Below are 72,089 nucleotides of genomic sequence, written 5' to 3'. Positions count from 1 at the left end.
AAATTCATATATGAGTGAGTACATACCATGTTTGTCTTTTTGAGACTGGGTTACCTCACTCAGGATGGTTTCTTCTAGTACCATTCATTTGCCTGTGAATCAAAAGTTTCCATTGCTTTTTTTCTGCTGAGTAGTACTCCATTGTACAAATGTACCACATTATCTCTATCCATTCTTCACTTGAGGGGCATCTAGGTTGCTTCCAGGTTCTGGCTATTACAAGCAATGCTGCTATGAACTTGGTTGAACATATGTCCTTGTATGAATGTACATTATTTGGGTATATGCCCAAGAGAGGAATTGAGGTAGACTGATTCCCATTTTTCTGAGCAACCGCTATACTGATTTCCAAAGTGGTTTTACAAGTTTGCACTTCTACCAGCAATAGAGGAGTGTTCCTTTTTCTCCACATCCTCTCCAGCATAGGTTGTCATTAGTGTTTTTGATTTTAGCCATTCTGTCTGGTGTAAGATGGTATCTCAGAGTTGTTTTGAGTTGCATTTCTCTAATGACCAAGGATTTTCAGCACTTTCTTAAGTGTCTTTCAGCCATTTTAGATTCCTCTGTTGAGAATTCTCTATTTAGTTCTGCACCCCACTTTTTAATTTCATTGTTTGGTGTTTTGGTGGCTGGCTTCTTGAGTTATTTGTATATTTTGGAAATCAACCATCTGTCAAATGTGGGGTTGGTGAAGATCTTTTCCCATTCTGTGGGTGGTCGTTTTGTCTTACTGACTGTGTCCTTTGCCTTACAGAAGCTTCTCAGTTTCAGGAGGTCCCATTTATTAATTACAGATCTCAGTGTCTGTGCTACTGGTGCAATGTTCAAGAAGCAGTCTCCTGTGACAATTCGTTCAAGGGTATCTCCCACTTTCTCTTCTAGAAGATTCAGAGTGACTGGATTTATCTTGAGATCTTTGATCCATTTGCACTTAAGTTTTGTGCATGGTAACAGATATGGATCTATCTTCAATCTTCTGCATGTCAGAATCCAATTGTGCCATCACCATTTGTTGTAGATACTATCTTTCTTCCAGTGTATAGATTTAACATCTTTGTCAAAGATAAGGTGTTCATAGGTGTGTGGGTTAATATCAGGGTTTTCAATTCGATTCTATTGATCTATCTGCCTATTTTTGTGCCAATACCAAGCTGTTTTCAGAACTATCGCTCTATAATAGAGCTTGAAGTTAGGGATGGTGATGCCTCCATAAGATCCTTTATTGTACAGCGTTATTTTAGATATCCTGGGTTTTTTGTTTTTCCTTATAAAGTTGAATATTGTTCTTTCAAGGTTTGTGAAGAACGGTGTTGGGATTTTGATGGGGATTGTATTGACTCTGTAGATTAGTTTTGGCAAGATTACCATTTTTACTATGTTGATTTTACCTATCAAAGAGCATGGAAGTTCTTTCCATTTTCTAGTATCTTCTTTAATTTCTTTCTTTAAAGACTCAAAATTCTTGCTATACAGGTCTTTCACTTTTTTTGGTTAGTGTTACCCCAAGATATTTTATGTTGCTTGTGGATATTGTGAAGGGTGATGTTTCTCTGATTTCTTTCTCATTGGATTTATCATCTGTATATGGTAGGGCTACTGATTTTCTTTTGAGTTAATTTTGTATCCTGCTACTTTGCTGAAAATGTTTATAAGTTGTAGCAGTTCCCTGGTAGAGTTTTTCAGGTCACTTTTGTAGACTATCATATCATCTGCAAATAGTGAAAGTTTGGCTTCTTCATTTCCAATTTGTATCCCTTTGATCTCCCTTTCTTGTCTTATTTCTCTAGCCACACTTCAAGTACAATATTGAAGAGATATGGAGAGAATGGACAGTCTTGTCTTCTTCCTGATTTTAGAGGAATCGCTTTTAATTTCTCTCCATTTAGTTTGATGTTGGCTGTTGGTTTGGTGTATATTGCTTTTATCATGTTTGGATATGTTCCTGTTATTCCTGTTCTCTCCAAGATCTTTATCATGAAGGGATGTTGGATTTTTCAAAGGCTTTTTCAGCATCTAGTGAGATGATCATGTGGTTTTTCTTCTTCAGTTTGTTTATATGGTGGATTACATTGATGGATTTTTGTATGTTGAACCATCCTTGCATTCCCTGGGATGAAGCCTACTTGATCATGGTGGATGAATTTTCTGATGTGTTCTTGAATTCGATTTGCCATTATTTTGTTGAGTATTTTTGCATCAATGTTCATGAGGGATATTGGTTTGTAGTTCTCTTTTTTAGTTGTATTTTTGTGTGGCTTGGGTATCAAAGTCATTGTAGCCTCCTAAAAAGAGTTTGGCAATGTCCCTTCTGCTTCTATTTTGTGGAACAATTTGAGGAGTACTGGTATTAGCTCTTGTTTGAATTTCTGGTAGAATTCTGCAGTGAATCCATCTGGCCCTGGGCTTTTTTTTGGTTGGAAGGCTCTTGATGACTACTTCTATATCATTAGGGGTTATAGGTCGATTTAAACTGCTTATCTGTTCTTGGTTTAATTTTGGTAAGTGATATCTATCCAGGAAACTGTCCATTTCCTTTAGGTTTTCGAATTTTGTGGAGTACATGTTTTCAAAGTGTGACCTGATGATTCTCTGGATTTCCTCAGTGTCCATTGTTATATCCCCCTTTCTGTTTCTGATTTTGTTAATTAGCATTCTCTCTCTCTCTCTCTCTCTCTCTCTCTCTCTCTCTCTCTCTCTCTCTCCCTCTCTCTCCCTCTCTCTCCCTCCCTCTCTCTCTCTCTGTCTCTCTCTGTCTCTCTCTCTCTCTCTCTCTCTGCCTTTGGTTAGTTTGGATAGATTTTTGTCTGTCTTGTTGATCTTCTCAAAGAACCAACTCTTTGTTTGATTGATTCTTTGTAATGTTTTCCCAGTTTGTACTTTATTGATTTCAGACCTCAGTTTGATTATTTCCTGGCTTCTACTCCTCTGTGGTGAGTTTGATTCTTTTTGCTCTAAAGTTTTTCTGTCAATTCTCTCATGTGACTATTCTCTAGTTTCTTCATGTGTGCACTTAGTGCTATGAACATTCCTCTTAGCACTGCTTTCAAAGTGTCCCATAAGTTTGGGACATTCTCATTAAATTCTACGAAGTCTTGAATTTCTTTTATTATTTCTTCCCAGGAATGGTGCAATTAGGTGTTATTCAATTTCCATGAGTTTGTAGGGTTTTTGCAATTTGTATTGCTGTTGAATTCTAGCTTTAAAGCATGGTGATCTGATAAGATACAGGGCGTTATTTCAATTCTTTTGTATCTGTGGAGGTTTGCTTTGCTGCCAACTATGTGGTCAATTTTAGAGAAGGTGCCATGTGGCACTGAGAAGAAGGTACATTCTTTTGTGTTTGGAGATGGAATGTTCCATAGATATCTGTTAAAACCAATTGGGTCATAACTTCTATTAGATCCTTTGTTCCTTTGTTAAGTTTCTGTGTGGTGGTCCTGTCTAGTGGTGAAAGCAGGGTGTTGAAGTCTCATACTACATGTGTGTGTGTGTGTGGTTTTATGTGTGGTTTCAGCTTTAGTAATCTTTCTTTTACAAATGTGGGTGGCTTTGTATTTGGGGCGTAGATGTTCAGTATTGAGACTTCATCTTGATGGACTTTTCCTGTGATGAGTATGAAATCCCCTTCTTAATCGCTTTTGATTGATTTTAGTTTGAAGTCTAATTTGTTAGATATTAGGATTACTACACCAGCTTGTTTCTTGGACCCATTTGTTTGGAAAATCTTTCCCCAACCCTTTACTCTGAGGTAACACCTGTCTTTGAAGTTGAGGTGTGTTTCTTGTATACAGCAGAAGGATGGATTCTGTCTTCGTATCCATTCTGTTAGCCTGTATCTTTTTGTGGGAAGGTTAAGACCATTGACATTGAGGGATATTAATGTCCATTGATTGTTGGTTCTTGATGGTTTTAGATTTATTGTTGGTTGTGTCATTGTGTGTGGATTTCACCCTCTTGTTTCTTTTCATGTTTGGTAGAATTGGATTATCTATCGCCTATGTTTTTGTGAGTGTAGTTATCTTCATTGGGTTGGAGTTTTCCTTCTAGAACTTTCTGTAGTGCTGGATTTGTGGATATGTATTGTTTAAGTCTGGTTTTGTCACTGATTATCTTGTTTTCTCCATTTATATTGATCGAAAGCCTTGCTGGGTATAGTAGTCTGGGCTGGCATCTGTAGTCTCCTTGTGTCTGGAGAATAGCTATCCAGGACCTTCTGGCTTTTAAAGTTTCCATTGAGAAGTCAGGTGTGATTCTGAGAGGTCTGCCTTTATATGTTACTTGGCCTTTTTCCTTTGCTGCTCTTAATATTTTATCTTCATTCTGAAGGTTTGGTGTTTTGATTATTACGTGTCAAGGGGACTTTTTTGTGATCCAGTCTGTTTGGTGTTTTGTAAGCTTCTTGTAATTTCATAGGCATATCCTTCTGTAGGTTGGGGAAGTTTTCTTCTATGATTTTGTTGAATATGTTTTCTGTACCTTTGAGCCGTATTTCTTCACCTTCTCCTATACCTATTATTCTTAGGTTTGGACTTTTCATGGTGTCCCATATTTCCTGGATATTTTGTGTTAAGGATTTGTTGGACTTAAGATTTTCTTTGGTTTATGTCTGTATATCCTCTAGAGAGTCTTCAACAACTGAGATTCTCTCTTCCATTTCTTGAATTCTATTGGTTATGCACATCTTTAGTTCCTGATCGTTTATCCAGTCTTTCTATTTCCAGCATTGCCTAATTCTGTGTTTTCTTTATTGTTTCTATTTCAGCTTTTATGCCTTGACCTGTTTTGAGTGCTTCCTTCACTTGTTTGGTTGTTTTTTCTTGGCTTTCTTTAGATTCTTTAAGAGATTTGTTTACTTCTTGAATTTTTTGGTTTGTCTTTTCCTCCATCACATGTAATTTTTTGCTTGTCTTTTTCTTCAATTTGTTTAAGGGATTTTCTTGTTTCCTCTTTAAAGGACTCTATCATCTTCCTAAGATAATTTTTGAGGTCCATCTCTTCTGCATCCTCTGTGTTGGGCTTTTCAGATCTTGCTGGTGTGGAGTCCCTAGATTCTGGTGGTGTCATATTGATTTTTCTATTGTTGACTGTGTTCTTACTCTGTCTTCTTCCCATCTCTTCTTCCAGTGAGTCCAGGTGGGGTCAATCTCTCTCTCAGGTGGCTGGTGGAGGTCTCATCCTCTGGCGGCAGTGGGATGGCTAAGGGTCATGGGTGGACATGGGTGGGGTGTGTCGGGACTTCCTGGTCTGTGCAGGTCCACTCTTCCCTGGGTGGTCTCAGGCAGAAGCAGGCAGGGGTTGATGGGGGAGGTTGGGGAACAGATTAAGGCCAGACTCACCTAAGGCTCAGGTGCCCTCAGCAGGACAGAGGGCGGAGAGTGGACAGGGGTGAGGTGTGTTCAGACTCAGGGTGGGCCTTCTGGTCTGGGCAGGTCCACTCTTGTTGGGGGGCGAGTTTCAGGCACAAGGGAGCAGGGGTTGATGGGGGAGGTTGGGGGGGCAGATCAGGACACAGACTCACCTGAGGCTTGGGCATCCATGGCAGACATAGGGCAGAGTGTGGACAGAGGTGAGGTGTGTCCAGATTCAAGGTGGGCCTTCCAGTCTGGGAAGGTCTACTCTTGTCCAGGGGGGATGTTTCAGGCAGAAGCTAGCAGGGGTTGATGGGGAAGTCTGGGGGAACAGAGCAGTATCCAGACTCACCTGAGCCCCCACTGAGGCTCGGGCACCTGTTGCAGGTCATAGGGCAGAGTGTCCAGATAAGCAATTTAAACAGACCTATAACCCCTAATGAATTAGAAGCAGTCATCAAAAGACTCCCAAGTGAAAAAAGCCCAGGGCCAGATGATTTTAGCTCAGAATTCTACCAGAAATTCAAAGATCTAAAACCAATAGTCCTCAAATTGTTCCACACAATAGAAGCAGAAGGGTCCTTGCAAATACCCTTTATATGAGGCTATAATTACCTTGGTACCCAAACCACACAAGACACAACTAAGAAAGAGAGCTACAGCCTAATCTCTCTCATGAGCATTGATGCAAAAATTATAAATAAAATGCTGGCAAATCGAAACCAAGAACACTTCCGAAAAATCATCCACCATGATCAAGCAGGCTTCATCCAGTGATGCAGGGGTGGTTCAACACATGAAAATCCATCAATATAATCCACCATACAAATGAACTAAAAAAGAAAAACCACATGATCATCTCACTAGATGCTGAAAAACCCTTTGACAAAATCCAATACCCCTTTATGATAAAGGACTTGGGGAAATCAGGGAAACAGGATTATACCTAAACATGATAAAAGCAATATACACCAAACTAAGAACCAACATCAAACAAATTGGAGAGAAACTCAATGCAACTCCTCTAAAATCAGGAACAAGGCAAGTTTGTCCACTCTCTCCATATCTCTTCAATATTGTACTTGAAGTTCTAGCTAGAGCAATAAGACAACAAAACAAGATCAAGGAAATTGATCTTGAATTGGAAAGGAAGAAGTCAAACTTTCACTATTTGCTGATTATAAGATTGTTTTAAAAAGTGATCCAAAAAACTATACCAGGGAACTCCTACAGCTGATAAACACCTTCAGCAAAGTGGAAGGATATAAAATTAACTCAAAAAATCAGTAACCCTACTATATACAGAATATAAATTGCTTGAGAAAGAAATCAGAGAAAAATCACCTCCACAATAACCACCACAACATAAAATATCTTGGGGTAATGCTAACCAAACAAGTGAAAGACCTGTATAGCAAGAATTTTGAGTCTTTAAAGAAAGAAATTAAGGAAGATACTAGAAAATAGACAGTTGTCCCATGCTCTTGGATAGGTAGGATCAACATAGTAAAAATGGATAAAGAAAATGTGCAACATTTACACAAAAGAGTACTACTCAGAGGAAAAACCAATGAAATCTTGAAATTCACAGGAAAATGGATGGAAGTAGAAGAAGCCATCCTAAGTTAGATAACCCACTCAGAAAAAGACAATCATGGTATGTACTCACTCGTATCTGGATATTAGACATAGAGTAAAGGATTACCAGCCTACAATGCACACCTCCAGAGAAGCTAGGAAACAAGGAGGAACCTAAGTGAGACATACATTGACTCCCCCAAGAAGAAGAAAGGGACAAGATCTCCTGAGTGTATTTGCAGCATGGGGGGGGAATGGATAGGAGGTAGGAGAAAGAGGAAGGGAGAGGGCAAGGGGAGGAGAACATGAGGGATCAGGAAGGTCAAGTTGGGGGAAGAACAGAGTAGAGCAAAGAAAGAGATACCTTAATAAAAGGAGACCATTATTGACTTAAAAAGAAATCTGGAATTACGGAATTCTTCAGGGACTCACAAGCATGACCCCAACCAAGAATCTAAGCAATAGTAGAGAGGATGTCTTAAATGCCTTACCCCTATAATGAGATTGATGACTACCTCAATTGCCATCATAGACAACTTTTCCAGTAGCAGATAGAAACAGTAGCAGAGATTCACTGCTAGAAACTGAGCTGAACTCTTGGAATCCAGTTGTAGAGAGGGAGGAGTGATCAGCAAAGAGGTTAAGACCATGCTGTGGAAACCCACAGAAACAGCTGACCTGAGCAAATGGCTGCTCACAGACACCAGTCTGACAGCTGGGGAACCAGCTTAAGACTGAGACTGGCCCCTTGAGCCTGGGTGTCAGTTGGGGGCCTGGGCAGTCTATGGGGCCTCTGGTAGAGGAACCAGTTTATCCCTAGGTACCAAATGGGCTTTGGGAGCCCATTCCCTATGGAGAGATACTCTCTCAGTCTAGATACATGAGGGATGGCCTAGTCCCTGCCACAAATGATGAGACAGATTTTGATGATCCCCCTTGGGACACCTCATCCTCCCTGAGGACTGGATGTGTGGTGGGATGGGTAGTTGGTGGGCGGAATAAGAAGACAGGAGGGAGAGGGAACTGGGATTGGTATATAAAATAATATCGTTTTTAATTTAAAAATTAATTAAAAAGAAAACAACAAACAAAACAAAACAAAATAAAAACAAAATAAAGCTAATGCGTTTCTAAATATTAAGAAAAGTCAAGAGAGGGTATTTGACCAAAAATACATGATAAAAATGAATTATTATGGAAGAACAAATTTTGTTTTCAGAAAAGAATTGAGTGATGAAAAATTGCATAAAATAGTCAACCAATTTTGGAAAAAAATGCAACTATAGGAGGCAGGCTAGAACCATCTTTCTTGTCACAGAATCTAACCTTGATTTGGATTCTGAGACCATCTTTCTTGCGTGTTTATAAAAAGAAAGAAACATAGGACAAAACTATAGAGTAGGTAAGCTTCAAGTCCCATGACAGCATCAATGGCCTCAGGAGGCTCAGACACCACCTGCAACAATTGGACAAAGTGGTGATTGTTCTTTCAGTTGGAAAGCCCCATTTCAAGGCTCTAGGCCTGGGGGGCACATTCCATGCCCTTTCCCCACCCATTGCAGCCCCACTAGCTGGTCAGCAGGCAAGACTCCTGCAGGCATGCCATTCAACCTCTCCCATTTGACCCTGTAATCTACAGTCTCACAACAGCATTAGTGCACCAAGAGGCACAGACAGAGCCTGCACAGTTTGGGTATAATGCAGAGCCCTGAGGCACAGACACTGCCTGTACCAATTGGAGGAACAGCAGCCCACAGAGGAACAGGCACCGCCTGTAGTACTTGGAGGAAAAGATGGATAGACACCAGTGTAAGAATACATTCAACATAATCCATATATGTGAATGTGTTATAGGTTGCAGTCCAGCTAATGCAATTATGTCTATTTGTGATTAGGAAATTCATGAATTTTGTAGTTGCTCAGTTCCACAAGACTGGATCTCTCAGCTGGTATTCTGTACAGACTGGAATTTCAAAGAGGTAGATTCCAATTCCAGTGAAGGAATGGATGTGTTAGCAAGGTGTGGGCAAGCAGGCAAAGAAGAAGCAAATCTGTCTTTTTCCATGTCCTTACATAGATTTCTAGCAGAAGGTATGGTCCATATTAAGGATATGTCTTTCTGCCTCAAGTTGTGGATTAAAGGATTGAGTTTTCCTACTTCAAAGGTCTAGATTAAAAGTAGATTCACTCACTTCAAACCAAGCAGAAAATCTCTCAGAGGTGTGAACTCCATTTCTGGATTGTAGTTAAATTCAGATACAGTCAAGTTGATAACCAAGGAAAAGCATTGAAAGTACATCCCTTGACAACATGACACACACTCATTTTCCCTTATGTCATGATTAATTTCCAAACTAAATCAATAGCCAGGTCATAACAATCCCTAAACATAATAAAACTACCCAACATCCAATCATAAATGCATTATTTATTTAACTAGGTAATAATTAGTCCAACATGAATCCCTCACACAATGGCAAACACATTGTAAATTTAGAATAGATGACAATGTCCTTCAGGGGATATCCTTTTAGTATATCAAACTTAAACATGATAATCATTGATACTCTGTTAAATGGTTTTATTACATATGATAAAGATATAAAAAGAACACACAAATATGTGTGCCTCATGGTTTCTATTTCTGTGAAGAAACAGCATGAGTCAGGCAACTCATAAAAAGAAAACGTTTAATTAGGGCTGATTTACAGAATAGAGGATTAGTCCATTATCATCATGGTAGCTCTCAGTGAGTCATGGTACTGGAGAAGTAACTGAGAGTCACACTCTCCAACAAAGCCACACCCACTCCAACTCAGCTATGCCTCCTAATAGTGACATTCCCTATGGGCCTATGGGGGCCATTTTCATTCAAACCACCACAGTGTGTACAAATATATTAACAAAATACATCAGAAGCACTTATGTCAACTCAAATCTATGAAGATTCTGTAGCCTTAGCCGATATTTGAAATACCTTCTTCTGATACCCACACTGTATTCTGTCTCCTCTCAAAGCAGCAACTTTCCAGGTCTTGGCTCTTTTTCTGGAGGAGTGACCAATATCTTAATTCCTTTTGGGTCTGTGACATTTGTCATCCTGCCTGGATTAGGCTGTTGTAGTTTCTCATTGACTTTAGTCACAAGACATGGTAGCACCAAGAGATGCCCTAAAGAATCTCCTGGACTACAGACATAATCTTTCTTACCCCATTGTGAAGAAGCAATCCAATTTCCCTATGGCAATTTGTAACAATTGCCCATCCCAACACTGTTGTTTGTTTTTAATCTGTTATTTTGAGAGCATCAGAAGCCCAAAAGTGACCAGGAGAAAGTGAGCTTCCCGTTCAATGGAATCCTTCTTGTGGCTCCTTGAAGGACACCCTCTGAAACCAAAACTTCTTGGTTCATAGAACTTAGGGTCATGGGAATAGGAAGCAAAAATTTTCCTAGAATTGTCGATAGGAGTGATAATGAATGAAAATATTCCCCATCTACCTCTTGATTCCTGGACCTGGGCATCCAGGCTGTGGGAGAAATTGTACCATATCTTGGACACTAATACAAACATATACTGCCTTTTGGAGAACCCTCAAACAGTGCTCTAGACTAATGCCACTTACTTGACACTGTATCTGGGTCTTCAAAAGGCCATTCCATCTTTCTAGCAGGCCAGCTGATTCAGAATGGTGGGGAATATTGTAAGACCAGTGGATTCCATGGTCCTGGGCCAACTGTCACACTTCTCTGTCTGTGAAGTAATTTCCTTGGTCAGAAGCAATACTGTATGGAATACCATGACGGTGGTGAAGGTACTCTGTAAGTCTTCAGATGGTTGTTTGGACAGAATAATTATGTGCAGGAAAGGCAAATCCATAACCAGAATAAGTATCAACTCCAGTAAGGAAAAAGGGTTGTCCTTTCCACAGAGAAAGTGGTCCAATGTATTCAACCTGTCACCAGATTGTTGACTGTTCACCCATAGGAATGGTGCGATATCTAGGACTCCATGTCTTTCTCTAGTGTTGTCAGATGTGGCACTCAGCAGCAGTTGTAGTCAGGTCAGCCTTGGTGACTGGCAATCCATGTTGTTGAGGCCATGTATAGACTCCATTGCCTCTGTTATGACCATCTTGGTCATGGCTCAATAGGAATGCAAGAATAACTGGAGAAAGAGTCAAACTCTCCACAGACTGGTCATTCTATCTAATTCATTATTAAATTACTCCTGAACTTCAGTCACCTTTTGATGAGCATTGACATGGGAAACAAGTATCTTTATATCCTTTGCCCATTTGGATAGATTTATCCACATAATTCTTCCCCAGATATCTTTCTCACTTGTTTTCCAATCATGTTACTTTCAAGTCCCTGACCATCCTGCAGGTCCTTTAACTACTGCCCATGAATCAGTGAACAATTGTAAATCTGGCCATTTCTCCTTTCAAACAAAATGTACAACTATGTGTAACACCTAAAGTTCTTCTCTCTGTGAAGATTTCTCTTCTCTGGCATTTTTTGGTGTTGTCTTAGAAATGGATTGTAATTTTGCAAATGCCAAGATGTAGGTGGTCATCTTACTTAAAGTTTCTATTGCTCTGATGGATCACCATGACCAAAAAACAAGTTGTCAAGGAAAGGGTTTTTTGTTTACTTATATTTCAGCATTACTATTCATCACTGAAGAAATTCAGGACAGGAATTCAAACAGGCCAGGATCTTGGAGCCAGGAGCTGGTACAGAGACGATGGAGGGGAGTTGATTACTGGCTTGTTTCCCATGGCTTGCTCAGCCCATATACTTAGAGAACCTATGGTCAGTAGCCCAGTAATGGTACCATCTACCCTGGGCAGAGCCTTCCCCCATTGATCACTAAATGATAAAATGCTGGGAGAGTGAGAATTAGTTTTCTCTAAGGATATGGACCTTGGTAGGTAGACCATGCTGCAGTGGATGGCCACACACCTGTTGCCTGTATACAGGCAACACAGATGGCACTTGATTGGCTATAAAAAAATTTAAAAAAGAAGATGCATGGATCATTCAATAGGGAAGGAATGTGTAACAGGATATATTTTGTGGAAGTAGATAAATATGATCAAAATACATTATATGAACTTGTCAAGAAAATCTAACATATATGTATAAAAAACAAAGTGAAAAACAATAGTTCAAATGGAATATGGACTTACATATAAAGCATAAACATACAGTTGCTTCTGGAGAAAAATAGCAGAAATCTGAGATAAAGCCTTGGTATGATTATAATATTTTAGACACAAACCAAATGGGATAAAGTACCAATTGGTCAGTGTTACAATATTTTTCTAAATTGCTACCCCAAAGTGACATGCTGAAGCATCACTTCTCCATGGCTTCTGCATCAGCTCCTGCCTCTGTGTTCCTTTCCTGGTTTGAGTTTCTGCCATAACTTCCTTTATTGACGAACAGTGATATGGAAGTGTAAGCCAAATAAACCCTTTCCTCTTCAACTTGATTTTTGGTCATGGTGTCTCTTGCAGTAATAGAACCCCAAGACACAGAACAAAGACAACATCTTCACTAATTGGTGTGGCTAATTGCTCAAATATCAGTCTCCTTGCTATGTCACTTCCTGTCTGGAACACCACTTCTCTACTACATTTCCCAGAATCCTCTTTGACTCCTAGTCCTGTCTAACTTGCTGTTTCATTGGCCAAACAGAACTTTATTAAACAATCAATAAGATAAACACACACAGAAGTACTTCCCCCATCAGCTCCTCTTTTCTATCTAAATAAAAAGAAGGGTAACTTATCTTTTATAATAACTCAAGAAAACTATAACCATAACTATCTGTCTTTAACTCTATCAAAGACCACAAAAGGATAATATATAAACTCTAGAATTGACAGAGACATCTCGCTACCTGGACAGTCACCCAAAGTTCCTCTGTAACGTTGGGACATCCATCTTCAGCCTATAGGCCACAGTGTGTCTAGCACACTTCTCCATTTTAACAGGAACCCTTAAGTACTGTCTTGTTTTGTAAGTTCAGCAGTCACTTTCTTGTGGGTCCTGTATGTCCAGCTTATACTGTAACAAACAGTCCAGGCAAGAGCAGTTTCTTACCCAAATGACTAATCTTGTCATGTTGAAAGCAAACTCCATAACGAGTTTCTTCAATGCCCATCCTCCTTTTTGATGTAATTGGTGTGCCAGGAGCAGTTGTGTCTCACTGCCAAGAAAAACCCTTAACCATTTAAATGCCATATTTCTGTAGGTCTTTGAAAGGTTTGAAGAATACCTAACCATCTCAAATACATCTCTGTAAATCTAGAAAACCTAACTAACCTAATTATAAGTTCTGACTCTTAGAGGTAAAAGATCTGTATAAACACAATACCTAAACTAGAGGAGACATATTCATATCACATAATTGACCTTAAAGTTGTATCAATAAATGAAAATCTATACCAATGCAAAGTATTCATTCCTAAATACTATTTCCCTTTTTTTCTTTAAAAAATTGACTATGCTCATTATCATTTATATGAAAACATTTAAATGAAAACAAACATTTATAAACAATACTTGGGAATATGGGAGTCGTTCTTTCTAAACTGTTTTCTGCTAATTGGGGGCAATATTCATACCATAGGGTATGATAAAACATAAAATCCTGACCAAGTCCTTGTTTTTATAGTCTGTAAGGCTGTATCATCTCAGTTTTATGGGGTCTTGCTTGATCAAACCATATTAGTCTGGAAGGAATCCACAGCTTTTCATTTTCTGTGGAAACATAAGAAAAAAAACGTTTTTCCAAGTAGCCTGTCCTTAGACTTAAATTTTGAAGTCAAAGCATTTTTAAAATGTATAAGTTGGATTAATTTAGCAGTATTTATAATCAAATGTATTTTAGTAGCAGTAAGTCTTTCCTCGGCAATCAAAGAATTTAAAGACAACAATATGGCATATGGTATCCAGATTCTCTGTGTATTTTTCATCTTTAGGTGGCTTTTCTACTATTTTACTTTTACTTTCTTTTGTTTCTTTTTTCCCCAAGACAGGGTTTCTCTGCTGCTTATTGGCTTGTTCATCATAGATGATCAGCCTATTTTCTTATACAACCTGGGTTCACAGGTTCAGTGGCACTGACAATAGTGGGATGTTTTCATACTATATCAATCAGTATTCAAGAAAACACCTCATAGACACACAGCGACAGGCCAATCTGATAGAGACAATTCCCCAATTGATGTTCATTCCTCCCATATATCCCTATTTTTTGTTAAGTGCACAATATTTAACCAACACAAGCTGCTACTCTAAATCCAATTGAGGAGAAAGCAGGAGATACACTTAGACTTATAGGCAAAAGAGAGGACTTTCTGATAGAACCAAACATGGCTGTCAAAAAAGTCAATGAAATCATTTCTAATGATATTCTGATATACTCATAGATTGGTACCTATCCCAATCGTCATCAGAGAGGCTTCACTGAACAACTAATTGAAACAGATGCAGAGATCCACAGCCAATCATTAGGTGGAGCTAGAGGAATCCTACAGAAGAAGATGGTAAGGATTGTAGGAGCCAGATGGGTCCAAGATACCACAAGAAAAACCACAGAATCAACTAACTTGGGCTTAGAGAGACAACCTACAACCAGGGAGCCTGCATGGGACTGATGTAGGCCCTTGGCACATATGTTATAGTTGTGTAGTTTGGTCTTTTTGTGGGACTCTGAACAGTGGGAATGGGGGCTATCCCTGACTCTGTTACTTGCTTTTGAAATTCTTTCCTCCTACCAACTTGATATACCATTGGTGGTTGTTATCCATGGGAGGCCTTCCTTCTCCTGCATAGAAATGGAGGAGCAATGGATGGGGAAAGGGGAGGGGATGGAGAGGAGGGACTTGGAGTAGAGGAGGGAGGGAAATCTATGATCAAGAAGTAACAAACAAACAAATACACACACACACAATAATATAAAGAAAAAATCCAACAAAGGTATGACCAGATATCTGCATCTAGAATTACAATATTCATAAACCCAGTTGCCTAGATAAGAGCATAAAAACACAATAAAAAGAAAGGAAGAAAAAAGAAAGGAGGAGGAGGAGGAGGAGAAGAGAGTTCCAGCCAGATAGTCTCTCTACAACTCCAGTCAACAAATTGAGAGCAGTGAATGCTCTGTACTCAGGTAACTTTCTCCTTTCATGCAGTCTAGGACAGCAACTCAGGAAATGAGGCTTCCCAGTTAGTGACTTCTCATGTTATTTAAGGTCTTCCTATCTCCATAAACCTAATCCTTATCATATCTCCTAGGCATAGACTAATCTAATATAAAATCTGGTGACCTGGTGTCTTGTCTCTTATGTGATTCTAGACCTTGTCCAATTGGCAATCATTGTTAAACATCATAGGCCTTTGTTATGTGATCACAAAAATGTAATTCCAGGGATAATTCCTTCTTGTATCTATATACAACACCAGGTTTTAATTTTATGCTATTTTTATTTTTATTTTATTGAAAAGTTTCAAATACTATATTTAAATTGTTTTTCCCATCTTCATTTTTTTCCAGTCCTCTTCCATTCATATGCACAACACTTTGTTATTTCCCTCTTTCAAAAAATACACTCACAATCAAACAAAGTAAACAACAAACAACAAAAATAATACATTACAACACCCCATCAAATCCCTACAATAAATGAAAATCAAAATAAACAAGGGAAAACCAATAAGACAAAGAAAATGCCAACACAAAACAAAATGAGACAAAAATTTCACCTAAGTATCATTGAGTTTGGTTTATGTTCATCAAATGCTCCTAGGTATGGAGTCTGCCTGGAGTGTAGATAATATACTGAGAGGAACTGTGTTGGAGAAAAGTGATTTCCCTGGTCAACAAGTATCAATTGTAGATAGATTCTTTGTTATGCTTGGGAGAGTGTGTGTTCATTTTCTCCTCTCAGTTTTGGGAGCCTGTCATGCTTGGACCTGTACATATCTTGTGTGTACTACCACAGTCTGTATAAGTTTACAACTACATCAGTCCTGTTATGTTTCTCAGATACATTTTCCTTGGAGTTATGCACCAGCTCTGGCTCTTACAATCTCTCAGCTTCTCTTCAGCAGAGCTCTGAGTCTCAATGAAAACACATAACTTTCAATGAACCTGTGCCATTTAGGCCTGAGTGCTCTAAGTTCTCTCACACTCTACACATTGTCCACTTGTGGGTCTCTGTGTTAGTTCCCATCTACTATTAGGAGAATCTCTGACGCAGGTTGAGCAAATGGGTATAGCAATCATTGTACTGCTATGTTACTTTACAAAAATAATATTAATAGGTATTCCCCTAGACCTAAGGCTGATCTATCATATTAATGACCTTTTGATAGCAGCGTTAGAAGTGTATCCACTCATGGAATTTGTCTTAAATCAAATCAGAAGGTGTTTGGTTAATCCTAAACATTGTGATACTATTTAAATAGTATAACTTGCAAAGCATGTCACTGGTACAGGTTACAGAGTTTGTAGTGATGTAATACCAGGTTTGAATGCTAATATTTGTGGTTTGTACTTGTTTTTCAATGATTAGCAGAAAAATACCAAGATAAAATTGACAAAAGAATAATAATATAATCTGAAAAATGGCATTTATTCATTTTTCCTTCATTTCTTTGAAAATATGTCCTGACCAAATCTGGGATTTTTTTTTTCCAGAACAGAAGGTACTTAAATTCTCTACTTAGGCATCCTCAATAAACAATGGAGGTTGATACAATGAAAGTCAGAAATGTTTTTCATGACTAGAGTTGGGGAAAACATCCACTTAAACTAATTTAAGGCAAATTGCAATATTTCTCCTTATGTGTATGTTGGTTGAATTTGCCATTCAGTTGTTGTAAAGGAATAAACAACAGCCAGAAATCTTCTAATAAGACAACTTTTCCCAAATCATTAAAGATTTAAACAAATATTAGAAATAATAAAGTATGAATTGGTTTTTGAATAGGTACTGATTTTACCATGCATTCGCATATTTAGTCTATGATGTTTAAGCAGAAGAAATCAAGAGAGAAAAAAATCTTTTTAGAAGAAAATCTTCAAATATTGAAATATTAACTAATTTATCTTTTACTTATTTCATTTATAAGGTAGAATCTTGAAGGTGCTACCTAAATTGATACTAGACTTCCAAGGTCCTAGTGTTGTATTTTGGCAATCATTATTTTTTCAAGTCATCAAGTACTTCTTGCTTTGTGATTTTGTTCCAAGAATTTGGAATATTACCTAAATTTGTAAATTTTTTTCCATATCTCTCCTCAAGCTCTGATTTGAAGTGACAGATAAACCATTTCCAATATGGCTGGTGAGATAAGTCTGGGGTGATGCTCCATGTGGCAAAATCACCTCCAGCTTCTCGATATTTTTTATATGGGAATTTCTTGTCATCACTTAAAATAAATGAATTATCACTTGCTACAGAAGTAGTACAGATGTCAGTGGCAAAGTAGTCTGTTTTATGCTTATGCCATCCATTGACAGCCTTAGGGCGGTGGAATGGAACACTGTGGTCTCCTTCATGTTGGGGAATGGTGTTTGTGCAAATCGCTTTACAAAATGGACACTGTTTCCAGCAGCCACAGAGATGCTCAGAGAGAATTTTCTCAATGTCAGGAATCATTTCATCTTTGGGCCTCCTTGAGTAGTCCTCTTCTACTTTCCTCATTGCAGGATCCAAAGCTGCACTCATGGCTTCTTTAAGAAACTCAGTATCCTTTATCTCCTGGTGCTCAATGCTTATCAGGTCTCTTCTTGGAAAGATCAGGTTGCTCCCTAGATGATCACAGAACAAATCCAACCAGCCAGAAGCAGTGCTATTATCATTAGCCACTTCTGTGGTCTTATGAATGGCAGAGAGAATGGCATTCTTGATGTCACCTAAACTTATTTTTAAAAATGTTTTTAGTTTTTCACCTTCTTTTTCTGAACAGTATCTTCTAATGTGGTCTCCAATGTAATCCCTGAAAAAGGATTGTGGCTGATGAATGTATTGCCAATACTTATCAAAGTTTAATTCTTCTGCCAGAGAAATGAGAATATGTTTCTCCAAGTTAGCTCTGTTTCCATTGAATTCAGGGCAGGTAGATCTCATGTCCCCAGCTACTTTAAGACCCATTATTTCCCATATGGTGGCAGAGATAGCAGGAGTGAGTTTGAGCCACAGGAAGTCAACAAAGGATGTGATGGAAGTGGCACCTTGGCAGGATATTTTAAAACTCAAGAAGAAATCATCTTTCTTGCTCTCCAGATAGTTCACAGGATCATTTGCTGTCTTGAATGCCTTGTGCATTTCCTTGAATCTCTTAGATGCTTTTTGGAAGAAGCATAAGGATAAGTCAATGGTGTAGTCTCTTGTAAACGTATAGTCTTCCTCAGGGGAAACAGCCTTCAGTTCATTTTCTATTATAACCAGGATTTTATGAAAATCATTCTGACTGTAATCACGCTTTTCCTTCCAAATGTTTTTTATTGTTTCATCAAATATTAAAACAATGTTATCAGTAGTTTTATTAATGGACTCTTTATGGCAAGTTTCTAAACTTCTTGGAATTATATGATATCTTTTTTTCATTTGGACATGCTTGTCATAATTGACACAAAATATTTCTTCATCCTTTCTTTTCAGTCTTTCTGCAATATTTTTGTCCTTTGTGAAATGCTCTAGAAAAATGCTTTCAGCATCCCCATCTATGTTGGGCTCTGTGACAGGAGGTGCAGTAGAAGACACATTGTAGATCCACTTTGTCCAAACTTGATTGAATTCCTCATGCAACTCTTCATCACTTAATTCTTTACCTTTCACACTTAAAGCCAACTTCCGGCTGTTCTCTAACAATTCATTTTCATATTGTGACTTTTGGTTATCTAGTCTTTCTTGACTTTGTTTAAGACTGATGAGTTCATTGCCTTTCCTTCTGGTGTCTGAAAGAAGTGTATCTTTAAGAATTAGTAGCTTGTGTTCAAAATTTGCTTTCCATTGAACCAATGTTTCACTATCTGGGTCTTCTTCAAAATATTTGTCAAATTCTTGCTTGATAGCTTCATATTTCTTGTTAAGTGGACCCTCCAGTGCATTGGTTGTGAGTGTCAGGATTTTTCCATTCTGAATCTGATTGTTCAGCTGATTCTGTAATTCTAGCACATGGCTCCTTAGCTCCCAAGTCCAGTGGTTATACATGGTTTCCAGTTTACTCATGGCTATTATCTCTTGGGTGTTCCTAAAACTGAAAACAAAGTTCTCACTGACCAGAGCTTTCCATAAATCTTGAACTCGAAATTTTACATCTGAGATCTTCATGATCCTTCCCCTGGATTCCTGCTGGGCAGTCCTAAGAATCCCATTCTTCAACTCCTGGACATTATGACTATAGCGAGGATTGGGAGGGGCCATTGGGGGATTGCCATCCCAGAGGTGAGCAAAGTAATAGACATTACTATTGGCATCAAATTTAATTACATCACTGAAGCGAGTTATGTTTGAACACTCTTCCTGTTCAGCGGCTAATGCTGTCATTTCATCCAGTCTCTGCTCTAGTCTTCTTCGTCCTTCCATAGTTTGGTCTTTTGCTGTAATTTCTCCCACATTCTGATGGACAAAAATACAACTGGGAGATATTTTCACTTGCTTCATTCTCAGAAAGGCCTGAACAACTATTTGAAGGATGTCCTGCATCTCTGATGGATTCTCCCCAAAAATATTGATGAGAGTCAAGTTTCCAAGGCCAATGACAAATGTTGCCAACTCATTGTCCCAATTCTGGGATTTGTTGTTGAGTTCTGGAGCCCGAAGTCCTTCTGTGTCTACAACAAGCATAAAATCAAAGCCAAGTTCTTCTGTGACTTTCTTATCCACCTCTAGGAGCTGCATGTAGGCCCCCTTGGTGCATCTGCCTGCACTAACTGTGAATTCTAACCCAAACAGTGCATTTAGTAGGGTAGACTTCCCTGAGCTTTGCAGGCCAAGAACAGACAGAACAAATAGCCTTTTGTCTTCAACTTTTTCTGAGAGCTTGTCAAAAACAGCTGCCACCCACTTTAGAGGCACATATGAAGCATCCCCATCCATGAGCTCAATGGGAACACCAGCTACCATCAGGTCTGCAGCTATTTGAGGGAGGCAGAGAAAAAGGCTATCTCTAGAGGAGGAAATTTCTTCTAGGGCTTCATAGATCTGGCCAACTTCTCGAAGAAGGTGTTCAATTCCAAAAGTGCAATCAAGAATCTCAATAGAAATGACTTCTATCTGCTTCTGCCAGAGTGTCATGGAGCTGCTCTTCTCTGCCTTTTGCTTTTCTTCCTGAACCACTGACCACAAAGATTGTTTTTTCATATGCAAATTTTCTAGGTGTCCCGAGGTTAGGTTTTCCAAAACCACACTTAGCCAGTATAAGAAATAGAGTTTGAGGTCATTTTCTGAGTCTTCTATGAGAATCTTCAGGACTGATTTCATTAAATCATTGATAGGGGAAACCTTTTCCAACTGCTGCCATCGTATTTTTTGCTTTTCTGTCTCAAGTTCACTCTTGTGTTGTTCAATGCTCCGATGCCCTTTTTCTTGCAGATGATAGAGTCCTTTGTCCTTCTTACACCAAAGGTGCCACAGTTGTCCCTGAAGAGGCAAGAAGTTTTCTTTTATCTGAGATAAGTTGGATTGTTTGAGGAGTTCCATAGTTGTCTGGGCTTTTTCTTTGGCTTCCTTTAATTTTCTTTGATCTTCATCAATCATGATTCCTTGTTTACGAGCAACCTGTGAACAGTCTTCTACACTGAGAGCAGTGCCAGAGATCTCTAGCAAATGCTTGATGGTAGTCGTGAGTTCTTCTGTTAATTCTGCCTCATTTCTATTCTTAATACCAATTCTTACCTTTCTGCCAGAATTATTAGTCATGACTTTTTCTTTATCATCAATTAAACAAACCAGTGTTTTTGATGACTGCCATAGTTGTCTGACAATTTTTTGGTGTTCTTTATTGTTATCAGAAGCTGACATGAGGATCACTATGAGAGAAGAGACATCCTGCAAGAAGCTGAGTTGCTGCCTATGTTCTTTGGCATCTCCATGAAGATTGGTGAAGGCCACACACTTGTCCAATATGTCCTCCCCTTGGCTTCCTGGGCAGAACCAGCAGATCTCTACCACTCCCTCCATCAGGAGACAGTGTTTGCTGCTTCCTCTGCAGTGTCTGTGAAAAAATACATCATGTTTATGTTTACTGAGGAGAGAGTTCATGATCTGAGATTTGGAAGCAGCAAGACCATTTCCAACTCTAATGAAGGATACGATAGGGGTAGAGACACAGCACATCTGCTGATTCTTGTGACTGTAGCTTTTGTCCTGTGGTGATTTTCTTGACTCTTGCCAACTTCTCCGAACTTGTCTGAGAGACCAGAGAGAGAATTCTATCTGAGAGGTATTTGGATTTGGTACAACAAGGGGCAGTGCAAATTGACAAATGGAAAGTTTTGACAAAATATATTGCCTGGCAAGATCATCTGCACAGTGAAAAATGACCATCTGGATGTCCATTGGGTGAATTTGGGTCTGACACTCAGTGGGTGAAGAATTACTGACTTCCTCTCTGTCATCTAACAACTCTTCATATGGATCAATATCATCATTTTCTTGGTTGCAGGGATCTGCAAAATGTTGGGTTTCTGCATTTCCAGCTTTTTTGAAGATCAGATGTCTGAACCCACAATCTAGCATTAGTAGCTTTTGTAGGAAATAGAAGGGAAGTTCCTGTTCAGATGTTGGCTGTGTATTGTATACAGAATTCTTGTAGATCAGATGGAAGTCAGCAATGCTTATCCTTTTTGGGTAGTGATGTTCTAGGCCTAGACGCTGGAGTAAGTCCAGGAAAGGTCCTTTTTCTATCACCTCTTTTTCATTGTTATCATCATCTTGTTGTTCATATGTTTCTTTCTTTTTTTTCAGGAAACTTTGCAATTGTTTTTTCACCTCGTCCATTTGCAAAGAACAGATGATGTCTTCATATTTCCCATCAATGAGTAACTTCAAATTCTTCTCTAAAGTACCCCAATCATGATCTGGTCCAAATTTTGTGAGGACATGTGCAACTTTAGCAGACAGTAAGTGCTCCATGTGTTGGTCTATTAATGACAAGCGTTTTGCTTTTTCTTCTGGGGAAATGGCTGAGACTGCAGCTGTGGTTGTCAGTGCTTTGAGCACCAGGAATGCCTGTGCCCTGTCAGTGCAGAGTGTTTTGAGTTCCTGATATATGTGTTGGACAGTTTGTATTTCATCCAGGAGGAAGGTTAACTCAGCACACCCCAGGAGAGGCTGGAAAATACTGCTTTCCAGCCGATAGCCTGCACCAGCTGCAATGGAGAGTAGTAGCAGCAGCATGTCTGGCTGCTTTGCTTCTCTGAGGTAGTTCAAGAAGGACACAAGAGCTGTGGTGACATCATATGTAGCCTTTCTTTGAGCCTCTTCTTCTCTTTCTGGGGACTCAGATTTGATGTTTGCTTCTGTGAGAGAGTTTTGGATTTCTTTTAAATTTTTAAGGAATTCAGACAATTCAGTGATTTTTATCTGTTCCTCTGACTCTATCTGGGAGATCCACTGCATGATTGACTTCACTTGTGGAAAGTTTTTTACTTTGTAGACATGAGGTTCCAGAAGGCTGCGTAACTGAGATTTAATAAACTGAGTATTTTTAATAGAAGAGATTTTGCAAAAGTTGACAGTACTTATGATAAAATTCTGTAGATCCAAATTTGTGAGGCATGTATTAATCCAAATATCATACCCTTTTGTTTTGTCAGCCAATGCTTGCATGCAATCCATCAGTTTATTAAGTTGATTTTCATGGTCAGAGACCTCCCAGCATTTCACATCATCCAGGAATTGTTCTGCTTCCTTTCTGGGACTCAGCACCTCCTCTCCAGCTGTGATGTTGGCATCAAGGCCTGTCAGAGCAGAGTAGTTGTCTGCCAGGCACCTAGCCACCAGAAGGGGGTCCTTAAAATTGCTTCTGTGGTTAGATAGGATGACTTCCCAAATGGGAACCAGCTGAAGTTCTCGGTCAATGACAGACCAGGTTTTGTTGCTCCCAAGAAGGCCAGTTGTCCACTGAGCAATTCCATTAGCTTCCGGTGGTCCACCTATCTGAGCCACAGACAATTGGACTTGGATTTGGAGCTGTTGGTTAGTTGCATTTTTGTAGCGTCTGATTGAATGTGAGTCTGATGTTGCCATCTCTCCCCCAACTTCAATCCCCAAACCACTGTAGCTCCCCCTTATATAAGTCTCCAAGGCATCTGTTGTCTGCTTCTTCACTCTATCCAGCTGGTCACTTTTGAAACCCTCTGAAATGGCCTTCCAGCAGTAGATTCCCCCAAGGTGCAGAGGGCCTCGATTAGCATGGGAGCCAAATCTGTTGAAGAAGTTTTCAGTTCTGTTCCTCACTACTTGGAATCTGTCTATTCCATCAGTGTCTTCTAGTTGCTCTTCAATGATTTTCAGTTCCTTAAGAGCACCTTTGGAGAGCTGGAGTTGATCAGTCTGAAAGTGGAAGGAGGCTAGTGGGTTGTAGCTGAACATTGATGAGCAGAAATAAGAGTGCTTAGAACATGATTGGTGGGCATCTTTGGATTCTGAATGGTTGACTTTTTCTATCCCACCTTCTGAACTAAATCCCCAGCCTCCACCCTGGACTGACAGTGTTGACCTGAAACCGAGCTTCTCCACAGTTTCAGTGAACAGAGATTCTTCTTTAGAAGATGTGAATTCTTTTGTTTCCATCCGTTTTCCTTGCTCAGATCCAAAGAGATAGAATTCCTGGGGGACCCTGAGTAATTCTTCTCTCCTTATTACCAGGTCTTTTGGGTTGGAGGTCTTATAAATTCCCCGCAGGGCCAACCCTCCAGATGCCCATCTTACCAGGTCTCTATGTGAGAGGTTTTCACTATTTGCCAGAGTCTGTTCAATTTGACTGAGATGTCTCCCCATTGTTACAGTGATGTCTTTTAGGGGCACTTCAGGCCCTGGCCAGTACTCCTCAGGGATCTCCATTGCTTGTCTCAGCTCTGCTTCTTTCCTCCTCACTGTCTCTTCCTGTCTGTGCTTCCCTTGTGACTGCAAGGCCTTCAGTTCCTGCAGTGCCTGTCCTGCCTGCCTCTGCCTGTTCTTTATCATCTCCCCTGGAGTGTCCTGGAACTCTGCAACACTATTTGTCTGTGAGAGGTCAAGCAGCTTCTCTAGGGCCTTTTTCTCCCATGTGTGTTGTGTCTGGGACTTCAGCTTCTGGAGATCTTTTTCTACTAAGTGTTGTAAGGCCTGGGCACTGGTGACACCCAGGTCTTCCTGAAGCTTAGGCAGCCAGTAGTCAACAGACAGCCCCACTTCTGTCAGCATCTCCTGGAGATTTTGCTGTCTTTTGCTTCTGGATTGAGGCTCATCAGGGATGTTCTTTGTTGTTGCCATGGCTATGTGAAGAACAGAAAGAAGACTATATTTAGTATGTTTCTCAACTGTAAGAATTTTTATCCACCTTTTATCCAATGTGTGAGTGTTCTTAGGAGGTTAGTCTGCAAAGCTTTTCATGCCTTCATCTAATTTTCTTATTTACAGTTGTTTAAAAATCTTTGTTATATCCTTTTATATTTGCTGAATATAATTTATATATCTATCTATTGTTAAACATTTCAATGTAATAAATTAATTTTAAGCATTTCCTCCTACATTGACTCAACATCAGAACCATTAAGTTAATGATTAAGTTTGAAAACACCTAATTTTTTTTATCTTAAAATAAGAGTGATTTCCATATGCTGATTAACTTTTCTGTATTTGTTTCTATGAAACCTATGTAGACTTTTTCCAATGTAAATTCCTTGAATACATCTTAAGTTATGTAGTATTGATTTGATCTGCTATCAAAAATTAATTTGCACTATGTTTATGTCTGTCACTCATGACTAACTTTTAAATTATGTCCTAGGATACTGTCTTAGACTCCTTTCTATTGTGATCATACATTATGACTAAGGCTACTTATAAAAAATCAGTTTAATTTCAGCCTTATGATGTCAGATAGTTAGAGTCTTTGACTATCCTGTCGGGGACATGGCTGGGGTCAGGTAGCAATGGTACTGGAGTAGTAACTGAGAGGTCATATTTTGAAACACAAGTTCAATACAGAGAGAAATTGAGTTTCTCTCTCTCTCTCTCTCTCTCTCTCTCTCTCTCTCTCTGTGTGTGTGTGTGTGTGTGTGTGTGTATGTGTGTGTTTGTATGTGTATGTCTGAGAGAGAGAGGGAGAGAGAGACAGATATAGAGAAAGTGAGAGGAAGTGAGAGGAAGTCAGAGACACAGAGTCACAGGGAGACAGAGAAACACAGACAGACATGGAGAGACAGAGAAGACAGAAGGGAGAGAGGGAAGGGAAATGTGAGGAGAGATTAAGAGGATAGATAGATAGATAGATAGATAGATAGATAGATAGATAGATGGATAGGGAATGTCTTGAATCTTTGGAAACCTCAAGCCCACCTCTAGTGACATATGTCCTCCAACATGGCAACACCTCTTAATTCTTCACAAGGAGTTCTACCAACTGGAGACTAAGCATTCATATAAATGAGCCTATGGCCACTATCATTCAAACTACCACTTACTACTTCCAATCCTCCCCACCAAATCCATGGCTATATCATAATGCAAAGTATATATAGTCCAATTTGAAAAGTCCTCATATTCTTTCAGTCTCAATACTTTTTAAAATTTAATCCCTTCTGAGACTAAAGATAATTTCTGAATTGTAACTCCCCATAAAACCAATAATAAAATATATTTCCAAATTACAATATAAATATACAAGGGCAAGACCATGGTCAAGCAGCACAAACTCTAAATTCCATAATGGCTCTCTGTCTTATGTCAAAGGCTTTAAATGGCTCCAGTCTTCCAGTTTTACTGACTACAAAACACTTCTCTCCCTTTGGCTGGTTACTCCCTGTATGCCATTTTTTGGGGACAGATATCTTATAGCTCTTGCATTTCCAGTATCTTGAGGTCTCCTTCAATCTCTAGGATTCTCTTTCACAGATCTGAAAAAAGGCCTTTCAGGTTCTCTGTTCAGGGACTCCCCTGCTTCAATCTTTAGCTTCAGTGGTTCTCCAGAATCAGGCAGAATTATTCTGCAGTCCCTTTACTCTTGTATCCTCATGGCTGTAAAGCCTGACCTATGTAGAACAATATTGCCATGTTTGACTACCAACTTGGAAGGAAACTTGGCAACATTGAATCACATTTGTAGAAGCTTTGAATTGTTGCTGCTTTTTATGAGCAGAATATTTCCTTAGGCTCTTTCTTTCCACAAGTTGGAAGCTTAGGTGAGTGTTGTCTTGCCCTGAGATTACCCATTTCTTTATTATATTTCAGCTCATGTGTTCTTTAAATTTCTCATCTCTGTTAGCAGAAGCCTAGGATCAATGTTAAATTTCTTGATATAAATTTCAAGATGCACATTTTATATTGTTTTTTTCAGCACCTTGCTCTTTTCCATTGTAGATTTTCACAAAAGTTATTACTAGTAACTTTACAATATTAGGCCATCTTGAACTTTCCCTTGCCAACAAAATTACTCTAATACTTTTCAATTTTTGCCTCAGGCAGATTTGTAGAATAATAGTCACATTTTGTTCCACAGTCACATTTTATTTCAAAATCTCACAATAATTTTCTAAAGACAAGGTGCTAATATTATTGCACTCTGAAACTCCTTGAGTTAAGCCATATTGGCATACATGGAGTAAATCTCAGTTGAACATGTCATATAATTTTTCATATGTTTTTGGATTTGATTTTCAATACTTTGATATATATATCTATATATCTATATATCTATATCTATATATAGATATAGATATATAGATATATATTTGGAAACTTCAGTAACCCACTCTTACCAATGCACAGATCATCCAGACAAAAACTAGACAAAGAATTACTGGTTCTAACAGAAGTGATGAACCAAATAGATCTACTAGATATCTATAGAACATTTCACCCAAACACAAAAGAATATACCTGTTTTCAGCACCTCCCCTTAGTCACTAGGAATCCAGATACCCTCCATGTGTCAAGGAATCAATTAGAAGTTAGCTGGAGGGCTCTGAATGTGCTTTATGATAACAGTGGAATGCAGAGCATGACAACAGCCCTGGAAGGGCCTATTGGCCAAGCAACCAATTGAACAATCAACACTGGACAGGTCACTCAAGCCTGGAAATGCATCATTCCTGAGGGTGTTGTGGATCCCCAGATACTCCTCTTGATCACCATAAAATATTCCCTGCCTTTCAGTCCCTCCAGGTCCTTCTCACCCAATCCACTTAACTCATTAACCAATAAATGACTCTGCTTTTGTATCAGAATGGGTATCTTGGTGATTTGGGGGTTCAGAATTTGGGCATAACAATCTCTCTCCATATTTATTCAATATAGTACTTGAAAGCAATAAGACAAGTGGAAGAGATCAAGGAGATATGAATTGTAAAGGAAGAAGTCAAAGTATGGCTAATTTGCAGATGATATGATAGCATACAAAAGAGACTCAAAAATTCTACTAGGGAACACCTATAGATGATACACACCTTCAGTAAAGTGGATAGATACAAGATTAACTAAAAAAAAAATCAGTAGCCTTCCTATACACACATGACAAGATGGTAGAGAAAGAAATTAGGAAAACAACACCCTTTTCAACAGCCACAAATCATATAAAAAATCTTGAGGTGACAATAAACAATCAAGTGAAAACTTGTATGAGAAAACTTAAAGTCTTGAAGAAATAAATTGAGGAAGATAACATAAGATAGAAAGATCTCCCATGCTCATGGATTGGTAAGATTTACATAGTAAAAATAGTCATTTTACCAAAAGCAATCTACAGATTCAACTTACTTCCAGTCAAAATTCTAATGCAATTCATTACCCATCTTGAAACCATGATACTCACCCTCCTGGAAAAACAAATCCAGAGGAGCTAAAGCAATCCTGGACAATAAAAGAACTTCTGGAAGTATCACCAATCCTGATTCTAAGCTCTACTACAGAACTATAATAATAAAAACTACATAATATTGGCATAAAAGCAGACACATTGGCTAATGGAATTGAGTTGAAGATGCAATGATAAATCTGCATAGCTATGGATACCTGATTTTTCATAATGAACCCATAAATACACAATTGAAAAAAGAAAGCATTTTCCACAAACGGTGCTGGTCTACTTGAATGTCTGCATGTAGAAGAATGAAAACAGATCCATATCTACCACCCTGCACAGAATTCAAGTCCAAGTGTATCAAAGACTCAATATAATAAAACCAGATTCACTGAACCTGATAGACGAGAAAGTGGGGAATATCCTTGAACTCATTGACACAGGATTCACCTTTGAGAAGAGAATACTGATAGCACAGGCACTAAGATAAATAATCAATAAATGGGACTTAATGAAACTGAAAAGCTTCTGTAAGGCAAAGGACACTGTTTATAGGTCAAAATAATAGTCAAAGAATAAGAAAAGATTTTCACCAGCTCCATGTCTGAAAGAGAGCTAGTATCCAAAGTCTGTAAAGAACTCAAGAAACTTGATATAAAAAATCAAACTAAAACTGGGTTACAATCTAAACACTGATTCTGAACAGAGGAAACTCATAGGCTGAGAAACCCTTAAAGAATTGTTCAATGCTAACCAAACAAGTGAAAGACCTGTACAGTAAGAATTTGAGTCATTAAAGAAAGAAATTAAATAAGATACCAGAAAATTGAAATATCTCCCATGCTCTTGGATAGGTAGGATCAACATAATAAAAATGGCAATATTGCCAAAAGCAATCTACAGATTCAAGGCAATCCCATCAAAATCTCAGCACAATTCTTCACAGACCTTGAAAGAACAATATTCAAAATTATATAGAAAAACAAAAGACCCAGGATAGCCAAACAACCCTGTACTATAAAGGAACTTCCTGAGGCATCACCATCTCTGACTTCAAGCTCTATTATAGCGCTCTGGTCCTGAAAGCAGCTTGGTATAGGCACAAAAATAGACAGGTAGACCAATGTAATTGAATTGAAAATATTGATATTAACCCACAATCCTACAAACACCTGACTTTTGACAAAGAAACTAAAATTATACAATTGAAAAAAGAGAGCATCTTCAACAAATGGTGCTGGCATAACTGGATGCTAGCATGAAGAAGACTGCAGATAGACCCATGTCTATTGCCATGCACAGAATTTATGTCCAAATGGATCAAAGACCTCAACATAAATACAGCCACACTGAACCTATTAGAAAAATGTGTGAAGTATCCTTGAACTAATTGGTACAGGAGACTGCTTCCTGAAGATAATACCAGTAGCACAGACAGAGATCAAAAATGAATAAATGAGACCTCCTGAAACTAAGAAGCTTCTGTAAAGCAAAGGACACAGTTAACAAGACAAAATGGCAGTCCACAGAATGGGAAGAGATATTCACCAACCCCACATGACAGAAGGCTGATCTCCCAAATTTACAAAGAACCCAAGAAGCTAGTTTCCAAAACAACAAATAATCCAATTAAAAAGTGGGGTACAGAACTAAATAGGGAATTCTCCATAGAGGAATCTAAAATGGCTGAAAGACACAGCATCCTTAGCCATCAGGAAAATGCAAATCAAAACAACTGTGAGATATTATCTTATTCCTGTCAGAATGGCTAAAATCAAAAACACCAATGACAGTTTATGATGGAGAGGATGTGGAGAAAGGGGAACACTCCTCCTCTGCTGGTGGGATTGCCAACACAGTAAGCCACTTTTGAAATCAGCATGGCATATTCTCAGGAAAATGGGAATTAGTCTACCACAAGCTCTAGCAATCCACTCTTAGGCATATACCCAAAGGATGTACATTCATACAACAAGAACATCTGTTCAACCATGTTCATGGTAGCATTATTTCTAATAGCCAGAACCTGGAATGCCCCTCATCTGAAGAATGGATAGAGGAAATGTGGTACATTTACACAATGGAGTACTACTCAGAAGAAAAAAAAGACAATGGAATCTTGAAATTTGGAGGCAAATAGATGGAACTAGAAGACACCATCCTGATCCGGGTAACCCAGAGACAAAAAGACAAACATGGTATGTACTCTCTCATATATGGATTTTAGACATAGAGCAAAGTATTACCAGCCTACAATGCACACTGCCAGAGAAGCTAGGAAAGAAGGAGAACCATAAGAGGGACATACAGGTTCCCTGGAGAAGGGGAAAGGTTCAAGATCTCCTGAGCAAATTGGGAGCATGGGGTGGGGCAGGGAGATGAGCTAGGAGAATGAGAAGGGTAGAAGAGGAGAGGAGGTAGAAATCCATGTTTCTTTATCTGCAGATGATATGATCCAGTACTTCATATACTCTAAAACCTCTATCATAAAACTTATAGAATTGATGACTAGTTTCAGCAGAGTATTAGGGCACTATATGAACACTAAAAACTAACAATGAATTTGAGAATGAAATCAAGAAAAAACTTACTCACAAAAAATGAATGGATAATAAATATATGGCATATACACACAATTCAGTTTTATTTAGTTATAAAGAATAAAATAATGGCTTCCCTGGTTGGAGACACCTGAGGCCTGGGTACTGCACACTACAGATCCCATCCCAGTGGGATCCAGCCCATTCAGAGACTGCCAAGGCTCCAGTACCAGTCCAACCTCCATACAAGGGACTAGGTGAGCATGGGCCTCTTTCCAGCCCACCTTCCTCTGTCTTGCTCAGAGACACCTGAGGCTTGGTGACTGTACACTGAAGATCCCATTCCAGTGGGGTACAGCCCACCAGAGACTCCAAGGCCCCAGTACCAGTCTTCATTCCATCCACAGGAAGAGGAGAGGCATCAGAGTATTGGACCTGTTTGCACCCACCAGAAGGGAACCTTGGTACCCACCAGGAGAGGAAGAGACTCCTTCTACACCCACCAGAAGCAAGGGTGGGAAGAAGACAATATAAAAACATATTAAACAACAGAAAATCCAATATGACACCACCAGAGTCTAGTGACTCTACACCAATAAAACCTGAACATCACAATGCAGATGAAGAGAATTACCTTAAAAACAACTTCATGAAAATGATAGAGGTCCTCAAAGGAGATATGAGAAAATCCCTTAAATAAATGGAAGGAAAAAAAACAAACCAAAAATTACAAGAAATCAACAAGTTGCTTAAGCAAACAGTTCAAGACATAAAAACTGAAGTAGAGACAATAAAGAAAACACAATCTGAGGGAATGCTGTAAATAAAAAAGCTGGGTAAATGATCAGGAGCTACAGGTGCAAGTATAACCAATAGAATACAAGAGATGGAAGAGAGAGACTCAGGCATTGAAGATACACTAGAAGAAATAGACTCATAAATCAAAGAATATCTTAAGACCAACAAATCCCTAACCTAAAATATCCAGGAAAAATGAAACACTATGACAAGACCAATCCTAAGAATATTAGGTATAGAAGGGGAAGAAACTGAACTTAAAGGTGCAGAAAACATATTCAACAAAATCATAAAAGAAAACTTTCCCAAACTAAAGAAAGGCATGGCAGTAGGTGTAAAAGAAGCATACAGAACACCAAATAGAGTAGACCACAAAAAGTCCCCTTGCCACATAATAATCAAAACCCCAAACATACAGAATAAAGAAAGAATATTAAGAGCAGCTAAGGTCAAGTAACAAATAAAGGCAAACCTATCAGAATTACACCTGACTTTTCCATGGAAACACTGAAAGCCAGAAGGTCCTGGATAGATATTCTCTGGACACAAAGAGACCACAGATGCCAGCCTAGACTACTATACCCAGCAAGGCTTTCAATCAATATAAATGGAGAAAACAAGATATTCCATGACAAAACAAGACTTAAACAATACATATCCATTAATCCAACCCTACAGAAAGTTCTGGAAGGAAAAATCCAACCCAAGGAAGTTAACTACAACCAGAAAAAAAGGCAGTAGATAATCCCAATTAACCAACAACCCAAAGAAAAATGGGGTGGAATCCACACAAAATTCGACCACCACCAACAAATCAAAAGCAAAAAAGAATGAACAATCAATGGTCATTAATATCACTCAATATTAATAGTCTTAACTTGCCTATAAAAAGACACAGGCTAGAAGAATGGATACAAAGACAGAATCCATCCTTCTGCTGCATACAAGAAACACACATCAAGTTCTAAAACAGATGGTACCTCAGAGTTAAGGGTTGGGAAATGATTTTCCAATCAAATGGAAGCAAGAAACAAGCAGCGGGGGATAGCAATCCTAATATCTAGCAAATTAGTCATTAAACTAAAATCAATCAAAAGAGATCAAAGTCATTTCTGACTCATCACAGGAGAAATCCATCAAGTCTGAACATCTATGCCTCAAATACAAAGGCATCCACATTCCTAAAAGAAATATTACTAAAACTCAAATCACACATAACACCTCACACATTTATAGTGGGAGACTTCAACACCCCACTTTCACCACTAGAAAGGACCATCAGACAGAAACTTAAAAAAGAAGCAAAGGAGCTAACAGAAGTTATAACTCAATTGGGTTTAACAGACATCTATAGAACATTCCATCCAAACACATAAGAATGTACCTTCCTTTCAGTGCCACATGCTTGGCAACATAGCAAACTTCAACAGGTACAAAAAAATTAAAATAACCTCCTGTATGTTATCAGACAACCATGCTTTAAAGTTAGATCAACAACAACACAAATTGCAGAAAACTTACAAACTCATGGAAATTGAATAATTCCCAATTGCTCCATTGCTGGGTCAAGGAAGAAATAAAAAGAAATTAAAAACTTCCCAGAATTAATGAGAATGAGAACACAACATACACAAACATATGGGACACTTTGAAAGTAGTGCTAAAAGGAAAGTTCATAGCAGTAAGTGTCCACATGAAGAAACTAGAGAATAGTCACAGTAGATAATTAACAGCAAAACTGAAAGCTCTAGAACACAAAGAAGCCAACACACACCGTAGACTAGACACCAAGAAATAATCAAATTGTGGGGTGAAATCAATAAAGTAGAAACTAGGAAAATACTCCAAAGAATCTATGTAATGAAGAGTTGGTTGTTTCAGAAAATCAACAAGATAGACAAACCTTTATCCAAACTTACCAAACAGCAGAGACTGAACATGCAAATTAATAAAATCAGAAATGAAACTGGGGACGCAACAACAGACACTGAGGAAATCCAGAGAATCAGTGGGTCATAATTTGAAATCCTGTATTCCTCAAAATTAGAAAATCTGGAGGAAATAGACAATTTTCTTGATAGATTTCACTTACCAAAATTAAATCAAGAACCGATAAACAGTTTAAAGAGACCTATAACACTTAATGATATAGAAGCACTCATCAAAAGACTCCCAACTAAAAAGAAGTCCAGGGCCAGATGGCTTCAGTGCAGAATTCTACCAGAAATTCAAAGAACACCTAATATGAATTCTCCTCAAAGTATTCCAAACAACAGAAGCAGAAGGTCATTGCCAAACTCTTTTTACAAGGGTATAATAAACCTTGGTATCCAAGCCACACAAAGACATAACTAAGAAAGAGAAATACAGACCAATATCCCTTATAAACATTGATGCAAAAGCACTGAATAAAATACTGGCAAATGGAATTCAAGAACATATCAGAGAAATTATCCATCCACCATGATCAAGTAAGCTTTATCCCAGGTACATAAGGATGGTTCGATGTATGAAAATCCATGAATGTAATCCACCGTATAAATAAATTGAGAAAGAAAAACCACATGATCATCTCACTAGATGCTGAAAAAGCCTTTGACAAAATTCAACACCCCTTCATGATAAAGGTCTTGGAGAGATCAAGGATAACAGGAACATACCCAAACATAATAAGAGCAATACACAACAAGCCAACAGCCAACATCAAACTAAATGGAGAGAAACTCAACAGGATTCCTCTAAAACCAGGAACAAGACAATGCTGTCCACTCTCTCCCTACCTCTTCAATAATCTTCTTGAAGTTCTAGCTAGAGCAATAAGACAACAAAAGTTCAAGGGGATACAGATTGGAAAGGAAGTAGTCAAACTTTCACTATTTGAAGATGATATTATAGTTTACATATGTGACCCCAAAAACTCTACCAAGGAACTCCTACAGCTGATAAACATTCAGCAAAGTTGCAGGATACAAGATTAACTCAAAGCAAACAGTAGCCCTATTATATATACAGATAATAAATGCAATGAGAATGAAATCAGAGAAACATCAACCTGTATAATTGCCACAAACTACATAAAAACCTTGGGGTAATGCTAACCAAACAAGTGAAAGACCTGCATAGCAAGAACTTTGAGTATTTAAAGAAAGAAATTAAATAAGATACCAGAAAATTGAAAGATCTCCCATTCTCTTGGATAGGTAGGATCAACATAGTAAAAATGGCAATCTTGCCAAAAGCAATCCACAGATTCAATGCATTCCCCATCAAAATCCCAGCACAATTCTTCACAGACCTTGAAAGAACAATACTTAACTTTATATGGAGAAACAAAAGACTCAGGATAGTCAAAATAACCCTGTACAGTAAGCTCTATTACAGAGCTATAGTTCTGAAAACAGCTTGATATTGGAACATAAATAGGTAGACCAATGGAATTGAATTGAAAACCCTGATACTACATACCTACATACCTACAAACACTGGATTTTCGACAAAGAAGCTAAAGCTATACAATGGAATAAAGAAAGCATCTTCAACAAATGGTGGTGGCATAACTGGATGCTGGCATGTAGAAGACTGCATATAAATCCATGCGAAGGGAGGTCAAGATCATAATGGAGAAATCTATAGAGACAGCTGAAAAAAGGTCATGGAAATTCATGAACTCTAGATTCCAGGGGACCGATCTAGGTCATCCATATGTGGCAGACAGTTGTGAAGCTTGGACTATCAGAGGGGCCCCTGGCAGTAGGACCTTGGTACAAATTTGGTACATTAGCTAGACTGTTGGAGCCCATTTCCTATGGTGGGATGCCATGCTGTCTTAATGCATGGGAGGGGGCCAGGTTATGCTTCAACCTATTAGACTATGTTGACTTCTCATTGATAAAAATGGGCCAGGGCCATATCCTTTTATGAAGTCAGAGAAAAGTGGAGCTTGAATATATTATTCACAATCCAAAAAATTGCTGAAACCAAAAGCATGCTCTGTTAATTCTTGTTAGAATTAGTAGGCAAAAGTTATGAAAATTAGATAATGAATTCAGTATAGGATTTCTTTACTTATTGTATTCTTCCAGAGGTAATTGAGAGAAGGCAGAAAGAAACATGAACAAGAATCAAAAGCTTCCCACTTATTATTTTTAAAATTAATATTCTTATTCATTTGCTTAGCTTGTCAGAAGCCTCTGTTGAATTTACACTCTGGGAAACCTTTCACCATTGCTTAATCTTTAGTGACACCTGGTGGCCTAAATTATTTAGGTAGTTGCTGGAACTCAACAAGCTCATTTTAAACATGTTTCAAGCTGTTTAGTTGACACCTGTTACTTGGTCACCATATGAAACAAATCAATTTTTTCTTGTATTTCAGTGTTAAGTATGCATTGATAATATGGGGGAACTGGGTTATATAAGTTTATAAAATCTGTATTTATGTCTTATCTTGGGACCCAACCTATTGATGATCTCACCCTATTTTTTTTAAAGAATTGGTTTATATACTCCATTATACTAAGTAAATTATTTGAATACTTGTTAATCATATGCTATGAGCATTTTATTTCCTTCAGTACCATTATTCATTCAACAAATACCCTACTAAGTATATATGCAATGTCAGCATAGTGTGACATCTTCATGCTGCTGAGGATATTCCCAGCCCCATTATCCCACCAAGGGCACAGGTGTATGAAGGTCCTCTCTCTCTCTCTCTCTCTCTCTCTCTCTCTTTCTGGTCCTCCCTCCCTCTCCTCTCCTCTCCATTTTAGGCCTAAGGTGAGTGGCTTTTCTTCACTGCATGCTAAAATCACAGTTCTTTTTTATTGAATGATAGACTTAAATCTCCAAATCTACAAGTCATTTTTTCTCTTTGTAAGTAATTTCAAATATTGGTGGAAGTCTGCCATAGCTTTATAACTATCAGTGTCTTTGCTAAAGAAAATCTTATTAGGTTCTGTGCTAGCTTCCTATCACTGTTAGAAAAAAAAAACCCTTTTCCATACATGATCTTTATGAGTTGTATACCTTTAGCTGTAGCCTGCATATGAAGTTCATTTGAACTCCTCAAATAAACAATTTTCAAATCACTCCACCTTCCCATATGTCCTTTTCTTTTCTCTCTTGAATCATCTCTTCTTTCTTTCTTTCTTTCTTTCTTTCTTTCTTTCTTTCTTTCTTTCTAAGGAGACTTACAACTGGTCAAGACTCAGAAAATAAGAGACTGTGGAGTTTTCATCCCTAATTGAGACATCTATCTCAAACCTCTACCTTTCATGACTCTAAGATTCTTGTAGGAGATTTGGCAAAAAGATTGTAAGAGCCAGACATTTTGGATAATTGCAAGGAAACAGTGTTTTCCCAACAGAACAGGGAAGGCAAATTTGTGAATTACCATATTTGTGACAATATGCACTAAATTTGTACAAATCCAGTCTGTATAAATTCCCATCATTTAGAACAGAAGTAGGCACAAAGTCTCACTCCTTAACTGAGGCACTATTGGTATTTGATAACTGCCAGGAGATTGAGATTTAGTTTTTTTAAAAGGTGTTTACCTTGGCAGGTTGTCCAGGCTGCAGTGGATAGCTAAAACATCCAAGAATATAAGAGCAACACAAATTGGACCTGGTGGGTTTGGAAAAAATAAAAATAAGTTAAAAACAAGATGACACAAAGTTTGGTCAGTAGGGTAGGGAGGTGTGACAGGAAGAGTTGGTGGGGGTACATAAACAGGATCAAAATATATGAAATTCACAAAAAGTCTGACAAATATTTATAAAAACAAAAGTTTAAATGGACTATGTAAAGCATAAAACTCCAGTCTCTTCAAAAGTAAAATAGAAGAAATCTTAGATAAATTCCTAGTATGATTATAATATTTTAGATACAAACCAAATAAAATACAGCGTAGATTGGTTTGTGTAACAATTTGTTTCTAAATGGTTTTCTATTGAAGATGATGTAATTCTTAGGCTGTGGGGCCTAGTTGGAAGACAGTGGTCTTAATAAGCAAGTCTCTGAATGGTGTGTTCTCTTTCTTCTTGTTGTTTCTGTTCTTGTTCTTCTTCTTTTATTTTGTCTATTTGTCTATTGTCCACATGTCTGTTTTTTTTTCACAAGATGGTGATTACCTTTGCTCTGGCCCACAGTCAGACTGTGGTGATGTGTCACAACACAGGCTGATAACAATTGAATCAGCTGATAATGGATTAATTCTCAGATATTGTGAGCAACAGCAACTTTTCCTCCTTTAAGTGGATTTTCTCTGATATTTAGTCACAGTGTTAGAAGACTGACTAATACCTTTCATTCGATATAAAAATCTCTGTTCTGTAAGAGGCAAAATGAGGACAACAGGAAGCTGATCCACAGTCTTGGAGAAAAATAAAATACCTAATAAAGTAGTGTCATTCAGAACACAACTTTTCAAAAATAACAGCATGAAATTGAATAGCGCAGTTAAAGAGTGGTTCAAATATTTTATCAAGCTATTCACAAAGATTTACAGATTACTTATAGGTTTAGGAAACCAATTTTTTTACATGATGTGTTATTTTGGAAATAGAAGTGAAAGCAATCATGAAATATTGCCATTATTACATTGAACAACATCTGTGTTCCTGACAATACTCAATGCTTGTATTGAGTGGAGGTGGAGCAAGCCATGTCAATTCAAATAGGTTAGCACCATTTATGAAAACCACTTGGATTTTTGCAAGACTAAACTGTTATCATAGAATGAAACAATCATCCCTTGGTATTTTCGCAAAGAAGTTGAGAACTTATGTTCACAGAAACATCTGCATACATGGCATTGAAGCTTTATTCATATTTACTAAATAAGATGGAGGTAGCCAAGATGCCTTTTGTGTGCTTGAATCTGAAATGTCCTTAATGGGCTCATGTGTTGAACACTTGTGTCCCTCTTGGTGGCGCTGGTGGATGTAGAAACAGCTCTTGTTAAGAGAACATCGACTCTTTAGTTTTGCCCAGAGTCTCTGAAGCAGGATGAAATCCTGGCATCTCTGCCTTCATTGCTTGTCTGTACTAGGGCTGAAGACACAGAGATAAGTTATTGTCCTTAACATTTCCTCTTGAGGGACATTGACTCCCAGAAGAGGAAAAGTAAGAGGGATAAACTAATTTTCTCTTGCATGAGATTTATTTTTCATGAGGGCTGGGCTCCATTCTCTGTGACAGGTGATTAGATGAACAGTTTAACAATTATGGGACCATCTTGAAGGAGTGACCACCTTCTAATAGCTGAGTCATCGATGGATCCAAGATGTATAGAACTACAACCAGATAAGAACTGCTCAATTATGCATATAGTTCACTCTCTCTTTGAATCTAAATCTCTCATACCTATACCCTGATGGTAGATTTGGGGACCACTGGTTCCCTTGTGAGTGTTCATCCCACCATGGCCAAGTAGAATGAATAACCTGTATCGTTTTTACCACTATACATTTCTTGAACTGGATGCCAATCCAAGGTAATTGGGACTGTTGTATCCATGACTTTCATCCTAAAATCTTTGGTAAGATTCTTAGTGTACAGTTTTACTCTAGACAGAATGACCTTCTTCCTAAGTGAATTAAAAATATAAAATACTAGACAAAGAACTATGTAAGTATTAGATGAGATCTGTGTCTTCTCTACCCCCTTTTAACTAATGTCAGGCCAGACATAGGCCAATAAAATTCCAATTCATTGCCTCATAAAAGATTAGTGTAATTATTTACTCATGATGATTTGTTAACAGACATATAACAAATGAAAACTTTAAGTTTTTCCTGCATCACAGTTCCTGAACTCTATCTGACCCTCTACAAAATATAGGTTACCTAACTCTTATTTCCCTCTCCTAGGTCATTTCAGGGAAAGAAATCTCTAAGTAGCTCATTGGCACATATTGGCCTCTTCCTAGTCATGCCCATCCTCTCATATAAGAAAGATCCTGTTCTGGGCAAGCCATATGGTTTAGTGAGTATTTGTCACATAAACCTGACAACCTGATTTGATCACACAGAGGGTTTCTCTGACTTTAGGTTGTTTGTTGTGGCAATTATGCTTTCCCCATCATGTAAAATCCCACAAAATAATAAGAAAATACTAAAAACATAAGAAAATATCTCTTTCTCCATGACTTTTGAGATATTTATATTACAGACCTTACAATTAAATTAGTTTTCCTGTTGCAAATGTCCCATTCCATTGTCTGCAATTAATTTTCAAAAAAGTCTCTCTCCTTACATGTGGTCTTGGTTTTATTTGGGCATACAAATAATCAAGTTATTTTTTGTTGTTTATCATATGTCTGTATTATCCTCCCATAAATTTATATTTATTACTAGTATAATAATTTTAAGAGTATTCAGAAATTTGGACTTACATTGTCTCATTAATGTTTATAAGCTTTCTGAAAATGAGAAGTCATTGGGATAGTTCTCCCCTTCCCCACTCCTCCAAATGGCTAGTTTTCACTGTAGGTCTGCTTTATCATGCCTTGACAGAAGAAGTAGAAAGTATTGCTTTGCCTTCTATCTCAAGTTATTTCCCTTAACTTTCATTGACCTTTCTCTCTTACATGATATGCTAAGGTATAAGGAGAGGCATTAGTGTCACCACCATTCACTTCAGCTTGCCTCGCCACTTGCAAAATTGCAGTGTTTGTCTGAAAAGAAAATGTAGCTTCTAAAGAAAAAGGACTAAACATTGTAAGAAAACAAGAAAGTCTCCTTGAAGAGGAAGACTGCCCAGTGAGAGTATTTCTTGTTTATCCTGGGGTTACATAAAAAGTCTCCCATGTCACTTACTCTTGAAGATGGGACAATAAAGTCTGCTTTTGTCAGGGTTGGCATCATTTCATGTTTTCAGTGGAACAGTTGGCAATGTGAACTTTAGATTCAGTGTGAAATTATGTTTCTGGTATCTGCATGTCATAATCTCTGTGTCTCCAATGGCTCCCTTAACCTTTACATAAATTTCTATTTTTGCAATGCCTATTCTGTTTATCCTATTTTGTACTTATCTTTCCACCCCTCTTCCCACTCATTCTTCCACTTACTTGTCTCCTTGAGGTCAGGTTCTTCTCCAGAGAGACATTCAGGGAGAGTGTGATCCTTCCTGGAGGAGACAAGGCTTCAGTTTGTCAGTGACATGACAGGGCGCTTTATCTGAGGGTAGGGTCTAAATTTACTCTCAGCAGGGCACGCCTCCAAGTTTTTCTTTCTGGGAGGAGTTTCATGTCACTCCTCTTTATATCATTAGTTTCTCACAAAGGAATGCAGAGTCCAGTTTATAAGTAATTAATCTTGCAGAAAGAGATTAAGAATCTAGTTTTATTGTGATTTGAGAGAAAAAGCAGCAAGGGCATGAAAGCTAGAGATATTATTAGTAGCCATAACAAGAGGGAGCTAGATGAGAAAAGAAAGTGATGCTTTTTGAATCAGAGGTGAGAAAATTAGGCAGGTTCTCGTGGAATGACTCAGTAGATAAAGTCCTAACTATGCAAGGATTGGGGCCAGAGTACATACCTCTAGAACACACATAAATATCATGTAGACACAACAGGTGTCTCTGATACCAGCACTCAGGAGACAGGCAGTTAGGAGAAAGGTAGCTAGCTCAATTGGCTGGAATTGGTTATCTTCAGATTCAGTGAGAAACCCTGCTTCCCTAGTCACACTCTGTCAGAAGGAAGTTTCCTGTTGTATTGGGCTTCAACAGAGCATTGCTACCTCACCTGTCCTATCTGTCATGGTGTTTTAAAGCTGAGGGGGAGGTAGGTGTGTGGTGCTTCCTCCCTCCTTTCACATATTCAATTCTAAGGAGAGTCACGGGTGATATTAATTCTTAACATCAGTGTTTCCAGTGACATGGGAGGGTACAAAGATGATCACAACAGTGGAGTCATTCTAAATGACATCTCAGCCTGCCAATGTCTGACTGACCACCTAACATTTCCAGAGAATGCACATGAGCTGTATGGATATTCAAGAATTCTTTGATAGTGGAACAGGAAGTGAGCTTGTCTGTCTTCTCTGACTCATTGCATGTTCTAATGGTAATAGTTATGTTTGTGAATGTTAGAACAAATGAGGAAGATAAAAATGCCTGTATATTGGATTGGTTTTTAGAAAAGAAGATGTAGGCATTTTAGACAGGAATGTCTCTGAAAATTTGTCTTTTGAGTGTTGTGGCTCAGGCCTGTAATCTTTGTACTTAGGAGGCTAGAAATGAAGACCAGCATGGGCTAATCCTGGAACTCAGTCTGTTTCACACACACATTATACTAAGAAAATATACAAAAATAAACAAATAAAAAAAGAAAACAAGAAAATGCTTCCCTACATATTGTTAAATTTCAAAGTTTCTTTCTTTTCTAAATTCTAGGCAGACTTTATTCACACTTGGATTAAAAAACTAAAAGTACTTCATTCCTCCCTCTCTTCAACTAAATTCCAGATTTCAGCTCAGTGTGTATCTGTGGATGTCTGTCTCTGCTTCCATCGGCCACTGGGTGAGGGCTCTAGGATGGCATAAAGAGAAGTCATCAATCTCATTTTAGGGGAAGGGCTTTTAGGTTATCCTCTCCACCATTGCCTGGATTGTTAGACCGTGTCATCCTTGTAGATCTCTGGAGATCTCCCTGGTTCCAGATCTCTTCTTGGACCTATAGTGGCTCTCTCTGATATGGTATCTCTCATCCTGCTCTCTTTCCTCTATTCTTCCCCCAACTCAATATTTCTGTCCCTCCATTTCTTCTCCTCTACTCCTCTTCTCTTGCTCTTATTGTAGCAGCTTCTTCCCCCTTACCCTCATGTTCCCAGTTAGTTCAGGAGTTCATGCCACTTCCATTCCTGGGGACCATTTATCCCTTAGAGTCCATGTTTCCTAGTTTCTTTGGTGAAGAGGATTATAGGCTGGTAATCCTTTTGTATCAGCGTGGAGAAACCCACAGGAACAGTTGGCCTGAACAAGAGAGAGCACATGGACCCCAGATGCTGTCAGGGAGGCCAGTACAAGACTGATCCAGACCCCTGAACATGGATGTCAATAAGGAGGCCTCTGCATTCCAGGGAGCCTCTGGTGGTGGATTAGTATTTTCCCCTGGTGCAAGAAGGGACTTTGAGAGCCCATCCCACGTGAAGGGTTACACTCTGGCCCTGGACACATGGGGAAGGGCCCAGGCCCAGCCCAGGAAGATTTGGTGGACTTTGCAGAGCCCCCATTGAGGGCCCTACTCTGCCTGGGGAGTGGTGGGTGGATGGAGTGGGGGTAGGCTGGGGGTGAGGGGAGGGAGAGGGAGAAGGGACTTACATGTTAAACAAGCTTGTTCCCTAACTAGAACTAATAAATAAATTAAAAAAACCAAAAAAACCAAAAACACCCTAAAAGTACTTTTTACATATATTCCCCAACCTCCATGCCTCAAGAGGTCTTAAAATTACAGAATGTTACATTCCAGCAAGAACTTGTTAAATCAAGTTCTACTGGTAAGAAACGCTGTTTTTGCATAGTCAACTACAGAATGGAAAGACAGCACAGACTTAATATTCAGGTGTTAAACTTGTAAACACAGCTCTGAATTCCAGATTCATTTGTTTCCTGGAAAACTTATGGCTCCTTTACCCTGGATGCTCAGTGGGATGAAGGAGAACACTTTCATCTTTTCTCCAGAGTTATAAGCATAGTCAGACCAATGTGCTATTACATGCCAAAGGGGAAATTACTAGGGATGGAGGCTGAGCCACCCATGTAAACAATGAAAGTTCTGAAATTACATAACAATAAAGAAAGCATAATAGCAGAGCAGAGAGCAGAGCAGAAAGGCTCCTTCAAACCAGAGGCTACAGAGGCTGTATCCTGGGAAGGAGTGTAAGATGGAACAGAAAGCAGTTTTAAGCCAGAGGCAAAAAGCTTATACCAGGAGAGATGCCAGAAAGTGCATGGACTCAGATTGTTATGTGAAAACTTTGTAGCCTTTCAGGAAATGGGAAAGTACTGAAGTGAAATAGTTTCACAGCAATGAGAGGACTTGCTGGCCTGGAACTTCAAGGCCCCCTTGTAATAAACAGCTCTGGGGATTTCTGGGTAACTTACTAGATAGAAAGTATCTAGGCTGTCTTGTAACACATGTTACCAAAATACCACAGTCCTTTTTGTAGTTGTTGTTTGATTTAACTTTATTATTAAAAAAAAAACTAGAAAAATATTACAACCAAGGCTAACCAAACCCAAAGTCTACATAACTCCTTGAACTTCTGTACAGTCAGAATTTGCTTTAAGAAGTCATGGGGCTTCACATCAGATTTCAAACTTTCACAGATGAATATGTTTTGATTCACTTGGCCACCAGCAAACAACAACAAAATCCATGACAGAATCAGAATTAGAAAAACAACCAGGTTGACATCTTCTCTCATAACTCATGTCCATTACCTCCATCCTGTCCTTCCTCATCTCCTAGAATTATTAGTCTTTCTTGTTTTTTCCTGTTATACTGTTTCTACATGTTCTAGGTGATTCATATAAAGTAAAAAATGAGTTTTTTTTTCCCCCTGTGATTGTATGACCTCACTTAATGCTATACATTTTGAGTTCATCAATTTTCATGGACAGTTTTTATTGCATTTTTCCTCTGAGAAGTATTTATATATTTACATATGTATCAATAATTTCATTATCCATTCATTTGTTGATGTATGTCTTGATTGATTCCAGATTTTTCTCTAGTGATGTAGGAGTGGTAAACATGAAGGTGTAGGGAGAAAAGGGAAAGGAATAATGATGTAATTATAATGTATTATAATCTCAAAAAATTAAAAAATCATGAAAGTGAAAGTTTCTTTGGTAGGACAAAGAGTTCTCTGGGTATATGACCAGGAGTAGTAAACAGCTTAGTCATATGCTAGTTATAATTTTAAGTTTTTGAAAAATATGTAAACTGATCTCCACATGACTTCATTAATTTTCAGCCCCACCAATAGTGAATGAAGAGTATTTTCTCACCACATCCTATCTTTTATTCTCAGATTTGCTGATGATAACCATTATGACTAGGGTCAGATTGTATCTGAAAGCAGTTTTATTTGAATTTCCCCGATGACTAGGAATATGAAACATTTTATGAATGCTCATGGAATACTTATGGTTCATTTGTGTTTCTTTCTTCCTTTTTCTTTAAACCTGACCATTCACTTAATTTGCCAGTTTGTTGACTGGCAGTTTTATTTCCCTGATACTTATTTTGTGCAATTCTTTATAAGCCCCATGTCTGAAGTGTTGCTGGAAAAGGTGTTCTTCCATTCTGTGTGCTGTCTCTGTTCTGCTGATGTTTGCATTGTTGTACAGAAGCTTTTGATGTTCATGTGTCCATCTGTTGATACTGAGGGAAAGTTCTGTGCAGCTGGTGTTCTATTAGAAAGGGTCTTGTCTACCCAAGCATTTTGAATGGCATCTCCTATGTTCTTAGGTAGAACTTGCAGTGCATCAGATTTTACATGAAGGTCTTTTTCTCATTGTAACGGCTTTTTGTACAAGGTGAAAGATATTAATGTACTCTCATGCTTCTGAAAATACAATCCATTTTTACCAGCATCAGTTATTGAAGAGGCATTCCTTTTTCAAAGAAGAGTTTTGCTTTGTTTGTCAAAAATAAAGTGGGAACAGCTTTGTCATTTTATTTCTTGGACCTTTATTCCATTTTGTTGGTCTATTTGTCTGCTTTTTATGCTACTGCCAGGTTGTCTATATTATTGTCTTATTTTTTACATTTTCTGTTTTTTTTGCATTTTATCGAAAACAGATATTTTTGTCACATATGTATCCTCTACTCCTCACAGTTCCTCTACACCACCCTCTCATCCAGATCCATTCCCTTTCTGTCCCATTAATAAACAAAACTTAGTGGGTCTGTGTCTTAAGACTCTAATCCCAGCACATGTGAGGCAGAGGCAGGTGGATCTCTGAGTTCAAGGCCAGACTTGTCTATAGATCAAGTTCTAGGACAAAAAGTAAAAAGGAAAACAAAACAAACAGGTTTCTAAAGATTAGTAATAAAATAAGATAAGACAAAGTTTAACAAATTGGAGTTGGACAAAACCCACAAAGAGAAATTTAAAAAAGCCCAAGAATAGCACAAGAATCAGAGGCCCACTTGTTTGTACATTCAGGAGTGCCATAAAACACTAAACTGGAAGCCATAAGAACAAAGGACCTGGTATAGACTCATGCACACGCTCTGCATGCTGCCTCAGTCTCCATGAATCCACAGGATCTTTGCTCATGTTGATTTAGAATGCCTACCCTTTTGGTGTCTTCCATTCCTGTTGACTCATATTTTTTCTGCCTCCTCTTCTCCATGTTTCCCTGAACTCTGAGGAGGGGATTTGATGGAGTCCTCCAGTTAGGACTGAGTAGTCCAAGGTCTTTCACTCTCTGCATATTGCTTGACTGTGGCTCTCTGAATTTGTTCCTATCAGAGAGGTAGCTGCTCTGATGATGGCTGTATAAGGCACCAACCTCTGAGGATAGTGGAATGTCATCAGGAGTCATTTTATTGTGATATTTCTTAGGATCAATATTATTTGTTTTTACCCTAGTTCCAGGGCTGTCTAGTCTCAGGTTAATGGTTGCATAAGCAGTGTTGGGGATATGTTCCATCTCAGGAGGGTCTTAAGTCAAATCAGATATTGCTTTGTTATTAACACAAGATTTTTGCCATTGTTGCCCTAACATACCCTTCAGGAAGACACCATTGTAGATAAGAGGGTTTGTGGCTTGTTTGGTGTATATGTTTCTTTTTTGATATTGGGCAGACTATCTTCCAATACCAAAGATGCTGGAACATAGGGGCAAAGGCTCTGTGTAGGCAACAGCCTAAAGTCTCAATGTTCTAGGAGTTCTGTAGGTGTTGTCTTCAGCAATAAGACCTTGCTTTTACTTTATGGAGAGCAATTTATAGTCTTGGCAACATCCTAGGTTGTTTGGGGATTCCCATAGTCCACCTTGGCTAATACCACCCAATAGTAGTACTGAAATGACCCAGTGTGTTTGACTGGGGCTACTTGAATGAACATGCATGATGGGTTACTTCCTAGTGCAAAGCCAACTGTCTAGTGTCTACACCCCTGAGAAATATAAGTTCCCTTCTCTAAAGGAGAGGTAGGACCTCATGAGCCCTATTTTGTGCAAGTAACCACAGCTCTTGTGATTTCATGAGTTCAACTGATGTGTCATAGTCAGAATCTTACCTTACATTTTCTCCATCCCTTTCTATGTTGTTCATGATCCTTAGAGATAGTGATAAATATTTATTGTTTAACATGCACTCAACAGCCACTTTCCCAATGACTTTGACCTGTACTGAGTTTCTTCATTCACTGAAAACAGAAACATCTCTAAGACTGAGACTCAGTGATATGTGGGTATAAATCTGACTCTATTTTCCAAGCCCTATACTTGTTAAAAGGCAGAGTCACATATTACATGTGTCCTACTAAGCAGAACTGTTATACATATACTTGTTATAGGCAGAGCCGAATGGTGTATGTGTCTTACTGAGCCAAGGTTTCTGAATTCCACACACAATGGAAACAATTTTCATTGATATTTGTAAAGAACTTCTGTGTAGTTGTGTACCTAATAACTGGAGACATTTTTTGTTTGTTAAGTGCATTTGAGTCCTCAAATATATAATCTTTCTATGCAAACTTAAATATGTAATCTTTCTATGCAAAACTTAGAAGGAAGTAGTTTCCAAGTTGATCTCTCCAAAGCAAATTTTTAGATTGACAGTCATTTTCAGGAACATATTTTTTTCTGCAGATTTTTTTTCATTTGAATTGAAAACGAGATTGTTTTACATGGCAATCTCACTTGCCTCTCCCTCTCCTCCTCTCCTACCACCCTCCCCCAACTAAAACCCTATCTATCACATATCCTTTCTGCTCCCCCTGGATGGTGAGGCCTTCCATAGGGTGTCATCAGAGACTATCACATCCTTTGGGATAGGGCCTAGGCCCACCCATGTGTGTCTTGGCTCAGGGAGTATTCCTCTATGTGGAATACTCCCAAAGTCCACACCTATGCTAGGGATAAGTACTGAACAACAACAGGAGATCCCGTACATTTCCGAGGTTTCCTCACTGAAACCCATGTTCTTGGGGTCTGGATCAATCCCATGTTGGTATCCCAGCTATCAGTCTGGGGACCAAGAGCTGACCTGTTGTTCAGGTCAGCTGTTTCTGTGGGTTTCACCAGCCTGGTCTGGACCCCTTTGCTCTTTACTCATCCTTCTCTGCTACTGGGTTCCAGTTCAGTTCAGTGATAAGTTGTGGGTGTCTGCTTCTACTTCCACCAGCTACTGGATGAGGGCTATCAGGTGGCATATAAATTAGTCTTCAATCTCATTATTAGGGGAGGGCATTTAAGGTAGTCTCTCCTCTGTTGCTGAGATTGTTAGCTGGTCTCATCTTTGTAGATCTCCAGACTTTTCCCTAGTGCCTGATTTCTCTTTAAAGCTGAACTGGCTCCCTCTCTGATGGTATCTCTTAGTTTGCTCTCCTCTATTAACTCTGAAAATGTAACACAATGTCTTTTGCTCAGATTCTCTACCTTCAATTTTTCACATATCCGCTCTCTATCCTCACTTCCCTACCCACTCATTTTGAGTTGCTGCTGTCTCCTCTTCTTACTCCTGCTACTCCTCTTCTTTTCCTTCTACTTTTCCCCTCATAGAGTCCAGTTTGTGCTGCTTAACTACTTTGGGGAGTGGAGCCTGTACTAGAGTGTGGTGGATCTACCAGTGGCCACATTTCTCCCTCCCCAGAAGCTATCAGATGCCGATGGAGCCTCAGTTAGCAGAGGGTTTTATGCCCAACAACTCCCTCTATGCTGTGATATTCTCTGACCTGAGCTCATACTTATACTAATTCCTAGAAATGCCTGTTATTACCACAACCAAATCAGGAGTTTATTTGATTAATGGATGTTCTTGCAAACTGTTTATACTCAGGCATTCTTGTTTCTAGTTTATATTTAGTTTAATTTTACTTTCAGTTTCCCGGTTTTAAAAAGTCTGGCCCTTCCTTGATACATTGAAGTTAAAGGAGCTCCTCCAAATCTTTTCAAGAGAGCTTAATATCTAGCTTCCATCCAGGCTTAGCACTAATGTGAGTGTATAGAGACATTAGGTCTCCAAGACACATTCTCCAAAATCTCAATGATGGTGGCACTATTTTAGGTCTCACTAGCCTAGACCTTGCTAGGAGACCAGGTTTTTCTAAGAAATAGAAACCAAATCATTTCTCAGAAAGCCCTTAAGTGCTGTCTGAGCACTTCTCAGTGCAGCAGTCACACGTTAGTGTTCCTTTCGTGACTGGCCCCTCTCTTCTGTCTGACAAAGTTCCCACACTAACCCATCTGGCTATTCCAGTGTCTGAGCTAGATGAACACAGAAAAATATAATTCTAGGTGAGGTAGCACAAGTCCAAAAGGCGAAAACAATATGCTCTCCCTCATATGTAGATCCTGGCCTATAAAATATACACACATAAATATAAATAAGTAAAAGTGTAGGTAATGCCTAAAGAAAGGATCTTTGGAAAAATACTTGGAGTAACTCAAGAAATAACCTGAAAAACTGTGGGAGTGCTTCTCTGATCTTCCTAATGAATTGGCTGACCCAAGAGAAAAGACCTCCCTGAATCTTGAGACATGATATATATCAACAAAGGTTACCACTGGTCTTCCTAGAACTTGGCCATTATCTCAATTTTCTCAAGGACCTCTAAAGATATCTTTACCCACAGATAGCAGGAAGCAGTATAGAGAACAGAGCACCCACATTCCCAAGAGTTGGGGTGACTGGATTTTTGTTAGATGTCCCGCTATTCCCCCAAAGTCATAGAGGTCCTACAGCTATGGTTCTGTGGGACTGGTCCCTTCACACACTCCAGCAGGTGACAGATGGGATAGATGATGTGGAGTGATAACTCAAAGCCCTGATGTGTTTCTGGGTGGTAGCTGGGTTGGTCAGTCTAGGCCTTTGGGATAACTCCCCTCAGGTCAGGGACAGAACCAGATCTCTCATACCCATGGTCAGGGGTGGGCCTAGCATTACCAAATTCAGGGATCATGTGAGTCCATTAACCAAGGGCAAGCGAAGGGTCAGCTCTCTGGTGATGCAGGACAGCTCTCCCAGTGCCAATGAGGGGCAAGCTTAACATGGTTCTTGTATTTCAACACATGGTTCAGCATGTTGGTCAACACATAGTTTGCATGGGTCCCTGTGTTAACAGACATCGAAACAGAACCCGGCTACAGCAGGACCCAGACATGGCCATCAGCAGTAGCTTGATGTCACCATGGCCCTGGGTGGCAGCACAGGCCTCCTATATTAACATGGGCTCACCAGCAATGTGGTCCCTGTACTCCAACAAGTGGCAGCCCAGATCCCTGGCAGTTACATAGCCTTTGATGATAATAGGTACCGTGGCTATCAACAAAGACCCTGGCTGTAGCAGGGCCATGGACCCAGACATGGTATAAGGCTGCAGTTCAGGACCAGAAGTCACCATGGCCCCAGGTGGCAGCACAGGATGCTGAGATTTGTATGGTAGCATGACCCTGGAGAACCAACATGGCCTCAGGCCCTGGGTATCTACACCACATTTGCTTGTAACAGGAGCCATTGACAGACCCATGCTGCAGTGGGGCCATGAACCCAGACATGGCCCTAGGCTATAGGTTGGGCCCCACTGAGTAGTAAATAATTCATAATTTTCTCCTATGCATTCTTGCCAATTAATTACAGTGAACTTTAAGAAGGAGCAACCTTCCTTTATCCTTACCTAGTCTATTGATGAAGTTTTTACTTTTTCATTCTGTGATCTTTTGAGTTAGGCCTCATGTGTTCTTTCTTGCTATACTATGAGACAAGAAATGGCAGGATTTGTTTGATACACTTGAGATTTCATCTCAGGCAGAACACATACCAATACACAAAGTTATCTTAGTAAATGTATGTTATTGACATGGCTAAAGATTTCCTCCCACAGAATAGCTCCTCTCATGCAAAAACAAGAAACAGCTACCACAAAGTGCCCATATCAAAGGGAATGAGGCAATTTATTGTAGAGCCAAATACAAGTGACTCTGGCCCAATAACATAGAGTCACATTATTCTAAAAATTTTTTCCATATATCTTAACTTTTTCTATAATAATGTAAAGAAAAACCATAAACTGGCACTTTCAAACATGTTGGTGGAAGAACTGAATGTGTTCCAGCATAGCAGAAAAATTTCTGGTATGGGCCTCAGATGCCATCTGATAACATTCTTAGTCTTGGTTTGCTGGGAGTTTTTAGCCTGTTTAGGTTTCCCTAACAATCACATGTACAGAGGTGAGCGGCGTTTGGTTATTTAGGGCTAGGATGTGATATCCCAAGATGATTGGCTTTGGGATATCATCCCATGTATCTACAGTTGTTGAAAATCTAATCAGCCTTGTAGATTCCTTAATGTTTAACATGAAACATTGTTTAAAATATTTGGCTTTTCTCCTTTTTCTTTGAACTTCAGCTTACAGATCACTTCGTGACACAGGAAATACCACAATATTGCAAAGTCTTTCAGTTTCATTTCTCAGTCAAACCAAAATTCTCAGAAGTGTTTTTGAAGTTTCATCAAGAGAAATCTCTTGCCCTATAAATTTAATGCAAAGAATTTAATAAACATGCATTCATGTTATTACATAAACAGCTGCCTTAATAAAATTTCTGTTTAGGAATTTTATGTGTAAAATGCTGTGGCAAAACACAGCAGTAGTCAAGCAAAAGAATGTTTAATGTCCAACATTTCAAAGTGTTTAAATCAGCACAAAAATATGGTATTTAGTTATCTTAAGACTCCAGTGCCAAAATATTACTTCATATATGACATTCATCTATTTTACATTAAAATGCACCTTAAGGTACTCATTTTTAGATAATTTTGTCCCTCTAGACTTTGTCCTTTTATGCTATTTGATTAGATGTTTGTTAATAGTGTACCAAAATGTTTTTGAATATTACTGTTTCACAAACATATTAATAAGCCCAAATGTGATTTTCAGTAATAAAGAATGTGAATACAAAAGAAAAAGTTGCATTGTATTGTTATTTACCAAATCATATTTATGAAATAGTAAAACCAATTGTGATTTGAAACAAACTGTGATCACTAGTTTATGGAACCAGGCTCTACTTTTGTTTTGTTGTATGTCTTAAGCAAATCATTGCTACAAGAATTTTTAAATATCTATTTTTCAGGTTTACATTTTTTAATTTTTTTTCTATATTTCTTTTTTTATTTGAATTAGAAACAAGATTGCTTTTCATTTCAATCCCAGTTCCCACTCCCTCCCCTCCTCCCCTACCACCTTCCCCCCCCAATCAAAACCCTACCTATCACATATCCTTTCTGCTCCCCCTGGATGGTGAGGCCTTCCATAGGGGGTCATCAGAGTCAATCATATCCTTTGGGAAAGGGCCTAGGCCCACCCTCATGTGCCTTGGCTCAGGGAGTATCCCTGTATGTGGATTGGGCTCCCAAACTCCACACCTATGCTAGGGATAAGTAATGAACTACTACAGAAGGTCCTGTAGATTTCCAAGGTCTCTTCACTAAAACCCATGTTCCTGGGGTCTGGATCAATCTTATTCTGGTATCCCAGTTATCAGTCTGGTGACCAAGAGCTCCCTGTTGTTCAGGTCTGCTGTTTCTGTGGGTTTCACCAGCCTGGTCTGGACCCCTTTGCCCATCACTTGCCCTTCTCTGCAACTGGATTCCAGTTCAGTTCAGTGATTAGTTGTGGGTGTCTGCTTCTACTTCCACCAGCTGCTGGATGAAGGCTATAGGATGGCATATAAGTCAGTCTTCAATCTCATTATCAGGGGAGGCATTTAAGGCAGCCTCTCCTCTGTTGCTTAGATTGTTAGTTGGTGTTATATTTGTAGATCTCCAGAGCTTTACCTAGTGCCTGATTTCTCTGTAAACCTAAAATGTCTCTCTCTCTATTATGGTATCTCCTTTCTGTTTTTTTCCTATTCTTCCCCAAACTCAACCTTTCTGCTCCTCATGTCCTCCTCACCCCTCCGCTTCTCCCCTTCTCATTCTCCTAGCTCCTTCCCCCGTCCTCCCTTGCTCCCAATTTGCTCAGGAGTTCTTGACCCTTTCCCCTTCTCCAGGGGACCATGTATGTCTCTCTTAGGGTCCTCCTTGTTTACTAGCTTCTCTGGCAGTGTGGATTGTAGGCTGGTAATCCTTTACTCTATGTCTAAAATCCACATATTAGTGAGTACAAACCATGTTTGTCTTTTTGTGATTGGGTTTCCTCGCTCAGAATGGTTTCTTCTAGTTCCATCCATTTACCTGCAAATTTCAAGATTCCATTGTTTTTTGTTTTTTTTTTCTGCTGAGTAGTACTCCATTGTGTAAATGTACCACATTTTCTCTATCCATTCTTCAGTTGAGGGGCATCTAGGTTGCTTCCAGGTTCTGGCTATTACAAATAATGCTGCTATGAACATTGTTGAACAGATGTCCTTGTCAAATGAATGTGCATCTTTTGGGTATATCCCTAAGAGTGGAATTGCTGGATTAACTTTCTAATAATTTCTATTTTTTGCTAGTAGAGGAGATTCTCTAAATGTAGAGTCCTGGAAGCCACAGGGAAGAGACACAATGTTCTCTCCTGCTTTGCTACTATATGCTTCTTTGCATCTTTCCTCCTCTCAGTCCCAATTCTGATTAACTCTTATAAATCTGCATTTCAGTTAGTGCCTGTTGGGGTACCAGTAATGAAAACACATATATTTTCTTAATATAGACATCAGGAAAAGAAAGGATGCAAGGAGGAAGAAACAAACCTAGAATTATAGCTGGAAAATTACTTAAAGATGAAATCACACATGTATACAACACACCCATAGGAAAACCTGTCAATATGTATGACAAGACTGTCATATTAAACATGTCTATAGGATGAGCTTAAACAAAACAGCAAAGATGATGTGGTCACAGGTATAGTTACCTAGATGTGAAAATTGCAACAGAAATCTCACCTCCCTTTGTTTTTCCTTAAATCTCTTCACCTCTACTTACTAATTTAGGTTTTATGTGTTCACGTTAACCAACAAGTTCTCTCCTGTTTACATGATGCCTTTAATGAAACCCTAAACATTTGAAACAACCACTGAAACCATGAGATTCAGATGTTTGTATTCAGTACAGCTCAAGTGGGAAAAATCCTATCATTGGGTCATCCTGCCATTTTAAACCTGGTATGCATGTTTTTGCCTGTGTGTCCTGCTATGGTATACATATGAGACACTGGCACATGAAGTGTGCCAGTGTCACTAGCATTGTCCCCAAAACTTGTAAGTAATCTAAAACTATCTTACTTTTTTTCTTTTTCTTTCTTTCTTTCTTTCTTTCTTTCTTTCTTTCTTTCTTTTATTAGAGAATACTTTATTAGTTTTTGTAATCAAACCCACCAAATAAGACCTTAGATATTTAATACAGTACGTTACCCCTGTACAAATGGAAAAAAAATAAGTTCAACACTTCTAGACCAATATGGCTGTTAATTTCTGTACTATGCCAACTCAACACGGTAAACTGGGATACTTTTTTTCCAAAGTTGACAGTGCAGCTAAAGTTTCCAAAAATTGATTATATATATATATATATATATATATATATATATATATATATCAATAATGGCAATATGTTATGCATCAATAGCAGCAACAGCTTTTCCAGGTTTTACAGTCATTTGAACAAAATTGTAGAGACATCCAGCATATTCCATTTACAAACAAACAAACAAACAAACAAACAAACAAACAAAAGTAAAAAACATAATCCAAGAAAACAGCACTGTTACAATAAATCTTTCCACCCAAAGCCGCCGAGCCCCACCGCCACATGTGCGCTCTACGCTAGCCACCCGCCGAGTTAGGGCCCAAATAAATACACAGAGAGACTTGTATTAGGTACAATATTGCTTGGCCAATGACTAGGATTCTCATCTATTAGCTCAGTATCAATTATCATACATCTATATATTTTATAAAACTTATCTTATCGGACGTCTTATTGGCAGCCCTCCTTGCTGGTGGATCACATCCCGCCGCTGGAGCAGGAACGGGAAAAGAGAGCGACACTTTCTTTTTCCTCTTCTTAAGTATGAGTCTCCTTGCTATGTCACTTCCTGTCTGGAACACTACTTCTCTACTACATTTCCCAGAATACTCTTTGACTCCTAGTCCAGCCTAACTTGCTGTCTCATTGGCCAAGCAAGTACTTTATTTAACAATCAATAAGATAAACATAAACAGAAGTATTTCCCCCATCATCTCCTCTTTTCTGTCTAAATAAAAAGAAGGGTAATTTATCTTTTATAATAACTGAAGAAAACTATAACCATAACTATCTGTCTTTAACTCTATCAAAGACCACAGAAGGATAATATATAAATTCTAGAATTGACAGAGACATCTTGCTACCTGGACAGTTACCCAAAGCTCCTCTGTAACATTGGGGCATCCATCTTCAGCCTATAGGCCACAGTGTGTCTAGCACACTTCTCCATTTCAGCAGGAACCCTTCAGTCCTGTCTTGTTTTGTAAGTTTAGCAGTCACTTTCTTGTGGGTCCTGTATGTCCAGCTTATACTGTAACAAACAGTTCAGGCAAGAGCAGTTTCTTGCCCAAATGGCTAATCTTGCCACGTTGAAAGCAAACTCCATAATGAGTTCCTTCAATGCCCATCCTCCTTTTTGACGTAATTGGTGTGCCAGGAGCAGTTGTCTCACTGCCAAGAAAAACCCTAAACCATTTAAATGCTGTATTTCTGTAGGTCTTTGAAAGGTTTGAAGAATACCTATCTATCTTAATATCTCTGTATATCTAGAAAACCTAACTAACCTAATTATAAGTTCTGACTATTATGGGTAAAAGATCTCTATAAACACAATACCTACACAAGAGGAGACATATACATATCACCAAATTGACCTTAAAGTTGTACCAATAAATGAAAATCTTTACCAATGCAAAATATTCATTCCTATATCCTATTCCCCTTTTCTTTCTTTAAAAAGAGATTGTCTATGCTCATTATCATTTATAACTAAACCCATTTAAATGAAAACAAACATTTATAAACAATATTTGGGAATATGGGCGTCGTTCTTTCTAAACTGCTTCCTGCTGATTGGGGACGATGTTCATATACCATAGGGATCATGATAAAACATAGAAACCTGACCAAGTCCTTGTTTTTGTAGTCTGTATGGCTGTATCATCTCAGCTTCAGGGGGTCTTGCTTGATCAAACCATATTAGTCTGGAAGGAATCCACAGCCTTTCATTTTCTGTGGAAATACAAGCAAACCCTTTATTTCTAAGTAGCCTGTCCTTAAAATTAAATTTTGAAATTAGAGCATTTTTAAAATGTATAAGTTGGATTAATTTAGCAGCATTTATAATCAAATGTATTTTAGCAGCAGTAAGTTTTTCCTCGGCAATCAAACAATTTAAAGACAACAATATGGCATAAGTATCCAGATTCTCTGTGTAATTTTTATCTTTATGTGGCTTTTTATTACTTTATTTTTACTTCCTTTTGTTTCTTTTTTTTTTTTTTGAGACAGGGTTTCTCTGTGGAAATCTGCCTGCCTCTGCTTCCATTAGCAAATCCTACAGGCGTGTGCCACCATAACTGACTACTCTATTTCCTCCTATTATTTTTTCTCTCACAAGCCTACATATATTTTTAAATGCAGTGTAAACCTTTAGAGGTTTTTCTTTATCTGGATCTGTCTTTACTTTAAATCTTTACCTTTTTTTGGCCACCAGTCTTTTAACTGTTAAACAACACCGCCAAAATTAAAGTGGCAGCTTTCTTAGCTGCTGACTTTGTTTTTTCTGCTTTTGCTGAGTCAGGAAATCTCTCTTAAAGCAACCACTCAAGTCTCTGCTTGTCTCTAGCAAAACAGAGACCACCCAAGAAAACGCTGCTAACAAGAAGTCGTGCTTGTCTCTGATGTTTTGCTGCTAAAATCCTTTTTAAGCTTTTGTAAAGTTTACATGGAAGTTCGTAATACTATCTCCAGCTGCCAGGGTTCTGCTGCTGTTTGACTAGTCTCAGGGAGTCAGGAAGACAACTTGCAGTGGTGAGAGCTCAAAATCCTAACCCTAGAACCCTCAAGGCCTGCAGGCCATCTCCACAGTGCCCGAGGCCAAACCCCAAGAGAGCAGGGATGGTGTGAGCATATGGTAGCTGCTCTGATGCCTCTCAGCAGCCCCATAGGGCAGGCTGTGGCAGCAGGTTTCCCTCTTTCTCTGGGAACCTTGGGGCATGGGGTCATCCCACTCACTGACACCACAGCACAGTTCTGTCACTCTTGTGGTACCTGGCACCATTTTTTTTTAAAGTAGCTTAGCTTCTCAATCATCATCTGGAAGGAAACCATTCTGAGCAAGATCATTAAAAACAGCTCTGATAAAGCACGGTCACTACTATGTATCATAAAGAAGGTCCACATATGAGTGAGTACATATCATGTTTGTCTTTTTGTGATTGGGTTACCTTGCTCAGAATGGTTCCTTCAAGTTCCATCCATTTTCCTGCAAATTTCAAGATTCCATTGTTTTTTTTTTTCTGCTGAGTAGTACTCCATTGTGTAAATGTACCACAATTTCTCTATCCATTCTTTGGTTGAGGGGCATCTAGGCTGCTTCCAGTTTCTGTCTATTACAAATAGTGCTGCTATGAACATGATTGAACAGATGTCCTTGTTATATGAATGTGCTTCTTTTGGGTATGTGCCAAGGAGTGGAATTGCTGGATCTTGTGGTAGACTCATTCCCATTTTCTTGAGGAGTCGCCATACAGATTTCCACAGTGGCTGTACAAGTTGGCACCCCCACCAGCAGTGGAGGAGTGTTCCTCTTTCTCCACATCCTCTCCAGCATAAACTGTCATTGGTATTTTTGATTTTAGCCATTCTGACAGGAGTAAGATGGTATCTCAGAGTTGTTTTGATTTGCATTTCCCTGATGGCTAAGGATGTTGATCACTTTCTTATCTTCTGTCTTTCAGCCATTTTAGATTCTTCCATTGAGAATTGTCTATTTAGTTGTGTACCTCATTTTTTTTTTTTTTTTTTGGTTTTCGAGACAGGGTTTCTCTGTGTAGCTTTGGAGCCTATACTGGAACTCACTCTGGAGACCAGGCTGGCTTCAAACTCACAGAGATCCACCTGCCTCTACCTCCCGAGTGCTGGGATTAAAGGCATGCGCCACCAACGCTCGGCTGTACCCCAATTTTTAATTGGATTACTTGTTGTTTTGGAGAATAGCTTCTTGAGTTCTTTGTATATTTTGGAGATCAACCCTCTGTCTGAATTGGGGTTGGTGAATATCTTTTCCCAGAATGTGGGCTGTCTGTTTTGTCTTACTGACTATGTCCTTTGCCTTACAGAAGCTTCTCAGTTTCAGGAGGTCCCATTTATTAATTGTTGATCTCAGTGTCTGTGCTACTGGTGTCTTGTTCAGGAAGCAGTCCCCTATACCGATTAATTAAAGGGGATTTCCCACTTTATCTTCTTGTAGGTTCATTGTGGCTGGGTTTGTGCTGAGGTCTTTGATCCATTTTGACTTAAGTTTTGTGCAGGGCAAAAAGGTCTACTACATGTTTGCATCCAATTTTGCCAGCACCATTTGTTAAAGATGTTCTCTTTGTTCCAGCATATATATTTGGATTGTTTGTCAAAAATCAGGTGTTCGTAGGCATGTGGGTTAATATCAGGGTTTTCCAACTTTATTTCATTGGTATACCTGTCTATTGTTGTGCCAATACCAAACTGTTTTCAGGATTATAGCTTTGTAATAGAGTTTAAAGTTAGGGATGGTTATGCCTCCAGAAGTTCCTTTATTGTACAGGGTTGTTTTGGCTATCCTGGGTCTTTTGTTTCTCCATACAAAGTTGAGAATTGTTTTTTTCAAGGTCTGTGAAGAATTGTATTGGGATTTTGATGGGGATTGCATTGAATCTGTAGATTGCTTTTGGCAAGATTGCCATTTTTAATATGTTGATCCTGCCTATCCAAGAGCATGGGAGATCTTTCCATTTTCTGGTATCTTCTTTAATTTCTTTCCTTAGAGACTCAAAATTCTTATGATACAGGTCTTTCACTTTATTGGTTAGTGTTACTCTAAGGTATTTTATGTTGTTTGTCGAAATTGTAAAGGGTGATGCTTCTTTGATTTCTTTCTTCACCAATGTGTCATCTGTATAAAGTAAGGCTACAGATTTTTTTGAGTTATTCTTGTATCCTGCCACTTTGCTGAAGGTGTTTATCAGCTGTAGGAGTTCCCTGGTTGAGTTTTTCGGGTCACTTATATAGACTATCATATCATCTGAAAATTGTGAAAGTTTCACTTCTTCCTTTCCTATTTGTATTCCCTTGATCTCCTTTTGTTGTCTTATTGCTCTAACTAGAACTTCAAGGACAATATTGAAGAGGTATGGAGAGAGTGTACAGCCTTGTCTTGTTCCTGAATTTAGAGGAATTGCATTGAGTTTCTCTCCATTTAATTTGATGTTGGCTGTCGGCTTGCTGTATATTGCTTTTATTATGTTGAGGTATGTTCCCGTTATCCCTGATTTCTCCAGGACCTTTATCATGAAGGGGTGTTGGATTTTGTCCAAGGCTTTTTTGGCATCTAGTGAGATGATCATGTGGTTTTTTTCCTCAGTCTGTTTATATGGTGGATTACATTGATGGATTTTCGTATGTTGAACCATACTTGCATCCCTGGGATGAACCCTACTTGATCGGGATGGATGAATTCTCTGATGTGTTCTTGGATTCAATTTGCCAATATTTTATTGAGAATTTTTGCATCAATGATCATGAGGAATATTGTTCTGTAGTTCTCTTTCTTTGTTGTGTCTTTGTGTGGCTGGGTATCAAGGTTATTGTGGCCTCATAAAAAGAGTTTGGTAATGACCCTTCTGCTTCTATTGTGTGGAATACTTTGAAGAGAATTGGTATTAGCTGTACTTTGAATTTCTGGTAGAATTCTTCACTGAAGCCTTCTGGCCCTGGGCTTTTTTTGGTTGGGAGACATCTAATGACTGCTTCAATTTCATTAGAAGTTATAGGTCTATTGAAGTTGCTTATCTGTTCTTGATTTAATTTTGGTAAGTGAAATCTGTCCAGAAAATTGTCCATTTTCTTTAGATTTTCAAATTTTGAGGAATATAGGTTTTCAAAGTATGACCTGATGATTCTCTGGATTTCCTCTGTGTCTGTTGTTATGTCCCCCTTTTCACTCCTGATTTTATTAATTTGCATGTTCACTCATTGTTGTTTGGTAAGTTTGGATAAAGGTTTGTCTATCTTGTTGATTTTCTTGAAGAACCAACTTTTTGTTGTATTGATTCCTTGTATTGTTCTCCTAGTTTCCATTTTATTGATTTCGATCCTCAATTTGATTATCTGGCATCTGCTCCTTTGGGGTGTATTGGCTTCTTTGTTTTCTAAAGCTTTCAGTTGTGCTGTTAATTCTCTAGTATGATTATTCTTCTGTTTCTTCCTGTGGGCATTTAGCGCTATGAACTTTTCTCTTAGCACTGCTTTCAAAGTATACCATAGGTTTGGATATGTTGTGTCCTCATTCTCATTGAATTCTAGGAAATCTTTAATTTCTTTTTTTATTTCGTCAGGGACCCATGAATTGTGCAATTGGGTGTTACTTAATTTCCATGAGTTTGTAGTTTTTCTGTAGTTTGTGTTGTTGAATTCCAATTTTAAAGCATGGTGGTCTGATAAGACACAGGGGATTATTTCAATTTTTTTTGTACTTGTTGAAGTTTGCTATGTTGCCAAGTATGTGGTCGATTTTAGAGAGGGTTCCATGTGGTGCTGAGAAGAAGGTAAATTGTTTTGTATTTGGGTGGAATGTTCTATAGATATCTGTTAAGTCCAATTGAGCCATAACTTCTATTGGATCTTTTGTTTCTTTGTTAAGTTTCTGTCTGGTGTTCCTGTCCAGTGGTGAGAGTGAGTTGTTGAAATCTGCCACTATAAGTGTGCGGTTTTATGTATGATTTGAGTTTTAGTAATGTTTCTTTTACAAACGTGGATGCCTTTGTATTTGGGGCATAAATGTTCAGAATTGAGACTTCATCCTGATGGATTTCTCCTGTGATGAGTAGGAAATGAAATGACCTTCTTCATCTCTTTTGACTGATTTTAGTTTAAAGTCCAATTTATTGGATATTAGGATTGCTACTCCCACTTGTTTCTTGGGTCCATTTGATTGGAAGATCTTTCCCCAACCTTTAATTCTTAGGTACTGTCTGTCTTTGAGGTTGAGGTGAGTTTCTTGTACGCAGCAGAAGGAAGGATTCTGCCTTCTTATCCATTCTGCTAATCTGTGTCTTTTTATAGGGGAGTTAAGACCATTAATGCTGATGGATATTAATGACCATTGATTATTGTTCATTCTTGTTTGTTTTTGATTTGGTGATGGTGGCGAGATTATGTGTGGGATTCTGTCCCTTTTTCCTTTTGGTTGTTGGTAAGTTGGGATTATCTATTGCCTGTGTTTTTCTGGTTGTAGTTAACTTCCTTGGTTTGAAGTTTTCCTTCCAGTACTTTCTGTAGGGCTGGATTGGTGGATATGTATTGTTTGAATCTGGTTTTGTCATAGAATATCTTGTTTTCTCTGTCTATAATGATTGAAAGCTTTGCTGGGTATAGTAGTCTGGGCTGGCATGCATGGTCTCTTAGTGTAGGTAGAATATCTATCCAGGAACTTCTCGCTTTCGGAGTTTCCAAGGAAAAGTCAGGTGTGATTCTGATAGGTTTGCCTTTATAGGTTACTTGACCTTTTTCCTTTGCTGCTCTTAATATTTTCTCTTTGCTGTGTATGCTTGGTGTTTTGATTATTCTGTGGCAAGGTGACCTTTTTTTTTGTCCAGTCTATTTGGTGTTCTGTAGGCTTCTTGTATTTTCATTGGCATGTCTTTCTTTAGGTTGGGAAAATTCTCTTCTATGATTTTGTTGAATATGTTTTCTGCACCTTTGAGTTGGATTTCTTCACCTTCTTCTATACCTATTATTCTTAAGTTTGGTCTTTTCATGATATCCCATATTTCCTGGATATTTTGTGATCGGGATTTGTTGGACTTAAGATTTTCTTTGGTTGATGAATCTATTTCCACTAGTGTGCCTTCAACTCCTGAGATTCTCTCTTCCGTCTCTTGTATTCTGTTGGTTATGCTTACATCTGTAGTTCCTGATCATTTACCCAGCTTTTCTTTTCCAGCATTCCCTCAGATTTCGCTTTCTTTATTGTCTCTATTTCATTATTTAGGTCTTGAACTGTTTCCTTGAGAGATTTGTTGATAGAGCTTTGTGGTTTTTGGTTAGTTTTTTCTCCCATTTCTTTAAGGGATTTTCTCATGTTCTCTTTGAGATCCTCTATCATTTTCATGAAGCTGCTTTTATTGTCATTCTCTTCTGGTTCATCTGTATCGTGATGTTCAGGTCTTACTGGTATATAGTTCCTAGTCTCCGGTGGTGTCATATTGGGTTTTCTGTTGTTGGATGTGCTTTTACCTTGTCCCCTTCTCATCCTTTCTTGTGGTGGGTGTAGCAAGTGTTTCTTGTTCTCCTGGTGGGTGTGGGACCAAGTTTCTCTTCTGGTAGATGCAAACAAATCCAATACTCTGATGTCAGTCCTCTTCTCATGGATGGAGGTTTCACTGTTCCCCAGGTGTTGGCAGTGTCTGGCACACAGGTGGCTTGTGTCAGATGACTCTGAGCAGAGACGACAAACAGGGGCTGGAAACAGCTCCTGGTCTACCTGGGCCAGCAGATGGAGGCCGGGCTGCCTCTGGATGTTCGGTTTGGAACCCGCTGCCACTGCCGAACTTGGTCTGGCACAAAGGTTGCTTGTGTCAGGTGACTCTGAGCAGCGACGAGGAACCCCTATCTTACTTTTATTAGTGCTCTTTTTCTTACATGAAACTGTTGGAGCCAGAGGCAATGATTACATTTATTACACTTAGTCAAGGTTTCTCAATGCCACATCAAAGGATAATGTAGTGATATATCCACCTCTGTACCTGTAGCACTAGATTCAAAGATGGCCTGGATGGCATCTAGAGGCTGTCGATACCCAGCCCCCACCCCCATAATATGGAAAATACTTTAAGTCTATAAGTCCATGGTCAGGATAAGTTAATATATTTGCTATGTCTTCAACCTTTGCCACACATGTTTTCTGTGGAGATCTGCCTGGCATTAATTCAATTATTCTGCTCATTTTCACAAGAATACTAGGCTGTCCTTTGAAATAGCTGAAATCAGCATCATTCACATCACTACAATTTTGAAGCAAGGAAACTGGAAACTGACATGCTTGATAAACTGGACCATTCTGTTTAAAAGGTGCTCTTCAGATCTTCAGTGAACTTTTCATAAGTAGGTAGCTTAGACATGCTGTGTGTATATTCCAAGGCAGTCAGTGGTTTTGGAAAAACCTTAAGTCCTGGACTAGAAATCTGATCTCAGTATATCAGAACTTCATCATTCAAGATCTTCAGCCTATATTGTGAATGTGAATAATGTAGTCAAGAACCCATTAAAAACTATGTAGAAAAGCAAGATCAGACCCCAGCTCCTGGCAGTGAGCCCCAGGAACTTTCCGCTGGTTGGGTTTTAGATGAACAGCTTTCACTTAGCCACTCTCTGATGGAAGGACTTCTCAGTCTTCATCATAGTGGGCCTGCAGAAAGGTGAGGCGAACGGAGGCCATGGGGCTGGAGGTGACAAGGGGCTTGGTGGGGCAGTCCAGGGACTGCAGTGGAGGATGTCAGGGCCAGGAACAAATCTCCATTACCAGCAAATTGTATCTATGAAGAACTTGTGTAACTGTGATCCTGATTATTAGTGGATTACTTATACGTTGTAGGTTTGCGCTCTCTGAATATGTACCCTTTACAACAGCAACACTTAGAGAGAACTTGTCTAGTATCCTCTAAGCTAAAATTGTTGGTCATGCATCATACTTCCAGGCTCATATTTTGTGCTGATAAATGAAGAATAACTCACATTCAAAGAAAGATAATTAAAAATGCCTAATACTAGACTTCCATGAAATATGACTCTGATATTTCAAAAGATTTCAGCATTGGTAGGTCAGGAAGGATAACTGTGAAAAAATATACTCAAACTAAAGAACAAAATATACCTTGTTTTTGAAGAACTTGTTTTATTTTTATGATGAAAATTGAAAACATAATAATGGCACACTGGGATGTGTATTTATGTCCTTTAACATTTTGCATCTGAATAAAATAAATTTACTATGGGTAGGCAATATGCTGAAAATTCATCTATTCTTTACTATAGGTAGAAATTTACTTATAATTTTGGAGAGACAACAAGATCTTGGTTATTTTTAAATTTAAGATCAAAATATACCATGTGAAATTTTTATTGCAATTAAAAGTTAATAATTGTAAATCTGAGAACATTTGCCATAATGTGAGGGTAACTTTGCCATTTAGTCCACAAAGGAAGGATATGGGTTCTATTGGATGTTTGACTCATGTTTCAGTGTGCCATTTTTTTCTGAATGTGTAACCATCCTTCAGGACTGAAAATATTTTAAAGAGACAGTTAAGCCTGTTCTTTGGATATTAGACTATTTAAGCAATAGTCCCCCAAACAAAGAAAATTTTCTAGATATCTTATGCTAGAAGAAAAGGCTGAGGACCTGGCGACTGAAGGGATGACTCACTGAAAAGAGTGCCTACTACTCTTGCAGAAAATCTGAGTTTTATTCCTAGAATCCACATCAGGTTGTTTACAACTAGCCATATTCCAGTTCCAGGAGGTGTGATTCCCTTTGGCTTCTGCAGGAACTTACATGCATGTAGCACACCTAAACATGTGTACATGGACTAAATTTATTTTCAGAAAATTAAAGAATGTTGTAACATTTATCAATATTTTATTTTCTGCTTAGTATGTCCTTAGCTGTATATGAAAGAATCACTACCAGTTAATTGATGCATTTATATGTTGATGCATAATTTCCAAGAATTTGTTTACTTTAAATGAAGCTGATATGAGTAATTGTCTTCCAAGGCTTTGTGTGGACAGAGGTTTTCATGTCTTTATTACCTATCAGTCGAGTTGCTGAAATGAGTACTAAATATGTATTTAACTTTATAGCATGCTACCAAAGTGATTCTCAGAGCTGTTACATAAATTTGGCATCCCCAATGTTAATGTATGAATGTTTGAATTGTCCCATGATCTGGTTTAGAAAAGATATTATTAGTATGTTTAATTTTTGTGACTCTATCCTAAGAATGTGTCTTGTGATTTTAATTATCCATTTTAAGAATTAGTGATATATGGCAAGGCATGCTCAAATATAGAAATTTATTAAGGTGAATGCTACTTATGTTTTTAAAATTTGCTCAGGTCTCAGAGAAATGCTTTGTTTTGTCTGTTTGGGATCCAGTTATCTGAAAGCTTTTTACTCAGCATATTTTAGTGAGGTTCTCAGTTGGGTGGGGCTGTTTTCATTCCACATAGATCTTGCTGTGTGGTCTGCTGTGAAATCTTTGTGATTCAATGTGAATATATCTTGAACATGACACATTCAAGCTGAAGCCTGAAGTAAAATACTGGAAGAAAGCAAACAATCTGAAAGTGTGTCAGCTGGCAGAAGATGAAGGAAGCTATTCTTAATGTTAGAAGGAGGAGGGTTTGTAAGGCTGTAATCCATTTAAAATATATCACATGTTTTTTTAATTTATTTTCTGTTAGGACTGGGTCTTGCTATGTAGCCAAGCTGGCCTCAGGCTTTCAGTTTTCCTGACTCACCTTTCCAATCACCATAGTTATAAGCATGTACCACCACATCGAACATATCAAATATTTTGAATTAAAAGATGGGATTAATTTAGACTTTAAAAATAACTTATTAGTCATCTAATACAGAATGTCAGTCTTGAAACTATACATACACAAACAACAAAAGTGCATTGAACAGGCTCTCTCTCTCTCTCTCTCTCTCTCTCTCTATATATATATATATATATATATATATATTGTTCATACACACATATACAAGTAATAAGCATAATAAACAAAACAGGCCATCAACTTGAGAGTGGAGAAGCATGGAGGGTTTGAGGGAGGTAACTTGGAGAGGCTGGAGGAGGAAATGACATATTTGTGTTTAATTAAAACAAAAATTAAAAATGCATTTTGGTTCTTTAATAACTTTATAGTGTTACAACTATTCCCTAGTAGATATTCTCCAGATCTTCATTAGTGTATTCCTGTCTTTTCCAATTTCTGGTATGCAAGAGACAGCACCAATGGTGGGCTTTTGATTTTGTAAATCCAAGTGTCTAGAAAATAGCTTGTCATAAAGGGCATGGAGACAATAGCCAATTGACAAGTTTTGTTACTACCAGATCCAGTATCAGGCTCTGTTACCCTTGTCATGATAAACATATTTTATGCTGTTGTTTACACTGCTCATACTTCTTTGTTTTTCACTCACAATAGGAGAGCATACCCAAACAAGCATGTCTCACTTTTCCTTCTGGTCTTTCTAGAATGCATCCCATTGTCCAGTAAATGTTGTCTTTTATACTTCACTCATATTTTGGTGTTTACCATGGAAAAACAGTGACTTGAAATTAAAAATATATAATATAAATATATTAGTACAGATATAAGTCCATCAGAAGCTGAGAAATAGAAAATAACTCAGCTTAATGGAGTCAGTGAAAAATTGGTTAAAAAGGATGCAGTATAGGAAAGTATTGATAGATTACTAGGAATTTATCAAGTTGATGAAGCAAGAAGTGAACTTCAGTTGGGAAAGCCATAAGAAGAAAGCAGAGATCCATGCATGAGTCTGACAAAGATATTGAATGAGAGTCAGGAGATAGAAGTGAACTTGCAGAACTCTATAGCCAGTCAGAGATGCTGTGTGGCTAAAGTATGTGTTCCATTAATGCTTGCACAGAAGGAGTTATTGAATTGGTTTAAATGGGAGGAATTTCAAATGGTAAGAACAGAATTTAAAAATATTGTTCTGTTATATGTGAAAGCATTAAATTAGGCAACATAGGAGGTAGAAACATGATAGAGGTAAAATAACCAAAATCTACAGCATTGGAAACTCAGCTAAGGATACATTAGGAATATATAACATATTGTAATTGTTTAAACTGCCAGAGAAATATGAAGCCAATAAGGGAAAAAAGCAAAACAATGCTATTTTAAGTGTAGGAAACTATCTTAGTACTTGTGAGTGTATTATAGGAAAAACCAGAGAATGAGTATAATAGCTTCTCTTGGGTTATCTTCATCGAGGATGATTGATAAAATGCATGTAAAATATGCATTTTCATGTGTAAAAAGAAATTTCTACTAACTAATATAGAGAGCTAAAAGTTATCATGAGGCATATTCCCATTTGATGTTTATATAAATTAATGTGATTTTTTGTAGGTGGATAAACAATGTAAGTATCTTTATTTTTTAAATATTGGAACTAGACTGAAATGCCTTATTAAAGAGTTTGAATTATTTCAGATAGCTCAGATTCAACCAAGTTGTATCTCTCTAAGACTTAGATCAGTATTGATATCATCTTCTTTTCCTATGAGGTATTTTATATTTTTTCTACCATGTGTGGAGAATTCTGAATTCTATATAAACTAATTTCCAAAGAAGCTCAATACAGTTTCATTTGTGAACCAGAATTCCGATGGCAAAACATGTCCCAGTTGCTTTTAGAGATTTAAGAACCTCTAATTATTAAATGACAGTTGATGTTGGAGGGATAGAAGAGGTTATACACAGTGATGTGTATACTTAGCAAGTGACAGAAGGAGGAAAATGAGCAGAAGGAAAAGGGAGACAAAGAAAAGGAGATATCATCAGGAGAAAAACATGTCCAAGTGAAGTAAATACAGTACTACAGGTTTAAATGTGACCCAGATAAATCAAAGAAAACAAATGCAAAAGGCAATATATTCAGCCATTTCAGTATCACTTGTTGGAGACATAGATAACATAATCCTTAGAAATCTTTATTTGAAGGGTAAGCCACTCTTTTGCTTTTCCTCTTTTCTCTTATTTCTTTGTCCCTATTTTTGTTTTTGGTTTTTGTTTATATGTTTTTGTTTCTGTTTTTTTGAGGCAGGGTTTCTCTGTGGCTTTGGAGGCTCTCCTGGAACTAGCTCTTGTAGACTTGTAGACCAGGCTGGTCTGGAACTCACAGATTTACCTGCCTCTGCCTCCTGAGCGCTGAGATTAAAGTTGTGCACCACAACTGCCCGGCCAGTATTTCTTTATTAAAAGAAATAACAAGCATAAAAGAAAAAATAGATAACAGGCATCTGTGTTTCTTAAGGAAGAGTGGTTATGTAAACTTATATACACTTTGAGTCTTAGTTTTGGCTCCTTTTTGTCTTGCAGGGATCCTAAATTCACCCACCCTTCTTAATCTATTGTCTTTTTAAACATCCTAGATGTAAGATGTGAAGTTCTCCCAAAACTGTTAACATGAATCACACATTTAATTCGTTCCCTGCCCAGACATCTCTGATCCTACAGGTCCCTTTTAGCTATTTCATGCACATGGAAGGGGCTCTATTCCTGGTGATCTGAAGCCTTACTCTAGTTTCTACCCATTTTTTTCAATGTTTTTTAGGATGTAGAAAATTCATATCACATGCATAAAGGACAGTTTCCTGCAATGTTTTCTTTCTTTCATTCAGATAACAATGTTTAGTATGTTCTGTATCTTAATTATAGTATGTTTAGAGTTTCCACTGTTTTCCTTTGAGTTAGAAGTATGGTGAGATACTGATTTACATAGACATCTTTGTGTTTAACTACAGTTGCATATGGGAATATCTTCATCAAAATTGTAAATTCTCAACCATTATCTATTCAAATGTTCCTTTTACTGTGTTTACTCTTTTCTCTCCCTGTGGGAACTGAGTTCCATTTCTGACATCTTTATGTTTCTCATATCCTATTTTTGTCTTTTTTAAATCATTTTTTATTTGAATTAGAAACAAGATTGATTTACATGACAATCCCAGTTCCCTTCTCCCTCCCGTCCTCCCCTACCACCCCCCAAACTAAAACCCTACCTATCACATACCCTTTCTTCTATTCTTGACCTGACTCAAACTTTCTGCTCCCTCATGACCTCTGCATCCTTCCTCTTCTTCCATTCTCATTCTTGTAGCTCCCTTCCCCCTCTTCCCATGCTCTCAATTTGCTCATGCGATCACTCCTAGGCATATACTCAAAGGAAGCACATTTATACAACAAGGACATCTGTTCAATGATGTTCATAGCAGCACTATTTGTAATAGCCAGAAACTGGAAGCAGCCTAGATGCCCCTCTACCAAAGAATGGATAGAGAAAATGTGGTACATTTACACAATGGAGTACTACTTGGCAGAAAAAAAAAACAATGGAATCTTGAATTTTGCAGGAAACTGGATTGAACTAGAAGAAACCATTCTGATCGAGGGAACACAATCACAAAAATACAAACATGATATGTACTCACTTATATGTGTATTTTAGACATAGAGTAAAGGATTACCAGCCTACAATCCAAACTAGTAAACAAGGAGGATCCTAAAAGAGACAAACATGTCCCCCGGAGAAGGGGAAAGGGTCATGATCCCCTATTTTTGTCTTTCTAACCATCGTTTTTTCATAATGTCCTTTTAACTTGTTAACTAAATTTCTTTTTCCTTTGTCTAATGTAACTAAACATCTTTTACATCCCAGCTTTAGTAATTCAATTTTTTTTTTGTTTTTTTCGAGACATGGTTTCTCGGTGTAGCTTTGGAGCCTATCCTGGCACTCACTCTGGAGACCAGTCTGGCCTCGAACTCACAGAGATCCGCCTGCCTCTGCCTCCTGAGTGCTGGGATTAATAATTCAAATTTTAAGATCTGAAATAAAACCACAATTTCTTATTTTTAGTAATTCAGTAATTTTAGTAATGTATATTTTACATAATATTTAAACATGATTTGTAATTACTACAATACTATGTATGTTTCCTGTAGTATTTCTAGTTAGTTTTGTTATCTCTGTTTCTTAGTTGTTCATATTTTATATTATGTTTTGTAATTATATTTTGTTGGACACAAGACATTGTATGTGGGATATTTTAAAGCTAGTTTAGAGTTCCAAATGTTACCCTCCTGGGAAATTTTTTTTTTCTATCAGGGAGGTCAGAGTGGATTCTCTTCTGTAGAAACAGATTTTATATTGGATAGTTCAAATATTCCAACTCATTCCTTACTCAAAAGTCATCAGAAATCACAAGTAAGACCTTGTGTAGTAGATTAATGTCACTCAAATTTAGCAAGGCTTATGCTCCAGTTTTTATCTTGTGCTTGTTATTACTGTAAGATTACTGAAGGCTTCCTTAGCTTTTCACTTCCTGGATTCCCACTTCCTGCTGAATCCACAGGGCTCTCTGCATATAGTTACTATACTTAGTGTATATTATTTTTCTTATATTAGCTATAACCATTTTTTTAATTTTAGACAAAACATGGGGATATGTGGTGATTTCTTTCTCGTAAAAATAAAGCCTGTCTTTATATATCCAAACAAAGCATGTTCATACAACAAGGACATCTGTTCAACCATGTTGATAGCAGCATTATTTGTAATAGCAAGAACCTGGAAGCAACCTAGATGCCCCTCAACTGAAGAATGGATAGAGAAAATGTGGTACATTTACACAATGGAGTACTACTCAGTGGAAAAAGAAAATGGAATCTTGAAATTCACAGGCAAATGAATGGAACTGGAAGAAACCATCCTGAGTAAGGTAACCCAGTCACAAAAAGACAAAAATGTTATGTACTCACTCATATATGGATTTTAGACATAGAGCAAAAGAATACCAGCCTACAATCCACACCGCCAGAGAAGCTAGGAAACAGGGATGACCCTAAGAGAGACATACATGGTCCCCTGGAGAAAGGGAAAGAGAGAAGATCTCCTGAGAAAATTGGGAGCATGGGAGGAGGGGAGAGGGAGCTAGGAGAATGAGAAGGGGAGAAAGGAGGGGTGAAGAGGACATGATGGAGCAGGAAGGTTGAGTTGGGGGAAGAATAGAGGAGAGAAAGATAGGAGATACCATAATTGAGGGAGCCATTATAGGTTTAAAGAGAAATCAGGCACTAGGGAAATGTCCAGAGATCTACAAGGATGACACCAACCAACAATCTAAGCAACAGTAGAGAGGCTACCTTAAATGCCCTCCCCTGATAATGAGATTGATGACTGACTTATACACCATCCTAGAGCCTTCATCCAGCAGCTGATGGAAGTAGAAGACACCAATAGCTAAGCACTGAACTGTAATCCAGTTGCAGAGAGGGAGGAGTGATGAGCAAATGGGTCAAGACCAGGCTGGTGATTTCCACAGAAACAGATGACCTGAACAAGGGGGAGCTCATGGTCCGCAGACTGATAGCCTGGAAAACAGCATAGGGCTGATCTTGACCCCATAAATGTGGGTGTCAGTTAGGAGGCCTCAGAAATCTATGGGGCTTCTGGTAGTAGATAAGTACTTATTCCTAGCATAGGAATGTACTTTGGGAGCCCATTCCACAGAGAGAGATACTCTCTCAGTCTTGACACATGGGGGTGGACACATATCCCAAAGGATATGACAAACTCTGAAGATTCTTCCATGGAAGGCCTCACCCTCCTTGGGGATCAGAAAGGGTATGGGATAGGTTGGGTGTTAGTGGGAGGCAGGGGTGGAGGGGAGATAGAGGGAACTGGGATTGACATATAAAACAATCTTGTTTCTAATTTTAAAACAATGGAGAAAGAGATAAAACAACAACAACAACAAAACATAAAACAAAGCCTGTCTGAAAGTCAGAGAATGGAGCTTGCCACTAGTTAACCATAGAGGTCTGGAAGTCTGTACACACAGACAGAAAGTGAGATATCTGGGGAGAAACAGGATATAAGCAGGGAGAAACAGGAACTTGCTCTCTTGTTTGCTGAGACACTAAGGAGGTAAGGTGTGCCGTGGCTCACTCCTTCTCTTTGACCTTCATACAGGCTTTATTTATACAAGCAAGATATCACTACAGCTCTCAGTTGCTTCTTGACCATCCAAATTCTTTATAGGAAAAAAGAAATAGTATCACTGGGCTTGTCACACTGTCAAGCATCTCCTTCAAGGATCTTGTCTCCAAGGCCTTTCTGGTCAGAATTGCTTTCAATGTAGAGGTGGGTTGGCCACAGTTCACTGCATATGTGTTAGAACAGGATTGTGTACTATGTGTTTGTATTTTTATGCCATTGTCATCATATGGCTTTAATGTATAACCACAGATATACTATTTGATAAAATCTTACTTATTGATCATTAATTCATTTAAAGTGTGTCTATGTATGGCATGCTGTTATATTGTTTACATTGTTTGTATCTTCAATCAAAAGTGAAAGTTTGTCAGAGTGTGTGTTTTGCATTTAAATTTGGCATATATTATAAAACAAACTGAAATCAATAATAAATTAAATAAATAGATAAAACACACACAAAATAATAAAAATTAAAAATAAGTTTTTGTCAATTATCATTCTAATATCCACTTTCCTTTGTT

The 72,089-nt window shown here is 38.3% G+C and overlaps 1 protein-coding gene and 1 pseudogene across 1 annotated transcript; both read right to left on the bottom strand.

Moving 5' to 3' along the window:
• Positions 1 to 14,936: 14,936 nt before the first annotated feature.
• Positions 14,937 to 36,962, bottom strand: LOC100756621 (interferon-induced very large GTPase 1). The gene is made up of 2 exons (XM_035442298.1): positions 36,853 to 36,962; positions 14,937 to 24,432 (listed from the first exon to the last, which is right to left on the bottom strand). The coding sequence occupies exon 2, from the start codon at positions 24,428 to 24,430 to the stop codon at positions 17,147 to 17,149; it is 7,284 nt and encodes a 2,427-aa protein (XP_035298189.1). The 5' UTR covers positions 24,431 to 24,432; positions 36,853 to 36,962; the 3' UTR covers positions 14,937 to 17,146.
• A 12,736-nt stretch (positions 36,963 to 49,698) lies between these two features.
• Positions 49,699 to 63,149, bottom strand: LOC113831425 (annotated as a pseudogene).
• Between the last annotated feature and the right edge of the window lie 8,940 nt (positions 63,150 to 72,089).

The sequence above is a fragment of the Cricetulus griseus genome, chromosome 3 (genome assembly GCF_003668045.3).
Source record: "Cricetulus griseus strain 17A/GY chromosome 3, alternate assembly CriGri-PICRH-1.0, whole genome shotgun sequence".
Classification (NCBI taxonomy): Eukaryota; Metazoa; Chordata; class Mammalia; order Rodentia; family Cricetidae; genus Cricetulus; species Cricetulus griseus.
The sequence above is the reverse complement of the archived record's forward strand: the minus strand, read 5'-3'. Positions and strand labels throughout refer to the sequence as shown.

Excerpts from the sequence above, each read along its gene's own strand:
- LOC100756621 (XM_035442298.1), bottom strand. The coding sequence starts at position 24,430 with ATGGCAACAACAAAGAACATCCCTGATGAGCCTCAATCCAGAAGCAAA.